General features: G+C 51.2%; 4 protein-coding genes across 7 annotated transcripts; 3 read left to right on the top strand and 1 right to left on the bottom strand.

Annotated features, from left to right (window-relative positions):
* Window positions 1-12,217: 12,217 nt before the first annotated feature.
* Window positions 12,218-25,365, top strand: SYPL2 (synaptophysin like 2). The gene is made up of 6 exons (XM_032415983.1): window positions 12,218-12,273; window positions 12,436-12,510; window positions 20,282-20,406; window positions 21,500-21,701; window positions 22,715-22,906; window positions 24,442-25,365. The coding sequence occupies exons 1-6, from the start codon at window positions 12,220-12,222 to the stop codon at window positions 24,586-24,588; spliced, it is 795 nt and encodes a 264-aa protein (XP_032271874.1). The 5' UTR covers window positions 12,218-12,219; the 3' UTR covers window positions 24,589-25,365.
* A 3,583-nt stretch (window positions 25,366-28,948) lies between these two features.
* Window positions 28,949-37,744, top strand: ATXN7L2 (ataxin 7 like 2). Of its 2 annotated transcripts, XM_032415971.1 has the most exons (11): window positions 28,949-29,075; window positions 30,987-31,052; window positions 31,412-31,516; window positions 31,921-32,131; window positions 32,437-32,723; window positions 33,343-33,425; window positions 33,769-34,019; window positions 34,825-35,023; window positions 35,150-35,271; window positions 35,759-36,554; window positions 37,530-37,744. In XM_032415971.1, exons 1-11 carry the CDS (start codon window positions 28,949-28,951, stop codon window positions 37,542-37,544), a joined length of 2,262 nt encoding a protein of 753 aa, XP_032271862.1. In that variant the 3' UTR covers window positions 37,545-37,744. The 2 variants fall into 2 exon arrangements, with proteins under 2 accessions (XP_032271862.1, XP_032271855.1); XM_032415964.1 differs by lacking the exon at window positions 37,530-37,744 and having other exon boundaries at window positions 35,759-37,099.
* A 1,282-nt stretch (window positions 37,745-39,026) lies between these two features.
* LOC116639506 (cytochrome b561 domain-containing protein 1) lies at window positions 39,027-42,132 on the top strand. 2 transcript variants are annotated; one of them, XM_032415945.1, is made up of 3 exons: window positions 39,027-39,225; window positions 39,762-39,799; window positions 40,396-42,132. In XM_032415945.1, exons 1-3 carry the CDS (start codon window positions 39,078-39,080, stop codon window positions 40,897-40,899), a joined length of 690 nt encoding a protein of 229 aa, XP_032271836.1. In that variant the 5' UTR covers window positions 39,027-39,077; the 3' UTR covers window positions 40,900-42,132. The 2 variants fall into 2 exon arrangements, with proteins under 2 accessions (XP_032271836.1, XP_032271845.1); XM_032415954.1 differs by lacking the exon at window positions 39,027-39,225 and adding an exon at window positions 39,499-39,519.
* Window positions 42,133-42,201: 69 nt separating this feature from the next.
* Window positions 42,202-53,658, bottom strand: AMIGO1 (adhesion molecule with Ig like domain 1). 2 transcript variants are annotated; one of them, XM_032422010.1, is made up of 2 exons: window positions 53,353-53,658; window positions 42,202-52,892 (listed from the first exon to the last, which is right to left on the bottom strand). In XM_032422010.1, the coding sequence occupies exon 2, from the start codon at window positions 52,825-52,827 to the stop codon at window positions 51,346-51,348; it is 1,482 nt and encodes a 493-aa protein (XP_032277901.1). In that variant the 5' UTR covers window positions 52,828-52,892; window positions 53,353-53,658; the 3' UTR covers window positions 42,202-51,345. The 2 variants fall into 2 exon arrangements, with proteins under 2 accessions (XP_032277901.1, XP_032277903.1); XM_032422012.1 differs by having other exon boundaries at window positions 53,267-53,359.
* Window positions 53,659-54,443: the final 785 nt, after the last annotated feature.

Genomic DNA, 54,443 nt, shown 5'->3' with positions numbered 1-54,443 from the left:
CCATCACCCAGCCACCCCATCCCCCCAACCCCCTCCACTCCAGCAACTCTCAGTTTATTTCCTGAGATTAAGAGTCTCTTATGGTTTGTCTCCCTCTCTGGTTTCATCTTATTTCATTTTTTTCTCTTCCCCTATGATCCTCTGCCTTGTTTCTCAAAGTCCACATATCAGTGAGATCATATAATTGTCTTTCTCTGATCGACTTATTTCGCTTAGCATAATACCCTCTAGTTCCATCCATATCATTGTAAATGGCAAGATTTCATTTTTGATGGCTGTGTAATATTCCTATATATATATATATATATATATATATATATATATATATATACACACCACCTTCTTTTTCCATTCATCTATCAATGGACATCTCAGCTCTTTCCATAGTTTGGCTATTGTGGACATTGCTGCTATAAACATTGGGGTGCAGGTGCCCCTTCGGATCACTACATTTGTATCTTTGAGGTAAATACCCAGTGGTGCAATTGCTGGGTCGTAGGGTAGCTCTATTTTCAACTTTTTGAGGAACTCCATACTATTTTCCAGAGTGGCTGCACCAGCTTGCATTCCCACCAACAGTGTAAGAGGGTTCCCCTTTCTCCACATCCTCACCAACATCTGTCGTTTCCTGACTTGTTAATTTTAGCCATCCTGACTGGTGTGAGGTGGTATCTCATTGTGGTTTTGATTTGTATTTCCCTGACACCAAGTGATGTTGAGCACTTTTTCATTGTCTGTTGGCCATTTGTATGTCTTCTTTGCAGAAATGTCTGTCATGTCTTCTGCCCATTTCTTGATTGGATTCTTTGTTCTTTGGGTGTTGAGTTTGATAAGTTCTTTATAGATTTTGGATACTAGCCCTTTATCTGATATGTCATTTGCAAATATCTTCTCCCATTCTGTCAGTTGTCTTTTGGTTTTGTTGACTGTTTCTTTTGCTGTGCAAAAGCTTCTTATCTTGATGAAGTCCCAATAGTTCATTTTTGCCTTTGTTTCCCTTGCCTTTGGCGATGGGTCTAGGAAGAAGTTGCTGCAGCTGAGGTTGAAGAGGTTGCTGCCTGTGTTCTCCTCAAGGATTTTAATGGATTCCTATCTCACATTTAGGTCTTTCATCCATTTTGAGTCTATTTTTTGTGTATGGTGTAAGGAAATGGTCCAGTTTCATTCTTCTGGATGTGGCTGTCCAATTTTCCCAACACCATTTGTTGTAGAGACTATCTTTTTCCATTGGATATTCTTTCCTGCTTTGTCGAAGATTAGTTGACCATAGAGTTGAGGGTCCATTTCTGAGTTTTCTAGTCTGTTCCATTGATCTATGTGTCTGCTTTTGTGCCAGTACCATACTGTCTTGATGATTACAGCTTTGTAATAGAGCTTGAAGTCTGGAATTGTGATGCCACCAGCTTTGGTTTTCTTTTTCAACATTCCTCTGGCTCCTCAGGATCTTTGCTGGTTCCATACACATTTCAGGATTATTTGTTCCATTTCTGTGAAAAAAGTTGGTGGTATTTTGATAGGGATTACATTGAATGTGTAGATTGCTCTAGGTAGCATAGACATTTTAACAATATTTGTTCTTCTAATCCATGAGCATGGAACATTTTTCCATTTCTTTGTGTCTTCCTCAATTTCTTTCATGAGTATTCTATAGTTTTCTGAGTACAGATCCTTTGTTTCTTTGGTTAGATTTATTCCTAGGTATCTTATGGTTTTGGGTGCAATTGTAAATGGACATGACTGGTTCTTCAAGGCAAGGTAAAATAAGGCATGACCTTTGTGGCAAGGCATGGTCTCTTCTTCAGTTCCCAAGGACTCTCTCTTGGGGTGCCTTTTAACCCACCGGAAACAGTTTGGGTTGTCTTTTAACCCACTGGAAACAATTTGGATTGTAAATTTAGGAAAGGCCTGAGCTCCTGTAACACTGCATGCCCACAGTGGGCTCTATCAGGTCTCTTCTACAGGAAACAGGGGGGCGAATAGACAGAGGTACCCTAGATCCATCCAGGCTTTCAGGGCTCTAAATCAGGACCTAGACCTAATGACCTCTTGCAGAGCATGTTTGGTGGTAACCAGACCAGTAAACTCCCTCTTGACATATTGGATAATTGTCTAAATAGGCCTCCTCCAAATAAACCCAGGTTGCTGGAAGAAACACAGGTCATCCTTAGCAAAAGGGATGCTGACTTTCTCTCTCTCACTGTTCCTCCTAAGAGATGTGGAGCCTTCTCCCTCACTCATTTCCCAGGTTAATGGCTATAAGTGGAGTCAACTGTGGTTAGTCTACCTCAGGACAGGGACTTTAAGGAATATTCCCAAGCACCTGCCGAAACTCCCTTTGTTTTGGGGAAATTCCCTGTCTTCTCTGGCCTGACATGGACTGCCTAATTCCACTTGTTGGTGGAAAAACATGGCATTTGCTCATCTGTCCAAGTGGCTGAGCTTTAGAATTAGGAACCCTTTTTCTCCGCCTCTGGCAGCACTTTGCCTCTTCTGTCTGCCCCACCCCTCCTGTTTCTGTACCTTCGGTGCGGCCTACATACACTGCTCACTTCAGATTTCCCCACCAGTGAGTATCTCAGGTAAAAATTGACACTGGGGAACTAACTGATTGACTTTTAAAAGTGGACCCAGGTGGAACATAACTTGGTATTTAAATTAAGTTAACTTTGCTGGTTTAATTAAGATAGATATATCTTTAAAGTTATCAGAATTAAATGTAAAACTTTTATTCTGCCAAGGTTTGCTGAAAGTCAAATAAGCTCGTGTTATCTCTGTTGCAATTTGTTAGCAAAAAGATGACTAAAATGATGGTTAATTGTCTGTCTCATCAAAGTTTTCATAGGAAATTGTTAAAATAGCTTTCAAAGTCTTTGGGATTAAATTCATCGGACATCTAGGTCTTTTCCAAATAAGATAAGGTGCTAAATCATTGATTACTGGCTGTAGGTTTGTGCTTTTGACTACTTATTGCAAAGAAACTAAGGATATTTAAATCTGCTGGTAAACATGCTTTGTGCTTAACCAGTTCATAAATTTGCCATCTAAAGAATTCTGGTATGACAGTTCACAACTGGTTACTACTTAGTCTTCATTGGAGACTAAGATTTCTAAGAGTGCAAAATTCAGCAACTCTGTATGTAGAAAAGTAAGAGATATGTAAGAAAGATATAAAGAATGGGAATACATTTTTGTTGAAGGTAATTTTGTCCTAAATAAGATGGTTGTTTGGAGAGAAAGGCCTTGGACAAAATCTGAATGCAAAAGAAAGTTGTACAAGGTTTGTGAAGGAAAATCTTTGGAAAGGAATTTTAAGTGTGGTCAGGACAGACTAAGATTAAAATAAAGGGATTTTAAAAGTACAGTGGTATAGGGGCGCCTGGGTGGCTCAGTCGTTAAGCGTCTGCCTTCGGCTCAGGTCACGATCCCAGCGTCCTGGGATCGAGCCCCGCATCGGGCTCCCTGCTCCGCGGGAAGCCTGCTTCTCCCTCTCCCTCTCCCACTCCTCCTGCTTGTGTTCCCTCTCTCGCTGTGTCTCTCTCTGTCAAATAAATAAATAAAATCTTTAAAAGTACAGTGGTATATAAAATTGGAATTCTCGGAGCACTTGGGTGGCTCAGTCGTTAAGCATCTGCCTTAGGCTCAGGTTATGATCCCAGGGTCCTGGGATCAAGCCCCGCATCGGGCTCCCTCTTACGGAGGAAGTCTGCTTCTCCCTCTCCCACTCCCCCTGCTTGTGTTCTCTCTCTGTCAAATAAATAAATAAAATCTTAAAAAAAAATAAAATTGGAATTCTCTCTCTATTCAAAAGACAAAGTTTTCTTGAATTGTTGGTCTGCTCTTTTTTTTTTTTTTTTTTAAGACTTTATTTATTTATTTGACGGAGAGAGACACAGCGAGAGAGGGAAAACAAGCAGGGGGAGTGCGAGAGGGAGAAGCAGGCTCCCCGCTGAGCAGGGAGCCCGACATGGGGCTCGATCCCAGGACTCTGGGATCATGACCTGAGCGATCCCAGGACCCTGGGATCATGACCTGAGCCGAAGGCAGATGCTTAACGCTTAACCGACTGAGCCACCCAGGCGCCCCTGTTGGTCTGCTCTTGATATGAAAATGTAAACAGCTGTTTTCTCTTTGCCTGCCCAGAAAACCAGTTTCTATGTTTTGCCTTTATCAAGTCTTTGATGATCCCTAATCCTATTTAGGCATGTGCCTTAAAACTTTCTGAAGTTTTAACAAACTTCCCCAAGATTTAAATCATGAACAAAGTCTCTTTGACTCATTACGCCTTTTATTTGGTATGTTAAATTACTCTGGTAGTACTGTTAAACAAATGATAAGCCTTCAGTTACATTTGGGTAAATGCTCTAACTATTCTAGAGATGATACGCAATTCCTAAAGTTTTAATGTTTTAATATAAGGTCATCATTTGATATTTTGATTATTGAAAGGGTTATGTGACACAAAAATAACTGAGTTTCTTTGTCAATTGCATCATAATGAACTCTCAGATCATTAACAATGTCCATTTCTGAGTTTTTGTCCTTTATAATTGTTCTTATTCTCTTGCAAAATGAGTTTCATCTTCAAGGAAGTTCATAAAAAGGACTTTAGGAAAAATACAGGTATTCAATATCTTTAAGATTAAAACTGAAATAGGTAAAAATTTCCAGAACTAAAGCTGCATTCAAACTAAACAAGAATTAGTAACATAGGATTAAATGAACTAAAAAGATGATTATAGTTTTGTGACTTTTGTTTGAAACACTGCTGGTTCTCTAATGTTTGCTCTCCCAGACTGAGGACACTTTCCCTTAAGATATGACTTACAGAAATGTGATCAAGTATTCATTTGTAAACATATTGAAGCATTTAGCTTTTTTCTCTACCAGAACCCTCTGAAATTCAAAAGGTCTCAGTAAGTATTCTTTCTTCCATGGCAATCATAGTCATTTGCATAAGTTCAATAAGAATCCGTCCTCCTTGCAACACCCTCGGAAACACTGGTTATTTTCCTAAGGCTCTGACTGGAATGTCATGTTTGAGAGAGACACGTACAGACTCAGATATGACCAGACAGCTTTGAGGAACTAAGGTTGACTTCATGAAACCTGGAGCCATAAGACCCCTTGGAAATGTTGGCCTGATAACTTTCTTACAGAGTTCCCAGCAGCTTCACCAGGTAAGTAAAGAATGTCACCTCCTGGCAGGTGCAGGAACCTCAGGATATATTGGGGACCTCGTGAAGAAGAATCTGCCCAAATCGACAGGTATTGCAGGCATGTCTAATGGCAAGTGCTGGCTTGGCTTCTGGCCTGGAGGGGCTACTAAAAGTTCAACCTAGAGATTCCTTATAAAAGTTCCAGCAAAGCAGATTCTAAAAGATCCGTATGATCAATCATTCTTGCTGAGCTTATGTAAATAATTATGCCGTTTGTTAAAACTGGACTTGTTTTTCAATCAAATTAGTCTTATTTGGCTATCTCTGGAAATGAGGGTTATTTTAGAGAGAAAAATTATGTTTCAATAACACACCTTTGTGGATGCTAAATTTTAGTTCTGATTGTCTTTGAATGTTGTTTGCCTAAGCTAGACAACTTGAGGTAAATCTCAGAGAAATTGCCGTATAGCTCATGTATAGACAATCTCCTTGCATGTTATTCTGTGGGGGATAACAGGACCCCATGGGCATATGATTACTTGAACAACTGGGAAATGGGATAGATTCCCCAACAATTGTATAACTCAGCTATCACCTTGACCAATTCTATGTGGCTGGGATGACAAAATCGCTCTTTAAAAGGCAGAGCGTACCCCATGGAGATAATGGATGGCCCCACTTTCTTTATGATTAGATTGGATGATGCACTTGGGGATGCTCTTATCTCCTGAGACAAGTCTTCTCCCATTTGCCAGTGATTCCTTGTAATTAACATAGTGTTAAGGCTGGACCTCAAACAAAAAGAGCTTCTTGATGGTTTCATCCCTCAAAGTCATTTATCCTAGAAGCCACTCTCCTGACATACAATTGCAAACAAAGGCTTTAACCAAGCATACCACAGCCCTCCTGGTAAAAAAAAAAAAAAAAAAAAAAAAAAAAGCCTCAAAGCTCTCTATGGGACTTCCAGGACTTACGTTAGGACTGCAATATAAAATAAGCAAAACAGTATGCTTGTTCGGCAGGACTCTAAATGATACTTCCCAGGCACTGGATGCACTCAGCCAAGAATTAAATGAAGTCAGAGAAGGACTTCTTGAAAACCAATAACCACCATTATTGACTGTCTACTATTGCTACACCATTTGAGGTGTGAAAATTTTCCTCATATGTGTTGTTTTAACATTACAGTTAACTCCTGCAAGGTGTCCCAATTAATAGGGGACATTTGTGATCAATTAAATAAGATCAAGATATCCACAGATCTATTTGACAAAATTGGTAATTGGGGATCTTATCACATGGATATTTATAGTAGCTTTACTCATAATTGCTAAAACTTGGAAGGTGAATGGATACATAAACTGTGGTACTCCCATACAATGGGATATCATTCATTACTAAAAAGAAATGAACTATTGAGTCATGAAAAGATGCAGAAGAAACTTAAAGTTAATATTACTAAGGTATATTACTGAAGACGTTACATACTGAATGATTCCAACTATATGGTGTTCTGGATAAGGCGAGACTATAGAGGCAGTAAGAAGATTAGTGGTTGTCAGAGGGTTGGGGGAGTGAGAGATGAATGGGTAGAGAACATAAGGGATTTTTAGGGCAGTGAAATTATTCTGTATGATACTATATAGGTGAATATATGTCATTATACATTTGTCAAGACCCACAGAATGTATAACACAAAGAGTAAACTCCAATATAAACTGTGGTCTTTGGTTGATAATGATGTGTCAATGTTGACTCATTGATTGTGACAAATAAATGTACTGTACTGATTCAGGATGTTGATGATGGGAGAGGTTATATGTGGAGAGGGGGAGGGAAGTGGGAACTTTCTGCACTTTCTGTCCAGTTTTGCTCTGAACCTAAAACTGCTCTAAAAATAAAGTGTAGTTATGTATATATAGAGACAAGCCAAGAACTGGGAGATATATGTATCTTTAAAAATTATGTACTTTATATTATAATTATAGTATATTATTTAATATAATATAATTCTTTAAATAAATATTCTTTAAATATTCTAAAAAATACATCAATTTAATCTACCATACTAATAGTCCAAGGAAGAAAAAGTCCAGAAAAAACATTTGACAAAATTCAACATCCACTCATGATGAAAACTTTCAGCAAACTGGGAATAGAGAGGAACATCTTTAACGTGATAAGAGGAGTCTGTGAAATACCTAGAGGTAACATCATATTAAATAGTGAAAGGCTAAACAGTTTCTCCTAAGAAGAATGAGGAAAGGATGTCCACTCTCACCACACATGTTTGACAGTACTAGAAGTCCTAGCCCATGTACTAAGGCAAGGAAAATAAGTAAAAGGCATTCAGGTTGTAAAGAGAGAAAGAAAACTGTCCCAATTTGCAGACAACATAATTATCTATATAGCAAACCCAAAGGAATCTACAAAAAACTCATGGAACTAAACACGAGTTTAGAAAGGTCACAGGAGGGGTGCCTGGGTGGCTCAGTCGTTAAGCGTCTGCCTTTGGCTCAGGTCATGATCTCAGGGTTCTGGGATCGAGCCCTGCATCGGGCTCCCCGCTCAGCGGGAAGCCTGCTTCTCCCTCTCCCACTCCCCCTGCTTGTGTTCCTTCTCTCGCTTTGTCTCTCTCTGTCACATAAATAAATAAAATCTTAAAAAAAATAAAAATAAAAATGTCACAGGATACTAGGTCAATAGAAAAATATCTAGTTTCTAGCGATTGCCGAATGGAAACTTGAATTTAAAACAATACCATTTATAGTGGCTCCAAAAATTTAAATATTCAGGTATAAATCTACCAAAACATGTACATGAATGCTGCTGTATGCTTAAAACTGCAAATGCTGATACAGAAATCAAAGAAGACCTAAATAAGTGGAGAGGCATTCTGTGTTCATGGATTAGAAAATGCAACATAGTAATGATGTCAATTTTGCCTAAATTGATCTATAGATTTAATGAAATTCTAATCAATATCCCAGCAGAATTTTTTGTAGATATAGACAAACTGATTCCAAAATTTATTTTGTAAGGCGAAGGAACTAGATAACTAAAACAATTTCAAAGAAGACCAAAGTTGGAGGAATCATTTTAGCCTATTTTAGGATTTACTAGAAAACTACAGTATCTGAGCCAATGTGGTATTGGCAAAGGTACAGACACATAGATTAAATAGAAAGTCCAGAAATAGACTCACACAAATATGGCCAATTGATTTTTTTTTTTTACAAAAGTGCAAAAGCAATTAAATGGAAAAAGAATACTGTGTTCAAAAACTAGTGTTAGAACAATTGGATATCTATATCCAAAAAAATAATAATAATAACCCTAACTTAAATCTCATACCTTATACAAAAAATAACTCAAAAATAAAACTATAAAACATTTAGAATAAAACAAAGGAGAAAATATTTGTGATCTAAGGTTAGGCAAAGAGTGATTAGACATGATGCCAAAAGCATGATCCATTTAAAAAAATAGTGAGATAGACTTCACCAAAATGTACAACTTTGCTCTGCAAAAGACAATTAAAAGAATGAAAAGACAAACTACAGACTAGGAGAAAATATTTGTAAATCACATATTCAACAAAAGACTTAAATTCAGAATATATAAAGAGTTCTCAAAACTCAGTTGTAAAAAAGAAACAACCCAATTTAAAAATGGGCAAAAGACTTGAACAGACACTTCATTAAAGATACAGAGATGGCAAATAAGCACATTAAAAGATGCTCTACATCATTAGCCGTTAGGGAAATGCAAATTAAAACCACAAAGAGATACCATTACATACCTTTCAGAATGGCTAAAAAACCAAACAAGCAAAGAACCCTCCCCCTACAAAACCAACCTAAACAAACCGAACCAAAACAAAACAAAAAAACCCAAACAACTAATAATACCAAGTGCTGGAGATGATGTAAAGCAACTGGAATACATTGTTGGTAGGAAAGCAAAATGAAACAGCTACTCTTGAAAACAGTTTAGTATTTTTGTATAAAGTTAAACACACATATTTACATATAACCCAGAAATCTCAGTTCTGGGTATTTACCCTAGAAATAAATACTTATAGTCACTCAAAAATCTGTACAAGAATGTTTGTGTCAGGTCTAGTCATAATAGCAAAAAAAGAAAAAGAAAAGGAACACCCAAATGTACTCTGGCAGTTGAATAGATAAATGGTGATGGATCATATTTCATAATATGATGGAATACTACTCAGCAACAAAAAGGAGCAAATCACTGATAAGTACAATATAGATGAATCTCAAAAACTAGGCTGAGTGAAAAAAGCCAGACACAAAAGAGTACATAGTGCATAATTCCATTTATTTGCAATTCTAGAAAAAAGCAAAAGTAAATTATAATGACAGAGAGCAGATCAGTAGTTGCTGGGGGATTGACTACAAAAGGGCAAGAGGGAGCTCTTTGAATGATAGAAATATTCTATATCTGGATTGTGGTGGTGGTTACATGGGTATAGACATTTATCAAAATTCAAAGTTGAAATGTTCACATCTTATGACCTAGCCGGCTCACTTTTAGATATAGAGCGATGTTTATCAAACTGCTGGTAGAGATCCATTATTAGTGAACCATTAAAGCAATGTAGTGTGACTCCTTAGAGGGGTATTTACCCAGAAACTAAAGATGGTTAAGCTTCAGGCTCCCTTACTTGCAAAGCTTCTTCCAAGGCCTGTTACTAATTTTGTATTCATAATTTTGTATTCTTTTTCTAAAGGGGGTCCCCAAATTGTATAAATTTTAGGCAAATTTAGACAAAACCTAGATTGCCTCTGGATGGCCAGATTTTTTTTTAATGAAATGGAATAGAAAATAATGAGAATGGTTTATTAAACATTTGTTTCATTTTATACAATGGTTCATGACTTAAAAATTTGTCTTTTGCCAGGGTTTGTGTTTAAGGGAAAAAAAGAGAAAGAAAGAAAGTTGGATATTCAGTGTTGTGTGGCGACTACGGACGTATGTGTACATTCAATGCAACACTGTAAAAGTAAATATTTGGAAATAACCTAAATGCCCATCAATACGAGAATAATATAGTGTTATATGTATGTTGTGGAATTCTGTATAGTTAAAACGAAGGGACTAAAGGTACATACATCAGGCTAGATGACTCTCATAAACCCACCATTAAGTATTAAAAAAAAAACAAAAAACACAAGTTAAAGAAGGTTACCTAAAGCCCAATATTTAGATAAAGTTTAAAATCATGTGAGAAACAATAGTAAGTCTAGTGAATTTTAATGCATTGTTTGCAGATATAGTCATTCTACAGTACAAGTGTTAAAATATGTATGAAGCTGATAAATTCAGAATAGGATAGTGGTTACTTCTGGGGAGGAAGGAGAGAGGGAGGGAATGATATCAGAACACACAGGGCTTCGTTTTTATATGCAATTTTTATTTTGTTAAATTTAATAAGGCTAGTTGGTAGATGTGTGGGATTTTTGCTGTATTATTCCGAATTTTCTGATTGTGTTATATTCCGTATGCATATTGTTTTGTTGTAAACATTGGTAATAAATATTATTTCATATTTGTGTCATGTGGGCATTTACACACATCACACCACTTAATCCTCATGATGACCTTATGCAGTAAGTAGGGCAGTTATTATTATTCCTATTCTACAGTTAAGGAACCTAAAACTGCAGAACAATTTGTTAAAAATTGGATCGGGGACTCTGTTGTTTCTTATTTCGTGGAAATATGATTTGCATGGAAATATGCTGGAGAAGTTTCCTTCAAGTTCAGCCACTCCCTCCTACCGAAACCTTGGTAAGGCACTTACTCAATGGGGGAATAAATTGTATTAACAATAGCTAAACGTTTGTTCAAAAAGTAGTCATTCGAAAGTACCGGAGGAGACCTCCAATAATGACTTTGTGACGCGGAGGATACATATTTACAAGTCAATTCTTCGGAGGCACAGGCGGGTTTTCTGCTGGCCACCGCCCCCTGGCTCACTCAGTGACCTTGGACAAATCACTTAACCTTTCACTATCTACAACCCAGTAAACCGAATGGGTAATATTCATGACTGCTCACTCAGGGCTCCTGCCAAACACTTTTTTGAAAATTAGGGACCGATTTAAGGTCAATCATAATGCAACAATGTCAACTTTCCAATGCAAATATTCTCCAAGCCCCTTATTCCTCAAAGACTGTTTTCCCTCTCATTTAAATGGTGATGTCTATTTTAAAGGAGAATGAATTTATACTTTCTAAAGATGAATAACTTTTGTCACCAACTTACGAATGCCTTTTCTTAAAAAATTAAACCGACGCCTAACCAGACAGAATAAAAAGTCATCAATTTCTGTTCCATTGCCCTTCCCCGCTGTAGTGGCTCTCGGAGATTTTTGAAAGCAAGCCGTTTGTTCACCGTACGGTTTAGAATCTTATATCAACACTGATCATGCTTTATGAAAATCCTGTAGGTTCTGGGTATCCTGGTGTGGGAGGAGAGAAAAACGGCGCAGAGCGGCTCCAAATCCAGGCAAATAGGGACAGATGAACTAGGAACCGGTGCGTCCAGGCTAGTTCCGACTTTGGCCGCGAGTTGGAGCGGCTGTGGTGTAGGGCTTGGGACTGGCCCTGGAGGCTTCTGGCAAGGAACTTGAGCCCCCTCGCGGCCGAACCGCCCGCAGAGGCCCCAGGTCCCTTTAAGGCGCCCTGCGGGCAGACCCGGAGCAGAGGGGGCGGGAGGACAGCTCGCGAGCGCACGCCACGTGACTCGGCTGCCAAGTGCGCTCGCGAGTTTGACAGAAGTTTGAATCGGCCTCGGGGGCTTTCTGCAGCCGGAGGGGCAGAGCGGCGGTCCCGGCCCCGGCGAGCGCCCGCTGCAGCGCCCGCGTCCCCCGCCCCGCCAGCCTGGAGCCCGCGCCGCCGACGGCGGCCTGCGCTCCCGCACCGCTCGCTGCCCCCACCGCCGGTCAGCAGCCCCCAGCCCCCCCGCGGTGCCTGCCGCAGCCTCCCGGCCAGGGAGCCGAGCCCCGGCGCTACGCCCCGGCCCCGCTGTGCCAGCATGTCTTCGACGGAGGGCTCGAGTCACGCGGCGGACAAGTCGCCGCGCCCGCAGGTATTCCCCGCGCGCCCCTGGGGTTGTCTTACCACCCCTTCTGCACCTGGGTGTCAGGCCGGACCCTTATTCCGCCCCCTCTCCCGACTGTGAGTGGGAGGAGGACCAGCGCTTTCCCGGGTCCCCCGCCGCCCTGACCGCTCGCCGGCCCTGTCTCCGCAGGTGGACCGCCTGCTGGTGGGGTTGCGCTGGCGGCGCCTGGAGGAGCCGCTGGGCTTCATCAAAGTTCTCCAGTGGGTGAGTCGATGCTCTAGCCGCGGGCTATTTCGGGAGCCTGGGCTGTGACGCTGACCCGAAGCAATGTGGCCGAGTGGGGGGCGGGGAGGTGCTGCGGCCGGCCGTGACGGCAGGGTGGGGGGCGGCGACAGGTGGGCGGGGGAGGGGCGGGCTGGGGCTGCTTCTCCAGCACTTGGTGGCAGGAGGGCGAGGAGCAAGGCATGCGGAGTCCGGGATTCGGTCCTTCTATGTGCAAGGAGCCCTTGCCCAGGGCGCTCACATTTCACCCGGGCGAGAGGACCCGGGTGTAACCTTTCCAGAACTCTGATCCTGCACATACCACTCCTCGGTGGCGGGAGGGGGGAGGAGGACAAGGAGGACGAGGAAAGCCACGGAGGGCAGAGGAGGGAAGGAGGCGGGCGATGGAAACCATCCTGCCCCCCAACGCACCGTCACTAGATCTTGAAGGTGGGCTCCAGGGACAGGGTCCTGGCTGGCAGTTGTCCTATTGAGGTCACTAGAGTAATCTGGGTTCCTGTGACTGAGTGAAAGGGTGAATGAATGAATGAATGAATGAATGAATGAAGTCTATGACTCTAGGATTAAATAAAAGAAAAAATATTAAGACAATAAAAATCACACTGTGGCCAAAATGTGGCTTGTAGAATAAGATAAAACACTGAGTAGGGAAGCTGGGGCTCTGGGTTTCAGACGTGGACCTGCCTTTTCCAGCTTTGTGACCTTGGGCAAGTCACTTCTTTGGACCTCAGCTTCCAACATTAGTTAACTGTTGATCACACCATTCCCAGGGTCCCCTTCTGCTCTCAACGGGTTGGTATGCCAGAATATTGCCCTTCATTAGACTCACCCCGTGACCTTGAAGAAATCACTTGCTCATAGCCTCAGTTTCCTCTGTAATAGTCTAGGAGAAATACATCTCATTACCTCATTGGTACTTTGAGATATTGGTATATTCTCTGTCCTTACCAGTGCCCAAGGCCTCCTGAGTGTAAGTTAGGAATGTGGACAGGTGCAGTCACTCTTTCAAATCATGAAAACTTGTTGGGAGCATTTAGTACACTATAACAGAGGAGATTTAAGTTAGACAATCCACACACCAAATGGTGTGTGAATAAATTAATGTGCTTTCAGCCCAGAATTCAGCTAAGGAATAAGTTACCATTAAGACTGAGGAGGATTGAGTTCTAAAGGACTTTTAAATCATAGGAGACAAGAGTGAGCACTGTGTCACTGATTCCTGAATCATCGTTTGGATGGGAATCATCAGATCTGGAATTCAGGGGCAATAGTGCATTTGGGGTTATCTCCAGATATCTGAGACCTTGACTGGGGCTATAGGCCAGGCAAGGAGCTCCCAAGTGCAAACTCTGGGACCTGGTGGGGACTTTCCACTCTCCCTACTGCCTCAAGAGCAGTTGGATGGACTGCTGACTGAGCAATTTCACCTCCCCCCCCCACTTCCCTGTTCTGACCCACCACTTGAGTACCAGTGGTGGCCATGTAAGAATGATATTAAGGCTCCATGTGACTGCCATCCACAACTAGGGAGCCATTATGAGGAGCAGAACCTGAAAGGTAAGAGTATAATTTTATCATTAAACTAGACAAATGGATCTAAGGGAAATTTGAGAAAGACTGTCAAGGGATAAGGAAAACAATGAGGTTATTAGACCATGGAATCATCCTTCGTGGGGGGATTCTGAAAAGCTTCCCTCTTCAATCCTTCTATCCTTTTCTCAATGCCCGCCCCCGCCCCCGCCCCCAATACCACATTTCTATAAAGGCTGCACAAAACAATGCCTAGGAAAATGATCCTGTCTCCTCTCAGGGTCAGCACTGATCCCTAAGAGTTAAGACCCATTTGACTTTTATGATCCTCAACTTCTTAGAGAGGGGGTGATGCCTTTCTCTCATAGTGCTAAATCCGGGGGCCCAGGGCTAGACTCTGAACTCAGCCTTCATGCGAAGGGCAGCATCAAAGGGAGACATGATTTGCTTTCACTGCCATCCTGGCAGCCTAGCGTGAGTTTCACTTGCCCTGAGTCTCTGCAGGATGAGCTCATGTAAAGGTGCACAGGAACCAGCACCAGAAATGACAGAGAAAATGTCATTTGGGATTTTCACTCATTTCCTGCTTGGGGGGATCAAATGCTCCTGGGCTGGAAAAGGAAAAAAAGAAAACACAGATCTTGCATTTATCGTAATGATGCTTGAAAACTTTTGTTGTCATTGTTATCCAAAAGCAATTTTGCTGGAATCCTGAAAAGAAGAAAGCAATATTAGGCTTTTATTAGTTAGGGGCTTGGCTTAGAGTGTCTTTTTTTAAAATTCAGAAATTAATCTCACCTCAATTCCAATTCTGGACCAAGTCCTCACCAAGTCCTCACAAAGCTAGCAAAATAACATGGGTATAGATCAATTATTAAAGAATGATTTCCTAAAAAAAGAAAAAAAGCAGATTTTGAGGTTGAGGGGCTTTGGTTTAAATTGAGTCTCCTCTATTTTCTAGCCATAGAGTCTAGGGTACCTAGGGTAAGTAAAAAAATCTTTGTGGGCCTTGGTTTCGTATATGTAAATGAGGGTGAGATCTATCTCATGGGTTCACTGGGAGGATATAGGAGGTGATTTTTGTAAAGCATCGAAGCATTCAGTCCAAGCAGTCCAGGAGATATTCAATGACTGTTGGTTCTCCTTTCTCCTGTTCCTAAACCTCCCCTTTCCCCTAAATTTCTTCTTTATGCAGACTGTCAGCTAGACTTGTCCTTTAGTTAGGTTACTCAAATGTCACTGCCAAATCCTCGCTTTGAGGGTAAGGCACAAAGGAATCTCCTGGATTACTCAGTCACTATTCCCATAGTAAGTCATATTATCATTAACTGGGTGTACCCCTGATCAGTAATTTACCTTTGAGTTGCCAAAGCCACTTACTTGGCTCTGGGGTCTCTGTAATGAAAATAAGCTATTTCAGTTGGTGTGGGGGAATGCGAAAGAATACCATCAGAGTCCATAAAACCAATGAGATGACTGTCGGGGTAAGAGTAGGGGGAAACCTTGTCTTCCTTGTGTCCCGCACTAACTGGGGATGGGAGTGATGTCAAAGGATCATCACCATCAAGCAAGTCGGCACCAAACTGGTGAGGTTATTCTGACACCCTTCCCAAAGAGAAGCAGAGACAGGAGGAGGAGGGCATGGAGAGCAGTGTATGACCATCGCTGTCCCCAGCAATACAGGGCCAAGAGGAGGAAGGCTGGTTGGCATCAGAACTTCAGAGATCCGCATCCCTCCCCTCCACTGTCTCAGGGACTCCATCTCTCCTTGGCTCCTGTTCTTTTTGAGCAGTTTGCCCAACTCAGACCCTTGTGTTTGGTGACATGGATGGTTTCAGTTCTTTCCTGCTCTTCTCTGTGCCTCAGTCACCTGGCACATTTAGGGAAGAAGACAAATCTGATGCGGAAAGGTGGAAGGGGTGGGGTCAGGGTGTCTTCCTCTGCTCCTGCATCCCAGGTGCAGAGCTACTCCCTGCCTCCTTACAATCTTCACTGAACATAGGAGAGAGCTCTCTCTCTTTTTTTTAGCCTTAATAACTTTGTGATGCAGAATTTTATTTTGCTTGTTTGTTTGAGCATGACACTTTTTTCCTTGACGTAAACTCGAAAGAGAAGGTACCAGGTCTTATTCATCTTTGTGTCACCAGCACTTGGCACATAGGGGATGGTCAATAACTGTTTGTTGATTAATGAATGAATGAAGTAGAAAGAGCACTGGACAGGGAATCAGGAGATGTGAATTCCAAGGCTGGCTCTCATGATAGCTAAATATGACTTTGGGAGAGTCACTTGATCTTTTGGGACTTTAGTTTCCACCTCTGTGAAATGAGACCATTGGGCTTAATAATCTCTGAGATCTTTCTTTTTTTTTTTAAGATTTTATTTATTTATTTGACAGAGAGACAGTGAGAGAAGGAACACAAGCAGGGGGAGTGGGAGAGGGAGAAGCAGGCTCCCCGCCGAGCAGGGAGCCCTATGCAGGGCTCGATCCCAGGACACTGGGACCACGACCCGAGCCGAAGACAGACGCTTAATGACTGAGCCAGCCAGGTGCGCGTAAGATTGTATTTCTTTATTGGTCAGAGAGAGCGAGAGAGCACAAGCAGGGGGAGAAGCCGGCAGAGGGAGAAGCAGGCTCCCCGCTGAGCAGGGAGCCGATGTGGGGCTCAGTCCCAGGACCCTGGGATTATGACCCGAGCCGAAGGCAGCTACTTAACCAACTGAGCCACCCAGGCATCCCTGTCTGAGATCTTTTTTGCTCTGCTGTCCTGTGAACCTGTGAGGTTCCCCTCAGATTTTTCCCTTCGTCCACTTACCTAGCAAACTTTATGTTTTCTGACATCAGATGACTGTGTGATGTTCAGATTTAATTATATATTCTGATTGACAAAGAGCTGTGTAAGGTGCTTCGGGATTCCTGACTTTCAAAGACTCAGAAGAGAAGAGGATACAGCTAGGACTAAAGCTATTCGTGGTATATTTCACTCTCTGAGGAATCATAGAGCAGGGTTCAGGATTTTCAGAACTTCAAGTTTATCATGTAGCCATAGCAGAACTTCGGACAGTGATGGGAAAGTTCTGTGATCTGTGTTGTCCAATAGGGTACCTGCTAGTCACATATGGCACTTGAAATGTGGCTCGTGTGACTGAGCAACTGAATTTTTAATTTTATTTAATTTGAATGAATTTGAATGTAAATAGCCACACTTGGCTGGTGGCTACCATGGTGGATAATGCAGCTCTAGAGTACGAGTTCCATGAAGACGGAGATTTTTCTCTTCTGTTCGCTACTAAATGATAGTGCTTAGAACCGTGCCTCGTACACAGTAGATGCTCAGTAAGTGTCATCTTTCTGTAGATATGCCTGTCAGGGAAGTGCTGGTGAAGAGAAGGCCCCACAACTGACCATTCATTGCCCCAAGTTAGGAATACCTATTTTCTTTTTTTTTTTTTTTTAAAGATTTTATTTATTTATTTGACAGAGAGAGACACAGCGAGAGAGAGAACACAAGCAGGGGGAGTGGGAGAGGGAGAAGCAGGCTTCCCGCCGAGCAGGGAGCCCGATGCGGGGCTCGATCCCAGGACCCTGGGATCATGACCTGAGCTGAAGGCAGACGCTTAACGACTGAGCCACCCAGGCGCCCCAGGAATACCTATTTTCTTAGGGGACCTATATAGAGCTACCTGCCAATGGGTAAAAATATATCCAACTGTGCTGCCCTTCCTAGAATGTGACACCCTAATGGGCCAGAAGCTAGGAGGAATAAAGAAACCTGTAAGAGGCTCACAGAGCTGACAAAAATTCAAGAGTTCCCATGAAGAAGAGCTGGAGAAGCACCATTGTTATGCCAGTGAGGACGCTTGGAGTATATAAAGGGTAATGATGCAGAGGCTTTGGGGAACTTCTCTTCAGCTCGGTCAACATGAGCAAACAGGGCTCTACACTTCAGCCTCTGTAAATTAAGCCAGATGAGGAGGTTATTCAGGCATTGGGGAGAGTTATGCTCTCTCCTTTCCTGGATGTGTGTTTTTTTTTTTTAAAGATTTTATTTATTTAACAGAGACAGAGATAGCGAGAGCAGGAACACAAGCAGGGGGAAAGCAGGAACACAAGCAGGGGGAAAGCAGGAACACAAGCAGGGGGAGAGCAGGAACACAAGCAGGGGGAGAGGGCGAGGGAGAAGCAGGCTTCCCTTGGAGCAGGGAGCCGGATGCGGGGCTCGATCCCAGGACCCTGGGATCATGACCTGAGCCGAAGGCAGATGCTTAACGACTGAGCCACCCAGGTGCCCCTACTGGATGTGTTTTAAAAATGGAGACCATTCTCATTTGTCTGAACCAAACCTCCTGGAAACAGAGAGGTGCCCATTATGACCTTTAGAGAGGGGTCAGCGGCTCCAGCATGGAGAAGATCTGCCAGGCCAGGCGATGCAAGGCGGGGCAGGGGCACCGGGCACGACCCAGGGGCAGAGCACAGCTGCTAGTCAGCCCAGCCAAGAGCACACTGATTGCATTACCCTCATCCAGTGAGAGCAAGGCCTCTCGATTGCCTGCTCCAAACCCCTCCTTGTACAGATGAGAAAACTGAGACTCAGAGAGCAGAGCAATTTACTAGAGTGCACCCAGCTAATGAGTGACCCGGACCAGGGCTAGAACCCAGATTTCCAAACTCCTAACCCAGGTCTGTTTTTACTCCATAACGCTACCAAGCATTAGCAAAATCACATGCACACAACTCTATTCTAAACTCTGGGTGCAAGCCTGGGACGTAGATGAGCTGTCTTCTAGGTGCTTAATGTCCAAGACACCAAGACATGGAGAAACACACAGAAAACAGTCATTAACAGAGTAAGCTCTGTGCTTACTAAGAATGATTCCATCATGTACAAGTGTGTACAAGGTAAGTGCGCAGGAAATGGGGCCTGAACAGATGAGGTGGGAGGATCGGAGATTCCAGCTTCTCACCTCCTTTTCTAACCAGTGTGTTTCCCCAGAAAGAAATGCTAAAACCGTAGGTTGAGGACATTTCGTTTCACTTAAGACAGGAGGTTTAGTAAAATGTGATGAAAGGTGAAGAGGAAAACAATTCAAGTGATCTGAAATGCCTCTGGTTCTTAACACAGCGATGGCAGCACCAACAGATTACAAAGGGAAACACCACTGGGGAAAGAGTGGAGGCTGATAAGGCAAGTGGAAGCTACTTTTCTCTGGGCTTGAGCCAGGACTGTCGCTGCAAGGAAGAGGACCTTTGAGGGAGGAGGAGTTAGGCTGGCAGAGCGAGGGACAGCTCCCCGCCTGGCCCCTCTGAAGGCTTGGCAGAAGTTGTCCCTTCTAGCTATACCTCCAGTGAGGCAGGAAGCCACTGGAAGGTAGCGACAAGGGAACAAGATTCAATGACAGCTCCAAAGGAGAAATGGAAGGAATTCCAACACATGCCTGATCCCAGTTGGCACAGAGGTATCTATTTCTAGGGTGCCTTTCCCTTGGGGAGGAAATTCAGGTCCAGCTTTATGCTAGATGTTTCCAAAAGCCTGAACTGCTTTGTGTTCATCATCATCTTAAGGAGGCTACCTGTCACATCCAATGGGAAGATGTGGAAACTATCCATTTGCTCTCCGTACGTCTCCCTCCAGACACGCTTGTACATGATGGAATCATTCTTAGTAAGCACAGAGCTTACTCTGTTAATGATTGTTTTCTGTGTGTTTCTCCGTGTCTTGGTGTCTTGGACATTAAGCACCTAGAAGACAGCTCATCTACGTCCCAGGCTTGCACCCAGAGTTTAGAATAGAGTTGTGTGCACGTGATTTTGCTAATGCTTGGTAGCGTTATGGAGTAAAAACAGACCTGGGTTAGGAGTTTGGAAATCTGAGTTCTAGCCCTGGTCCGGGTCACTCATTAGCTGGGTGCACTCTAGTAAATTGCTCTGCTCTCTGAGTCTCAGTTTTCTCATCTATACAAGGAGGGGTTTGGAGCAGACACCACTCCAACTCAACCTCATTCATTTGGCTATTTGGTCTGGCACTCGGGTGCAGTGAACACAGCATCCTGAGCCGGGAAGGCCAAGGGAAGCCATGAGTCCCTGCCCAGGAGGGACTTGATTAAAGGAAATCCTCCGCCACCCCCATAACTGCACCTGCTGAGAGTCAGAAGGTGGTTCTGAGGGGATATACCTTGGCCAGTTGAGGCCTTCTGACTCTCAAAGGGCTTCCCTCTCCCTCAGCTCTTTGCTATTTTCGCCTTCGGGTCCTGCGGCTCCTACAGTGGAGAGACAGGGGCAACAGTTCGCTGCAACAACGAAGCCAAGGATGTGAGCTCCATCATTGTTTTGTTCGGCTATCCCTTCAGGTGAGCAGGAATTGATTCTGACCCCACACAGCCTCTCTTGCTGGTTTGGCAGGACTGCTTGGACTCTTCCTCCTCCAGAAGCCTAAAGACCTTTTGTTTAGTGCCACTTGGGTTCAAATAGAACTACAAGACTTCGGTCCTTCCTGCCCTTTAGGAATTTCAGACACACTAACCATAGAAAAATGTCAGGGAAACTCAGATAGGTCATTGTTATAATAATGTTCCAGTCCATAGATAACCAATAGCAGGTAACAAAGTTCCTACAGAAAGAACCCATGCAGTTTGGGATGGAGGCTAGTTGGACAGGTCTCTCTGACCTTCAGCGACCTTCTCCCTGCCTTGAAGGTTAGGGAGCTTGTTAGTACTTAGATCCTAAAGAGTTGATGTGGGGTACCTCACCTGGTACACTAGAATACAAGGAGATATACCTTGACCAGGAGGTAGAAAAGAATACTCTTTCCTGGCTATTTGGGAGCCTAGGGAGGGGAGTCCCAACTGCTCAGAAGAGAGCTGGGGACAGGGCTCGCCTTTTCAGAAATTTTTAGTACCAACGGCCAAGTTAGGTTAACTATCTCTTGTATATAACAGGGTTTTGTTTTGTTTTGTTTTGTTTTCTGTCCTTATTTTGTCCCATATAGTCTCATGGGGAAGGGGTGCTAAATAAGGCCTGAGAATGGGAAAGTCCAACCTTAACCTGGCCACTGTGGGCCTGTGCTCTCTGGGGGGCAAAATGAAGCTGATCTCCCTGGTGGTTTGGCTACCAGAAATAGATGCACTATGTATATTGTGGTTGTGACCTAAAGGGCCCTAGAGATACTTGGAAATACATGGTCACCGTATCTGGGCAAGGTAGATGAGGGTGGGGTAGCGGCTGAATGGGAGGTAGAGTTGGACCAGATTTCTGGGGGTGTTTCTGTCTTGACTGCAGGGTTGCCTCCAGAAACATTCCTCCCCCCATGTCCCCTTTCTTGGCTCTGTAAGAGTCCCAGGGTGAGAAGTAGCGCAGGACTATTCCCAGCGCAGGGACAGTCCCCTGCCTCCACAGGGAGGGTATTGCCTCGAGCTCAGGATGACACCCCCCTGCCACCCACAGGTTGAACCGGGTCCAGTATGAGATGCCCCTTTGCGATGAGGACTCCACCTCCAAGACCATGCACCTGATGGGGGATTTCTCTGCTCCCGCCGAGTTCTTTGTGACCCTGGGCATCTTCTCCTTCTTCTACACCATGGCTGCGCTGGTCCTTTACCTGCGTTTCCACAACCTCTACACAGAGAACAAGCGCTTCCCGCTGGCGGTGAGTGGGCACTGGCCAGGAGGGATGGGGTGGAGAAACTGAGGAGGTGTGCCTCCTGGGACTGATGTCACATTGAGGGGGGAGGACACCCCGATGTGGAAACTCCCGAGTCTCCCTGCCAGCTCTTTGCTGTCCATCCCCTTCAGGTTCTGTGGTTCCCACAGCTCCGAGGACTCTGCCTCTAGCAGTCCCCCATCGCTCGCTGTGCTCAGAGAGAACTCCTGAGTCTCCCTGCCAGCTCTTTGCTGTCCATCCCCTTCAGGTTCGGTGGTTCCCACAGCTCCGAGGACTCTGCCTCTAGCAATCCCCCATCGCTCGCTGTGCTCAGAGAGGGCGTAACAGCACCAAGAAGTGGGCTCCGGAGCCAGACTGCCTGGGTTCAGATTCCAGGGCAGTCCTTTATAGCTGTGTGCTCTTGGACAAGTCACTTATCCCCTCTAAACCCCAGGTTCCTCAATATACAGGGGGATAAAATAATACCTATCTCATAGTGTTCGGGGGAGATGAGTGAAAATACACGTAAGATATCTGGTATATAGTTCGCTCCGGTAAGTGTTAGCTATCATTAATCTTCTTCTCCCTCTCCCGTCTCCGTATCCCAGGCGTGCAAGGTAGAAGGGGTGCCCTTGAGGACCCCGTTTGTCTCCTGCAGTCTGCCTCCAGGGGTCGCTGAGCAATGGTGATCAAAGGAAAGGCTTGAAGGCGAGAGTGGGGAGTTTAGGCCACCTGGGTTTGGGGGTGACAGTGACCAGCAGGTACCTTGATACCTCGTTGCTTGACCTCCATTCTGAGGGCCTGGGCAGAGGTAGCCCTGAGTGGCAGCGTTCCTTTAGTGGCAGTGAACAGATTCCTTAAGATGACCTGGGCTCCCTGAGGCTCCAGGTGTTGGGTAGGACGGCAAGAGGGAGCTGTCCTGGGACCGCAGGATCCCAGGGCATTATGGCCAGAGGAAGAGAAGTAGGCCATCAGGGGGGCCTTTCTGAGTGCATTTCCTGTCCCTCTGCTCCTCCCAGGACTTCTGTGTGACTGTCTCCTTCACCTTCTTCTGGCTGGTAGCTGCAGCCGCCTGGGGCAAGGGCTTGACGGACATCAAGGGGGCCACACGGCCATCCAGCCTGACGGCAGCCATGTCAGTGTGCCACGGAGAGGAAGCGGTGTGCAGTGCTGGGGCCACGCCCTCTATGGGACTGGCCAACATCTCTGTGGTGAGACCTGCGGCCGCTGCTGGTGTCTGGGGGAGGCCGGTCCCAGCTGGCAGGTTCTGAGAGGGACAGAGAGGGTGTCTCTCCAGCCCGTATCCCCTGCAACTGGAGCCGGTGACCCCAGCACCTACGGGTGGCTGCTGGCCCCTGGATGACCCCGAGAAGACATGTTGGTTTTGGGGGGGAACCCAACAGCCACTAGCCTCCTGTTCTTTCCTCCTGTACTCTGCCCTCCCATCTCCCTTCTCCCCACCTCCAGGCATGCTCTCCGTGACTGCCTCCCACTCCTCCTGCCTCTTGACAATGTGTGTGCGAGCACGTGAAGGGGCGCGCAGGCTGTGTGGCTGGGCTTAAGACTGGGAGCAGACCCAGAGTGAAAGAGAAGGGCTTCATTGTCACCCGGGCCTCTAAACTGGAAAGGGGCTTTGGGCAAGGGTGGGCCCAGCTGGTACACAGAGGTTTGGCCATCCGGTTGTTAGAATGTGGAAATCTTTCCATATCAGTTGGCACATAGCTGAGGCTTCAAGCTTTTCAAATGCCCCCGTCACCTTAGCCTTGTCCTGAAAATGGCTTAGAACTCCCCAAGGCCCAGCAACTGAAGGGGTTTCATCGCTGGCACACCAGGGAACCTTCTAGACCTTGTTAGAACCCTGCTGATAGGTTTTAGCCCCCAACATTTTATTGTAAAAATTTTCACACATACAGTAAAGTTGTAAGAATTTTACAATGAACACCCACACACTCGTCGCCTAAACTGTACCATTAACATTTTCCTAGACATGCTTTATCACATATCTGTCTGCCCCTCTTCATCCATCAAACCATCTTATTTTTCATGCATTTCGAAGTCAATTGCAGACATCAGTACAGTCCCCCCCAAAATACTTCCTGCTGATAGGTTTTTAAGTATCTTTTTAAAAGATTTTATTTATTTATTTGACAGAGAGAAAGAGAGAGAGTGCGCGAGTGCCCAAGTAGGGGGAGCAGGAGAGGGAGAAGCAGGCTCCCTACTGAGCAGGGAGCCCGATATGGGGCTTGATCCCAGGATGCCGGGATCATGACCTGAGCCGAAGGTAGACGCTTAAACTGACTGAGCCACCCAGGTGCCCCTTAAGTATTTTTGAATAAATATTTGAATATAGCCCTGGCTGGGTCCCTGGCCCAGGAAAGGAGCACCTTGGACAGCTCTGGTCACACCCACCCTTGAAAAAAGGCACTCAGAACAGTGCTGTGGAGAGCGCACTAGAGCCCTTGCTCCTTGCTATGCTTTGCATGTTGCTTCACTCCAGGGGCCAGATTCTCCTAGCGATCAAGCTACAACTCAGGTGCGTGCTGTGGACAGTTAGAGACTTTCATCAGAGAACCCGTGGTGGGTATCGGCATTGAACCCTGCCTCTACATCCAGTTCTCTGTATTTTAGTCTTCCCAGCCTTCAGCCTCTTCCCCCACCCACCACAGGGACTCCCCCCCCCCCCCCCACCCCAGTTCCCACAATGCCCTCCTTATTGTTCTCACAAACTTCCCTGATGTCTTTGCAGCTCTTCGGCTTTATCAACTTCTTCCTGTGGGCCGGGAACTGTTGGTTTGTGTTCAAGGAGACCCCGTGGCACGGGCAGGGCCAGGACCAGGGCCAGGGCCCCAGCCTGGAGAGTGCTGCTGAGCAGGGAGCAGTGGAGAAGCAGTAAGCAGCCCCCACCTGGCTACTCCCGAACAGGACAGCACCTCTTCAACCACCTCCAGCTTCCAGGACCTCCCTCTTCTTCCTTCTCCAACTCCCCTCCCCTGTCATTCTGGGCTTTGAGCTTTGAGACGTCGTCGCTGATGGATGGGCAGGCATCAGCTGTCAGAAACCCGGGCAGCCCTCCCAGTGGCTTCCTAGCCCTCCTCTGGCTGGAGCCTCGGATGGCAGGAGCTCACGGCTTCTTGTCTACTGCCTGGACCCCCAGCATCTTACTTGGGGTCTTACTTATACCCTTATAGCCTCTGAGAATGAGCCTCTACTGCAGGGGGCAGGAGACCAGAGTCCTGAGACTCGTTCCTAGCAGCCACTTCTATCAACGTGTCGGCTTCAATAAAAGTGGGGGGAGGGGAAATTGGCTGGCAGCCTTCTTCCTGGTCCCTTGTATGAAGGACCCACCAGCGGTTCAGTGACCCCTCTTCAATGGCTGTCATCTAAGCCTGTGTCTGCCCCCATCTCCAGTCAGCCCGCGCTCTCCCACTTTTCCCTCTGGCCTCTGCTCAGCCACACAGCCTACCATGTGGGAACCCAGGAGGCCAACTAGCCTAGAAAACAGCTCTGTAGAGGGTCCTGATGTGGCCTGGACTCAGTGGGGAGCAGATATATTGCAACTGGGTTGCAACTTCAAGACCCTGAAGCCAGGAAACTTGCTGGGGAAGCATTTCTTCTGTTCCTTCAGTCCTCCCACCGCTCCAGGCTGGGGCACTTTCTACCAACACTACACTCGTACTTGCCCTAGAAACTCCCGACCTTCCTCCCTGCCCTCCTTCTTGTGCTTAGTCTCACGTATGGGACACAAGATGAGTGGTCTAGGAGCATCTCCATTTCAGCCCTCCCCACCTCCAACCTCTCTGTCCATCTCCCTTCCCCAGCCTCTTGGGTTTGAGGCATTCAGATCCTTTTCCATGTCTGTCCAGGCCTTCCTTTCATTCCTGTGGGTCCAGATAGGGACTTTGGAAGGGCCCAAAGGACCATCATGAGGCTAAGTTGCCCCAGAGCCCCAGGACATGGATGGATGGGCCCATTTCTTCCTCGTTTCCCCCCAACCCACAACTCCTTCTCTGGCCTCTGTTTCATACTTCCATGCCTCACCTTTACAAAAGGACATGCCCTCTCGGTTTGCCCTCGGTTCCTCCCCTGCTTCCTCATTTCTCCCAGGCTCTATCCCTCCCCACCCGAACCCCAGTCCAGGGCAGGCCAATGCTATTGGTGCTTCTTCACTTTGGGACCCAGTTCCATATTTGTCTTTGATATGTCTCCTCTTTCTGACACCTCCTTCAGTCCCTCTCTGGACCCCAGGGCCTAAGAGTCAGTGCTGACTGGAAAAGGGCCATTCATCTCCTACCCAGCTCAAAGCACTTTAGTCTGACCTTGGCCATAGGGCTGCTCAGAGAAGGATGGAGAAGGAAGAATCCAGCCATTTTCCAATCCAGTGCCAATTAGCCCACTTATCATCCCAAAGGTGAATGTGCCCTGTGCCAATTTCTCCTCCGGTCTGAGACAACCCCTCCAACCTTCTCACCTCCCTAAACACCATCCATAGTAATGCACACATTACTGGAGTACCCAGAAGACAGGATCTTTGACTTTGGGCCAATCATTTCTTCTTTGGGTCAGAGTTTCCCCACTTGACAGGGGGAGTGTGAGATTTATCTCCTCAAATGCTCCAGAACCCTTCAGTGAAAGAATTAGGTTTTTTGTTTTGTTTTGTTTTTGGATTTTGGGGAAGGGATTTGAGGAGGGAAGAGAGGAGATGGGGATGAGAGTGTTTCTAAGTCTGAACCTCTCTCTGTCCTGAACTGTCCCCATGGTTACTCAAGCAAGAGGGGGAACAGTTTTGCCTATAGCTCCAGAGACACAGAGAACAAAGAGGTGACCATTTTTCTTTAAGCTGGCCCCTGTGAGGGGCTGTGAGCAGCTTCTACTGGAACTTTGTTTGGATTCTGTGTATGTATTTATAATTTATTTGAAATGTGATGGATAAAGTGTTCTCATTTGGGGGCTGAAGTTAGCAACTGGCCCTTGAGCTAGGGGAAGGGGGGTGGGGTGGGGTGGGTATGCACTCCTGCCAAGGACTCCTAGCCCAGAACTCTCCCTAGAGCAGAGAAGGCTCTTTCTCCTCCTCAAGAGGCTGGCTTGTTCTCATCGAGAAGGGCCTTGATTTTGGCTATGGCCTTGCTTTCCATGACCACCCTAAGAGGAAAGGCTACTTCACCTCATTACCTCCAGAGGGCTGGGCTAGGCCAAGTGCCGAGGGCAGAGCTGTCCTCATAGGACTCATGTCCCCTCCAATCAGGGCTGGCACCACTGCTTTGCCTAGTGGGGACTAGGGTAGGAGACTGTGTCTGGTTTCTCCAGATTGCAGGAGGCCAACAGGCAGGATGCTTGCCCTCTGCCCTACTAAACTCTGACACTGCCAGGGTGCCCACCAAGGACCTTTTCGGAATTTTGAGTTCTCTCCACTATCATGATCATAGGTCTCTTCCTTCTGGGATTGAAGATCGGGACGGGGGGTGGGGGGAGAATGTTGCATGTTGTTTTCCGATGCTTGTTATTACACATTTGAATAAACAGTGCTTCAAAGCATTTGCCATGAAGGAGCTAAGACTAGAGCCCTTCCAGGGACTTTTTTTTCTCTTCTTCCCATTGCTTTAAGTTCTTGCATTTCCGCCAAAACATCATTCCACTCCTCTCCACTCTGCACCCCGAGCAATAGAGTCTGCGTTTCCTCTTTTAGTGGCACCAATTAGTCCAAAGTAACTGAGACTGGTTAGCAAATTTGAGGAAACTCAAAAGGCAAGAGATAGTGGCTTTCACAGTGCTGTTTCCATTTGCTCTCCTAAGCTTCCTGTCAGGAGGTGAGGGCCGTATGCCTTGCCCTTTTAACTATAAAGGTTCTTTCTGAACAAACTTGCACATCTCTCCCCCTTCTGACAAGCGACCCTTACATTCCCTAGAAAAAACACACTTGCACACGATGTTACATTCAATTTCAACAAGTTCCTGGACCACCTCCCCCCTCCCCCCCCATCATCTGTGGTTCTCAGGTTAAGAATCTCTGCCCTCAGAGATTATCTTCACAGTACTTAAACCTTCCCTGGGTGAAAATGAGAAGAAAGTCTGAGGTCTTGAAGTCACAGACCTTGACTTATTTGCCTCCAGTTTGGTTTCCTTTAGCTGAAGGAATGAATATGGGGTGAGCTGTGAGAGTTGAAAAGGGGAAAAGAGAACTAGTCTCTCTTTTCTGATGTGATGGGGGGCAGGCTTTTGTCTCTTGATTGTGGGAGGGTGGGAAGAAATGTTATCAGCTGAGAAGAAGAAAGAGGATGATTAAGGTATTTTCCAGGCCTTAGCAAGGAAAATGACAGATCTGATGAGAAATCTCCCTATGCTGAGGCTCTGGTAGCAGGCTTTCCAGCAGAGAAAATATTCATTAGAAAAAGAAACCAAAGTGATGGATGGAGTCAGGGTCCAGCCAGGGTTTGGGAAGAGGCGGTACAGGGTATCGATCGCAGTTCTCAGGAGGAGAGAAGGATCAGCAGAGATGCTGCAAACACCAGCAGCCTCGGGGCCACCCCCGTTCCGGGGCTGGCTCTGGCTCAGAGATAGCCTTCTGTCATCCTGACAGGTGATCTTGATCAGCTCATCTAGGTCCTCCCAAACCCAGACAACGCCACTCCAGCCCTCTACCCTGCTTCAGGGCACCGTGGGTTTCCCACAGAAGAGACACAACACGAGAGCCGAGGACCCTCCCCCACTCCAACCCTTGTGTCCTTCAGCACATCCTACAGACTCCCTCCCCTTGTCCTTCGGATTCACAGCGCCCACCTCCCTGCACCTACCCTATTCGATCTACAGGGGAGCGAAGTCGCTTCCTGACCGCCAGCCCGGGAAGGGGCGCCAGCCAGCTGGCGAAGGCACGGCTTAGAGGGGCGTCTTGGGCAGAGAGAGGCTTGGGGCTGGGGTGTGTATGCAGTGAGCTTGGGAGAGCGTGCTGGTAGCACAAAGAATGTGTGCACAGGGGTTAGGAGAGGAGGTCCTGGGGCTTTGGTCTCTTTGCCCTCCGCAATCGTGCATTTTGGAGGGGCTCTTGCTGCAAGCTCCGTAGGCACCGGCAAGTCCCTCCAAGACTACACTTCCCAGAAGGCTATGTGAGAGGGAGAGTGAGGGGCAGACAACCTGTGCTGCGCTTGCGCAAAGAGTGAGCTGGAAAGGTGGGAGGGAGAGGGGAGGCGTGCCCGCGGCGGGGCTAGGGGGAGGGGGCCGCGCGGCGGTGGCGCCGGGGCGGGCGCGCGTCCGCGGCGGTGATGGCGGTGCGTGAACGCGCGGCGGCAGCAATGGCCGCTCTGGAGCGGCGGGTGCCGAGTCTCGATGACTTCGCGGGACAGAGCTGGAGCTCGTGGGTGGAACGGGCCGACCTGCCCGCGGCCGACGGTGAGTGAAGCTCCCCTAGAGTCCGGGGACCCCATCACTGTCTCCCCTCCCCCTCTCCGGGCCCCCGCCAGCAGAGGGGAGCCGCCGACGGGAGCCGCCGTCCGGCTCCCCGGCCCCCCAAACAAAGGACCCGCCGGGTCCTAGTGCCCGCCTGCTCCGTCACCTTCGCGCCTCCGGGTCCTAGCGCCGGCCCACCGCCCGTAGCCCACCCTGCCCACCTCTGCCTCTGCCGGTGCCCAGTACCTGCCCCAACATCTGCTTGCTTTTACCTTTCTCTTGCCTGCTGTCCTCTAGCTTCCGCCCCTCCTGCACCTGCCTAGGGCTTTCCCCGTCCGCAACAGTCCTCTCCACGTGTTTCCCACGCACCCCACTTCTGTGCCCCCTTCCCAACCCCCCTTGTTCCTTCGCCTTCTGCCCCACACCTCCTGCTCCTTTTCGGCGTTTGCCTGCGGGTTGCAGTGCCACTGGACCCCCGCCCCCTCCGCATTAGTTCGTCGGTCCATCCATCTATCCATCCTCCCTTCCTTCCTCCTTTCGTCCATCCATCCCTCTGTGCCTCCAACCCTCAGTCCTTTCCTGGGCCTCTTGCCCTGCCTCTTGGCTCTCTCCCCTGACCCCCACCTTCTCTAGGCCCCTGAGTGCCTTTGGTAAGCGGGCTGACAGCCCCTTCTGCTGATCTTTGTCTCCTGGGCCCCAGGGGGCACCTGGCCTCGTGGCCTTTGGGGTGACAGCAGGCATCACAGCCCTGAAGAAGTTTGCAAGTGAAGAGGTGGAGGAGGAGACCGCATGGAGCGGTCTCTGATGACACTGGTTCTCCTCAGACATCCCACTCCCAGCTCAGTTCTGCCCATCAGTGCATTTTAACGGACTTAAGAGTGGGAGCTGCCCCTTGTCTCTTGCATGCCTAACCCACTACCCCTCATATCTAGAGATTATGTAAGACTGTCAGCGATCTTCTCATCCTAGAGAGGGGCAAATCTGTTAGTAGGTGTTAGAAGCACATCTGAGTGGAAGCCCAGGCCACCCCAGGACTGCCCCATGCTGGGTGGGCAAGGATGGGGCCATTGTCAGGGTCTGGGTGCTTTGAGAACCGGAAATGGAATCAGACGGGTTTGGTGACTCAGAATTGATTTTTTTTCCAAGGGACAGGGAGGGGGCATAGAGGAGGGAGGGGAGAGGAGTAAGGTAGGGGGATGGGGGAAAGAGCTGCTTTGCACAGCTAAGATGTTTTTGTCATCAACCCAGAAACTGAGGTATAAGGGCAACCCTTGCCCAAAGCCCTCCTAAAGAGGGGAGGCGTTTGCATAGCTGACCAAAGGGACTTTGAAGATGCCAAAGGACCCCCGAGAGAGCAGTTTCTCTGCTCTGTGACCATCCTGTCAATGCAGGACCTGAGAAGCTGGGTGTAACTTTGTCAGTACCACGGTAACCCAGGTGGAAGAAAATCGCATTCATGGGGATGGGGACCTGGGAGATATCTGTTTGGTGTGGCACAGAGTAGCAGGAAGGACCCGTCTGAGAAATCTCAAGAAGGGACTTGGAGATTTATAGTAAAACATGTTAAGGATTGTTTCCCATTTAAATGGGGAAGCGGGCCCAGAAAAGAGATCATATTTATTCACAATCACCCAGCTACTCAGCAGTGGAACCCTGAATTGTGCTTTGGAGTGGAGGGTCCCTAAGAAAGGTGGCAGGATCCTTCCTAAGGGGGTCAGCTGATTCCAGAGGTAGCAGCTGAAGGAAGAATGGGCACTTGAGAATGACCCACTGAAAGGCTCTCCAAGGGGTCCTGAGCATCGGGAGCTTGTTAGAGAGTGCAGGCTTCCTACTCCTCGGCTGCCAGCACTGGTTGGGTGGGAGACGGGGTTCCTGGGGTGGGGGTGGTCCTTCTAAGCTGTGTTTCTCCTCCAGGGGCTGAGGTGGAGGAGAGTAACAAAAACACGAAGAAGTTGGATGCCATGACCCTCATTAAAGAAGGTGGGAGTTGACATGCGTTAGGGCTGGGGCCTAGGGCAGACAGGACCACCTTCCTCTCTTTCAACATATCCCAGGAGGTGGCTGCTTGAAGCAGCAGGTCTGGGGATCCTTGCTTTGCTAGGTCTGAGTCAGCCCATTCCCCTGCCTCCTGTGACCCGTTGTGGGAGATCCTAATCGTAGGTGATTGGGCTCACTCACCTGACAGCCCACGTTCTTAGGTTGAGCTCTAGAAGCTGAGAGCAGGCAGCATAAAGCCTGTCATGTCAGCTGGGGGTGGGGGGGCGGGCGGGGTGCTGCCTGATCTTACAGGGAAGCCCTGGGATCCCCAGCCCCAGTGATAAGGGCTTCTGTCATTGCAGACATGTCCATCTTCGGGCACTGCCCTGCCCATGACGACTTCTATTTGGTTGTGTGTAACCACTGCAGCCAAGTGGTGAAGCCTCAAGCTTTCCAGAAGCACTGCGGTGAGGGGAGCCCTAGGGAGGAGATAGAGGGGACAGGGGAAGGTGGAACGTGGAACTCTGAGGACAGGGTCAGTTGGGAGGTCATGTGGGTCCTGGGGGGGAGGGCTTGGGGATCAGAAGGTCCTGGGGGTGGCTTCAGAGGACTGTGGCGGGTCAGAATGATTGTTTGAGCAAAATTCTAGCATCTAGTGAAATTAGGGGAAGAGCAAAGAGGTTCAGGAAGCCGAGTCCTAATTTTGAGTCTGGAAGGCTCAGATTCAAGTGGGAAAATGGCAAATTTAGAATCTCAGGCTTGGGAAATTGCAGATTTTGGTATCATGAGTTTGTGAGCAGGGTCAGGAGATGGGGGAAGGAGGCAGTTGATACCACTCACCTCGATTACTCTCTCCACCTCCTGGTGACAGAAAGAAGACATGGGCCCCTCAGCAAGCTTTACGCCCGGGCCCCACCCCCACCTCCAGCCCCTGCCAGCTCTCAGAAATGCCATGTAGTGAATGGGCAGGGCGCAGCTTGCAGGGCCCCAGGTTCCACCAAAACCTCCTCCAGGGAGAAGGGCCAGGGGTCCCGGAGCCGTGGCCACCCGCCTCCTGAGAAGACACAGAAGGACAACCTCTGGTAAGGAGAGGCTGGAGACTCCCTGAGACCAGCCTTGACCCTGACCCTAGCCCGGGGAGGCATTAACACAAATGGAGACAGCTGTGGGGCAGTGGGCCCTGCTCACAGCAGGAGGCAGCCACTCTCTCTCCCTGCAGCTCCCTTCCGTGTGATCCAGGGAATATGGGGTGCCCTTTCGCCACGTCCTGCACCCCTGGTGGAGCCCACCCAAGTTCCAGGGCTGGGGAGGAGGTGGCTCTGGGCTAGAGTCCAGGGCCCAGGCCTAGCCCCCCACCCCCCAGCCCACACCCTCTCTCCATGTGTAGCCTTTTCGTACCTGTGGTGAATTTGGAGAAGATGTCCAGTCTCCCGAAGCCCGACGGACATGGAATCAGGCTGGCCCCGCCCTCTGCTCTCCTCAGCCAGCCTGCTGGCCTCACCAAGGACTCCCCGGGAAAAAACCCCACGGCACCCCCTTCTAAAGAACCTCCAGGGAGAGAGAACATCGAGATGACCCCCAGTGAGGGCCCCAGTCACCGGGCTGAAGGCAGTCCCCCTGAAAAGGAGCCTGGTGGGGCCAGGCTGCCCCCCAAAACCCACCGGAAGATGGCCCGTGAGTAGTCATGTGGTCTTGGGGGTCAGGAAGGTAGAGTGGGGGACCCCTTTGGACAGCTTGGTCCTTGGGCCCAAAGGAGAGGGGTCAGGAAGGAGTGGGCCTGGCCATCCCTGGTTGCCAGGATACTGGGGCCCCTGGTCACTACTTGACGTGGACATACACTTGAACTCCTTGCTTTCTAGGAAGCTTCTCTCCAGCCCAGGTTTCCTGGTCAAGGCTAAGGGAGCTTATGCCCAAGCAGGGGAAGGTATTCTTCCTCACCCCGGGCTGTTGACCTTTATCTCTCCTCTCATCTAGATCCAGGGCACCAGACCCCCCACTGCTGGTTTCCCTGGCATCCCAGCCTGTGGCTAGCTTTGTGCCGTGATCTGTGTTGCCCTATTTTAGACTTGGAATCGCCAAAAGGAGTGCCTGGGCTGGGAATGGGGGCGGGGATGGTTCTTGTGCCTCTGCAGCAGAGAGTTTCTCTCTGATGCCCAGAGGAGTTTCTCTGGAAGGCTGCAGCCCCGGACTTGAAGGCCAGAGGTTCTTCTGCCGTAGGCCCAGCTCTTCCCAGGCCTTCCCTTGGGCCTCCTGGAAATGGCCTTGGGGTTCACTCGAACGGTTTTCCCCACAGGGAAGGAGTGCGACCTCAACAGGCAGTGTGGGGTAATAAACCCAGAGACCAAAAAGATCTGCACTCGCCTGCTGACCTGCAAGGTAATCTCAGTCCCACGCACAGTGAGGGAGGACAGCACAGACACGGGGCCTGGGCGAGGAGAGAAACTGCAGTGTTATCCAAGATTCAGCTTGGGGTGGGGTGAAGCCCAGGTGAGGCAAGAGGAGAGGAGGCTGCCCACAGGGGGCCCAGGCTGGGAGCAGCAGGCGGACTGCCCCACTCCAAAGGAAGGTTCTGAGCCTGTGGGGGGAGTGGAACAAAGACAAATACACGTACAAACACACTCATGCCCCCCTCTCTGCTTGCCCAGGCTAGCGCACACCGCTGCCCCTCACTCCTGCTCAGCTCACCGCCCCCTCCACCCCTCACCCTGCTCTCTTCTAGATCCACTCGGTGCACCAGCGCCGGGAGGTCCAGGGCCGAGCCAAGGACTTTGACGTGCTAGTGGCAGAGCTGAAGGCCAATTCCCGCAAAGGGGAGTCTCCCAAAGAGAAGAGCCCAGGGCGCAGGGAGCCCACCCTTGAGCGCCCCTCCCAGGAGCCCCCCTCCTCAGTCCAGGTTGTGGCAGCGGCCGCCCCCAGCAGCACCTTCTCTGCTCGCACCAGGCAGACCTACCCGTACTGTGCACTGCCCAGGTACGTCCGGGGTCCAGTCCCCGACCTGGGGACACTTGGTCCCGAGCCATCAGGGACCCCGGGAGACAGGCCCAGGGAGTCTCAGTCCGCCCCGAGTTGGGGGGATAGCTGGGGCCCCTGGCAGTGGTGCGGAGTAGGTGACTCCCTGCTCCTTCCCCGGCACAACACCGCTGAACCTCAGCCTCTCGGTAGGGTGCCGCTTCCACGGCCGGGATAAAAACCTCCGCCCGGCTGCTTCCCACGGGCCAAAACTTGTACCTGGGGAACCGCAAGGGTCAGGGTCCTGGGTGAGGCCGTCCTACCGTGTACTCACTCACTGGCCCCTTCGTGTGCAGAGGCCGCGCTGGAGCCCGGGGAGAGCCCACCTTGCCGAAGGAGACGCACTCGCATCTCTGCCCGTAACACAAGGGCAGACCCGAAACAGGCTCAGCTCACAGACAGGCTCACAGGAATATGTGATGCAAGAAGGGGGTTGAGAGAATTGACTGGGCTGACCAGAGCTGGGTGCAGTTAAACTCAGAAGATTTTCTGGAGGAGGCGAATCTGGAGCAGATTTCCCCCTGAGGAGGCAGGGTCTGGGAAGTGAAGGGGCTGGGGAGAGGATCCCTTGGGAGCTGTGGCCCCTGACCTTTCTGGCTCTTACTCTGTGAGCTCTGTTGTTCCTCCCTTGCTGTCCTCCTTCCTCTTTGTCTCCTTGCCCAGCAGGGGGTCTGCCCTGGCTTTCTGGAGCTTGGCGGGTTCAGGGACACCCCCACCCTGACCCACTCCGGTCTCCTTGCCCTCACATCCCCTTTGGCCCTTCCAGGTCCCGGGCCTCCTCTGAGAGTGAGTTGGATGATGAAGGCCCCTGTGGTGGTGATGGGGACCCAGGCCTGTTCCCCTTTCCCCTGCCCCGGGGTGGGGCCCAGGCCTCCAGCGAGGAGAGTGAGGAGGAGGGGACATCTGAGGACTTCCACCTCCCCCCTGACTGCCATTATGCAACCCGGCCCCCGCGGCCACAGGCGGTAAGGACCTGGGGCAGGGACCTGGGGTGGGGGGTGGCCCAGCCCTCCCGGCCCACAGATCCTTTGCGCAGGAGCCCTCCCTGCGTCCCAGGCCCCACTAACCGTGGCCCTTCCTTCTGCCTCTAGTTCTGCACCTTTGGGAGCCGGCTGGTGAGTCCGGGATGCTACGTGTTTAGCCGCCGGCTGGACCGGTTCTGCTCAGCACTGAGCTCCATGCTGGAACGGCACCTCAGCTCCCACATGTGGAAGTGAGTCTTTTGGGCCCGGAACTGCCCTCTCTAGACCCCGGGCCCCAGACATCCGTGGGCTTCAGAGCTCTCATTCTTCTCACCTACCCATAGATGCCGTTCAGCTGTTTGGCAAGACCCCAGATAGAATGAAGAGGACGTGGGGGAACTTGACAGCCTGAGGCTGGGCTGAGGCAGGGCAAGAGTGGGTGGTGTGGGAGTGAAGCCCGGCTCTTATCCGTCACTTCCAGTACCTTTTGGGTAACTAGGGATAGGAGATGCCGAAACTGAAATTTGAAATGAGGTTCTGAATGGGTCTAGATACTCGTTCATTCCTGCCTACCCGTGTGCTCTCTTCCTAAGCGTCAGTTCCAGTGTCTCCCAGCAGATGGCAGCAAGGCCGGGGCTCTGTGGGCCATTTCTAGGTGGGGCAGAGAGCCGGGTGGAGGTTGGTGGGGAGGTCCTCCTGTTTGCCTGGCGTCACAGCGGAGCTCTCTTTTTACTGCAGGAAGATCCCACCGGCGGCTGAGCCTCCATCCCACCTTGTCAGCTCCCCGCTCTCTGCTCCCCTGAGCCCATCCTCTATGGGCAGCTGCCCCCGCCTTCCAGGCCCACCCCCCCGACCCGCCTGCCCAGCCTCCACGCCCCCCGCCAAGGACAGCCTTGTCCCCAGCTACCCTGCAGGTTCCCCCAGCGTGGCAGCGGCCTGCAGCCAGGCGGAGTGCATGGGCGGGAGCCAGGCCATCACCTCACCCCTGCCTGCCAACACGCCATCCCCATCCTTCAGCCGACTCCCGCCTTCGAAGGCCAGCAAGTCGTCCAAAGGCAAGGACGGGGTCGAGGTGGAGGCCCCTTCTCGAAAGCGAAAGTTATCCCCGGGCCCCACCACTTTCAAACGGACCTGCATCCTGGAGCCCTCTGGAAAAGGCAAACCCTCTGGCTGCCGGGGCCTCTCGGCCAAGACTAAAACAGCCCTGGGCCTGGGGCTTAATGGGACGGTGGGGCCAAGAGTGAAGCGGGCAGGGCCTCTGGACTGTCGGGGCTCCCCTCATCAGCCCCCCACAGCCGTCAAGGCTTCTCAGCTGGACAACCGGGGAGCGGCTGGACACCCAGCCAAGGCCCTGTCCACCAACTGCCTCTCTGAGGAGGAGGTAGCCAAGAAGCGGAAAAACCTGGCTACTTACTGCCGGCCGGTGAAGGCCAAGCACTGCCAGGCCAGTGGCCCTGCCGATGCGGCCTGCTCCGTGCGCCGCAAGAAGCCGGGGCCTGCCATGGCCTTTGAGGAGAAGTGTTCTACACTGAAGGTACCAGCCCAGCTCCCTGAAGAGCACGGGCAGGGAGAGATCAGGATGGACGAGGGTAGAACGCACAGTGGGCACCTGGCACGGAGAAGGTGCTAAGTAAACGTTTGTGCAGGGAAGGGATTCTGAAGGGGGAAGTTGAGAGAGTTCTTGGGCTGTCTTTTCTAGGGAGAGGTGGGTCAGCTCTTTGAAAGGTGACCCAGCTTTTGCCTGATGGGCCTTCCGCTAGCTCTCCCTTGAGCTGAGGAGATGCTACCTCTCCCCTGCCCCCGCATCTGCTTCTGTTTCAATGAAAGGGCCACTTTCTGACCCCCCACACCAGGAACTGGAGCTACCTCTGTCCCCTGAAGGAAAGGAAGTTGGACTTCATGAACTCTGATGGGGAAAGGTTTGGGCAGCGGGGTTGAGTTTGGGTCCCTGAGCCGTGGCCTGATATGCCGGGCGGCGGGGTGCGTGGGCTGGTCTTGTTCGTGGGTTCTGCCTCTGGGCATCAGGACCTGGAAGGGCAGGGACACCATGCGAGGTCCATGTATGCATAGGTGGCCACTTCCAGGATTTCAGGTGCCAGGCAAGTCCTCCAGGGTTTCTGGGAAAGCCAGCACCAGGTTTCTGTGCCTCTTCTGACGGGAGTAGCACACTCTGGGCTGTCCAGAGGATCTCGGCCAGGAGGGACTTACCGGGGGTGAGAAGGGGGCTGCTTGTCCACTGTAGGCACGGGCCAGATGCATACCCACTCCTCTGGCACCCGTACGAGAGTAGTGAGTCGGACAGTGCCCTCACGTGTGTATGCGTGTGCGCACGGACGTTCTCAGGCTGTCCCGCTCGGCTGGCATTCATCTTTCCCTGCGTCCAGCGTTTGTCACCAGCCCGGCCAGGAGGAAAACAAGCGTTAGCTCTAATGGTGCACACAGTTCACTGGGTAGGAGGACTGGTAGGCCCCTAGCCTGACCGTGTCTCTTGCCTCTTGTCTTCCTGCAGTCTAAAGCCCATTAACAAGAAAGTGCCTGCCCACTGCGATGGAGCCGTCAGCACCTCCTCCCCTCCAGATCCGGGCCCCAGGCTGCGGCCGCTTTTTATAACTTTATATTATTTTTTTTAAGAAAAAAAACTCTTTAAAATACCTCAAGACTGTCTCCCTGTTCTGTTGCTGCTAAGAAAATGTAAAAACAGAAACATAGAATAGGAAGGAAAAAGATGTAATAAAATGAATGTCCTTGCTGTCCCCATCCGCACCCCAGGAGGCAGAGATGATAGGCAGCCAGACTCCAGCTCCCAGCCCTTGCTCATGTATTTTTGTCCTTTTAAATGGTGTGGGAATGGCTGGGGTTTGTGTCATGGGGGAGTCTTCTCTCCAGAGAGGATGATGAGGCAGACGGCTCTGAGTGAGCAAGGCTCGCCAGAATCTTTATCCCAGAGATGACTCCGGTCCCATTGGGAAGGGAAACTTGACAGGGGCAAGGGAGCCACTCCTCTGGCTCTCCTCTCAGGTCTTTGCCCTGAGGGTCTGTGGGAGTTCGCTGTTGGCCCTTTTCCAGTCTTCCAGCAGCGCTGGGCCTCCATCCTGTCTCTGAACTCAGTCTCTTCAGCTGTTCCTGCCCTTGCTGCCTTGCCCTAGCAGCCTTATTTTCTCAACCACAGGGGGAGCTCGATAGGAGTTGGTAACTGCTCTCAGGATGTCCGTGATTTCTGTGGGACAGACTGTTTTGGTCCCTGTCCCTGGCCTGTGGGTTTGCTCCAGGTAGGCCTCCTTAAGCTGAACCACACCTTTTTGGAGGCAGGAAGAGGAAAGGTAGGATCACTTACAAAACTGGTGTGGGAGGCAGCAGGAATGTGGGAGGTCCTGGTCCCTCAGGGTCACCTGGCTCCCCAGGGCCGAGCAGATGGTGTGAAGGTGGGAAGGGCTGGCAGTGCCCTGGTTCTTCCATTTATCCCACTGGAGGCTAGTGTGCCAATAGGGGTGACATTTGCCTCTCCCTCCTTGGGTCCTCAAACCTGAACTCACCAGGCACGGGCACTAGTTTTTGGCCTGGTCCTTACCTTCCAGTGTCCTTGCTTTTAGGCAGGGAGGACTCTGAACTCCCTTAACAAGACGGAAGAAGGGATGGCAGGAGGGTGTGGGGGAGGCCGAGAAATCCAGTGTTTCTGGAAGGCGGTTCCAAGCGCTGGTTTCACACTCTTGGTTCAGTGCACGGAGTTTGTGATTGGGGTTTGGGGGGAATCCGTTGCCATAAGTGTAATTTCCACAGGCTACTTGAGACGTGAGCCCTTGTGGCCAGAAAGATTACAAATGAGTTTGACCGAAGAAACCAGGCTGGCCGGCCGGCTGTCTGGTCCCCTTCTGCCCCCGGGGCTGTCCAGGGCCGGCGCGCTTTCCCCCCAGCCCCCAGAGGGCGCTGTGGGCGAGGCCGCCGTATTGCCGGCGGCGGCCGGGGGAGGGGCCTCTCCCGCCGCTGCGGCCGCCTCCGCGATCGCAAACCCGGAAGGCGCGCTCCAGCTGCTGGGAGTGTTCGCCGGCCCGGCCCGGCCATGCAGCCCTTGGCGGTAGGTCTGGTTCCCGCTCCGGCGAGGGAGCCGAGACTGACCCTCTGGCTGCGGACAGGCAGTGGGGTCTTGGCGCACCTGGTGGCTTTAGGCTTCACCATCTTTATGGCTGTGTTGTCCCGGCCAGGAACCAGTGAGTGTGCAAGGCGGGGCGGGGCCAGGGAAGGGGGCGGAGCCGGGATGCTGGAGGAGCGTCGCTGGGAGCGCTCCGAGACCTGGAGTAGGGACGACCCCCCCCCCCCCCCGCCCCGTAGTGGAGGGGCGAGCTGTGGAGGGGTAGTAACGGCGTCGTGGGGCGGGCCCCGGGAGGTGGGTCCTGGAAGGGTGGGGCTTTGGGCGCGGGGGTGGGAAGGCAGACACTCAGTTGAACTCACCAGTTCCTCAGAAGCGGAGCCCCTCGTGGAGGATACAAGTAAAGGAGGCCAAGGTCCGTTCTAGGACTGGGCTGACAGCTGCGAGCTGCCGGATGGGGAACCCAGGCCAGACGGGTTTGCCCCCTTGGTTGCTCACCTTAAGCCCCATTGGCTGCTCCACTTTGCACGGAGTTCCTGACTCGGGCTGGGAATGGTACACTGACCTGTCCCCTGTAGCCGGATTCTTTGGGCTCCAGCCAGCCACAGGGGCAGAAACATGGTACCCAGCCGTCAGTCTGTTCTCTTTGATTCTTAGGTCTTTTCTCCTGGCACCCTGTATTCATGGCCTTGGCGGTGAGTTTGGGCTGCTTTTCTGCAGCTGATTTGTTTGGAAATGCCCCCTAGGGAAGCATCCAGCCTTCGAAGGCTCAGCCCTTCTAAGGCTCAGAGAGGTGGGGGAAAGAGCAAGGGCCCCATCTTCCCCTGCAACCTAATTGGGAGACATGGAAAGCTGGGCTGTAGTTAGTGTCAGGTGGTTGAGGGGGGTTGGGAGGGTATGGAAGATGTGTCTTTCTCCCCTAGGGTCTGAAAGGAGGAAGTAGAAGTGGTGTTGTCCAGTCACCCGCCCTGCCCCAACTCCCTTACCCCCGCAAAGTTCAGGAGGCAGTTTAACATTTGCTAAAGATTTGCTTAACATTGGGCAAGAAATGGGGAGTCATCATTGCCTGTGGAGGAGGTAGGCATGGAGGTCAGCCTGAATGATAAGACTTCCACTCAAGTGTTGATTCCCACTTGTGCCCAGAAATGCCGACTTGTGAGGCAGGAGGTCCTGGTGGGAGATCTTTAGCCTCCACCCTTTGTCGTCCCTGTTTGGATGTGTGAGAGCACCTCCTTTTTCTTAGGCCTCCCCGCTGGGCCTGAGGCTCACTGGCCCTCTCCTGTGTTCACAGTTCTGCTTCTGCATGGCTGAGGCCATCCTGCTCTTCTCGCCTGAACACTCCCTGTTCTTCTTCTGCTCCCGAAAGGCCCGGCTCCGACTGCACTGGGCAGGGCAGACGCTAGCCGTCCTCTGTGCAGCCCTGGGCCTGGGCTTCATCATCTTCAGCAGGACCCGCAGCGAGCTGCCCCACCTGGTGTCCTGGCACAGCTGGGTCGGGGCTCTGACCCTGCTCGCTACTGGGGGTCAGGCACTGTGTGGGTTCTGTCTCCTGTGTCCTCGGGCAGCCAGGGTCTCAAGGGTGGCTCGCCTCAAGCTCTACCATCTGACTTGTGGACTGGTGGTCTACCTGATGGCTACAGGAACGGTGCTCCTGGGCATGTACTCGGTGTGGTTCCAGGCCCAGATCAAAGGCACAGCCTGGTACCTGTGCCTGGCACTGCCCCTCTATCCGGCCCTGGTGATCATGCACCAGATCTCCAGCTCCTACTTGCCAAAGAAGAAAATGGAAATGTGAGTTCCTGCGAACTCTGAATGTGGGTGGGACACTTGCCTCGGACTCAAATGTTCCCTTTGGTGACCTTCAGGGGATCCATTTCAGAAGTAGTAGGGTTTTTGTACTTCTTAGCTGGGCCAGGGGCTGCAGAAACCCAAACTGCTATTTCTGATGACTACTCAGTGGGCAGAAATGGGGAAGTATACTGGGTGCATTGGAAGGTGATGGGGGCGGGGGGCTTGATCCTGAAGCCTCCACTCAATGGGAGACGGAAGTGTTGGGTGGTGGTGGTGATGGTGTTCGCAGTCATTTCTTGCCTGTGTACCCGATGGAGAATTGGGTTCTGGTAACTTACGAATGACAGCAGTGGTTTTTCGGGTCTTCAGGAAAGCAGTGTGGAGAGAGACCCTGGGTTATGGTTCCTGTAGGATCTATTGGGCAACCTTAGGCAGGTCACGTGTCTCGGGACCAGTTTCCGCATCCGTGTCGTGGATGTGTTTCTAAACAATCTCCAACATTCAGTGTCCATGAGGTTGATGCCACAGAACACACTCCCCGCTCTGGACCACGGGCTGGACCACTAAGCTGACTCAGGACGTCATTCCCTCTGCAGGGACAGGTCTGCCCTCGTGGCCTTCCAGGAATCTGCTGATTGGGCTCCTGGACTAGGGCACAGGGGGTCAGGCACTGTGGAGAGAAGAGTCCCAGATGAGGCTCTCTTGAACTCCAAGACAATTAAAAGCACTAAAGTCACTTTAAAGCTTTTGTAGGAACAGAAGGGCATTGGCTTCAGCAAGCCTCTGGCTCCTGGCTGGGCTTCTTAGCTCAGTGCAGAACGTCCTTCAGCCCACCTCAGAATCTGGGCTTGAGGGCTGCAGGACAGGAGCGAGCGCCTTTCCCTCCAGGCGTTCTGAGCGCTACAGCAGTTCTGAGCACCTCCGAGCCCTTTCTAGGGCTCAGGTACTTGCCCTAGCACATAGCTTTGTGGAGGTATTCCAAAGCTTTCAGAACAAAATAAGAGCTAGGAAGTGGGGTAGGGCTTTTCTGATCTAGGAAAAACAAAGTCTCCCTGGTTCCCCTTCTCAGCTAAGCTCTTCTCAGTTGCCGTCTCTTGCCAGCTCTTCGGCCCAGGAGGGGGCTGAGTGTGGCGCCAGCTGGCAAAAAAGGGCTGGGCCCTCTTTCCTGCAGAAACCCCCTCCTTGTTCCAAACTGAAGGTAGTTCCCCAGACTGCCCTTAGTGGTGAGCTGGGTGCCAGACTGGTTAACAGTGGTCTGGCTGGGTCAGGGTGGGGGGGGGGTGGGGTGGGGGGGGCGGGGATGGGACCTCCATAGATCATGGCAAGGACTGAAGACAGCCACGCCAGGAAAGCTGGTGTTGAGGCGGGTAGACAGCTCAGTGGAAGCTCTGGGAGGCCTGGGTGTAGGGGCTGGAGCCCCAGGTCCCGGGAGCAGGGCAGGTTCCTAGAATGCAGTAATTTAGATGCCCCAGGTCTTCCTAAGATTTAAGACCTCCTTCTCTGAGTGGTTCAGAAGCAAGGAGATTGGTATGGTTTAATAATCCAGGAATGGGGACTGCAAGGGCAGAAGTGTCCTCTGAGTGGATCTCGCTGGGTCAGATGGCGTCTCCCGGCAGCTCTCCAGACCCGGAGCATCTAAAGGCGGGGGTCTCTGCTCTTCAGAGGGTGATTATTCCTGTCTCCTTGCCTTCTCTCCCCTCTCAGACTACCCAGTGTAGTCTGAACTCGGAAGAGATGGTTCCCGGCGCTGCATGAAGGACATTCTTATCTAGGGTCACTTTGCTCGGGGACTCCATCTCCTCTCCCCCCGTCACAGCCAGTGCTGGGAGTCTCACTGTCTCCAGCAGGGTGACAGGGTGGGGTGAGGTTCACCAGCTGCCGCGAGCCAAGCAGCCAGGGCCCCAAAGCCTGAGCCTGCCTGAGGTGTTGCCTGCTCCCAGGTGGTGCGGGGGCTGCCGGGCGGGCTGACAGCCGGCATTCTGCGGGGGCTGTGCCAGCTGATGTCTATTCCCAGCCCTCGGAGGAAGGGGGAAGTCATTTATATTCCGCAGGAGGAAGGGGCCCCAGCTGGCACCTCTCTGACCAGGAGGCCTGGAGGGCAGGGGCACAGGGCCAAGAGGAGGGCACAGGTGGTCTTCTGCGGAGCCTGCTGACTGCAGTATGGGGAGTAGGTCACCAGGAGGAGCCCTTCTTCCCAGGCGGCCAGATTGTTGGGGGGGACTTCCCGCCCCCCTCCTCTGCGTCTCTCCTTGCATCGCCACCTGCCCTCACATCCTGGGGCAGCAGCTGGACAACCATTAGACCTCAGTGCCAGGGCACTCTTCCTCCCGCTGGGAGCTGGGTGGCTGCCTGCTGCGTGCGCCTCCTGCTCGCGTGCGTGTCCTCCCCCCACCTGTCTGTATCTCCCCATCTGGGATGTTAGCTGGGCACCTCGGCAGTGAGGCAGAGGCCTTGGGGGCAGGAAGCAAATGGCTGCCCTTTTGCCCTTGTTCCCTGGCTGGGGAAAGACGCTAGTAGTCAGCCTGTTTTGCCTTTAAAAAAAAAAAAAAAACGGGGTGCTCAAATAAAAAAAAAAAATGCATGTCGTTTGCACAAATTTGCATATCAGGCTCACTAAGACTTGATTCCAAATATGATTATATTTCAGACTCAACCTTGAGGACATTAGAAATGTAGATGTTTTTTGTAACCAAATCCAAATGGTAACAGGATTACTGTTCTGGGTTCAGACCCCCACTCCCCCCAATCTTTCCCAGTAACCACCTCTTCCCTGGAGCCCCACCCGGGCTGGGGTTGGTGTTGAATGGCAGGAGCTGTGTGTCTGGGGAAGCCTTCCAGCCTCACCTTGGCTGTTGAGCTGCGTCGAAGGTAAGCTGCTGTCCCTTGCCAGCCTGTTCCTCCTCTCCCTACCGGCCCCCAGGACAGACTGCCCGTCCCAGTCCCTGACACCCCACCCTTCCACCCCCGTGCGTGGCTGCTCTGGGTCTTGTTTTTTAAACCTCACTGTGGGAGATCCAGGCATCCTCCCTGAGCCAGCTGGCTGCAGTGCCAAGGCCTGCTCAGAGTTAATAATAATCATTAGCTTCACCGCGCTGGGGCCTTTCAGCTCCAGAGCTCTAGGCACTTGCAGGCTGAGTCAGCCAGCCCTCACCTTCCCCCTCCTCCTGGGCTGCTGGAGTGTAATGGAATGGGGAGAGGAGGGGGGTCAGAGGCTCACTTCCCAGCTGAGGCTTGAGGCTTCTTTCCTCTGGGAGTGGGCCCTGAGCACCCTCTGAGTACGTTGCTAAGGCCTTTTCACCTGACAAAGATCAAGAAGTGGGGATCACAGTGTAGGCTCCTCTAGGTATGCTGCCCTTCCCTCTGTTACCTGTCTTGACTTCCAGAGGACACCCCTGGCCCTGATGCCCCAATCTCAGCATTTCTGGGGGCCCTCTGCAGGCTTAGGGAGCAGGGAGGCTTCTGGGTTAGTGCTCTGTTGCCCCTGTGTCTGGTTGACGTAAGAGCCCGTGTCTCAGGCAGCAAAAAGCGCACTGACCCGGGAGCCAGGAAAGCTGCAGTCTGGGTTTGGTCGGCTCCTAACAACGGTGTGGCCAGAGGCAAACGGCTCACTGCTCCACCTGCCTCACAGGGATGTTGGGAGGGTCAGAGCAGAGAATTTATGTTAACAGGCATTGGAAAGTCCAAAGCATTAAACAAATGGAAACAGGTGTGTTTACAAGTATGTTCTTGTCCTTGACTCTCTTAATCGGCCTGGCTCTGGGTTTGATGCTGCTTTTAGGGAGGCGATCAACGGTTATGGATAATGGTGCCTAGGGGACCCAAGTCTCAGAGAGGTCGTGTTGTTGGCCATGGTAAGGGAACACACATACACACATTTCCTCCTTCTAGATGCAAGGTCAGCTGTCGTGCACTCCGGTCAGGAATGCCACCAAGGTTATGAGCCTAGCGAAGCCAGCCCTAAGTGCTGCCTGCCTGGTGGTTTCAGGGCATGGGGCTGATTGTAAATCTGGAAATCAGTGCACTTGTCCCCTCGTCCAGCCTGAAGTTCCTGGAGCAGGTCACAAGTCTGTCTACATCTCTCCTACCTAATTCTGTGCTTCTGAAGGAAAAGTGCAGCAGACAAGCCAGGAAGGCAGGTGCAACAGTAATGAACATGCCACTGCCCCCCCCACGCTGGTTTCCCCTGTAGCCCCAGGCTGAGCAAGGCCTGCCTCCGGCCCTCATAACAGGCGCTGGCGATGCAGAGCTGTGACACGTGTAGCTTGGTCACAGGCTCCTGGAGGAGGGTCACAGTCCCCTCCTCCTTACAGGGTTTTATAGGAATTAAAACACACATACACGTGTGCGCGCGCGCACACACACACACACACACACACACCAAGGAAAGCAGTTCTAGTTCCATGTTAAATTAGGGGAAGGATAGTTTCTGTTCCATTTGTCTGAGGACTGCCAGCAGTTGGCCTGGGGTGCACACAGAGAGGCAGGAACCACAGCAGTGCAGAGGCTGGGTATTGTGTATTCAGGTTTTTATCTTGTTTTTTCCCAACCTGGGACCCAGCAGTGAGACACTGGTCAGGTGTTGTGGGCATGGCCCTGACATGTCTCACCAGCACAGGCACGGAGAAGACAGGTGACAATGCAGGAAGACAGGGCCCCAGACTTGAGGGTGGTTTGAAGGAGACAGTTCTTAGCATGGGGCTAAGCTTAAAGCAGACCCAAAATACCTCCAGTAAGACAACCTTCCCCCACCCATCCGCCCAGAAGGCTTGGCTAGTCCCCAATGTACAGGGAATAAGAGCCCCAGTTTTTAATCTACCCGTTATTGTCAGAATTTCCCAGATGATCTTTTTAACCTCTGCTAAAAGCAGATTAAATAGTTACTTCAGGCCATTCTGTGGTACCAGAGGATTCAACTCTTTGTCTTATTGAGTGTGCATGAGGGGCCCCCAGCACCCCTCTCTTTAAAGCAGATTGTGAGTTATCTCGCTGTGCTTTCTAAGCCCAGGACTGAGCTGGGCCTTTCTGGCTAGACCCCATCAAAAGAAAAGTATGGCCAAGCAAGGGAGCAGTGGGAGGTGAGGGGAAAGCAGCACCAAGTTATGTCCAGCTACAGTGCTGCTTCACCCTGTGTGCAGGTGCATACACACACCCCTAACTTTGGGGCCAATGACTCTCACCTTATGTATGCCAGTGCCGTAGGGTGCCTGGAAGTCTCCCTGCCGGGCTCCGTGTCCTGGCTCACAGAAGGATGGGTCTCTCAGGCCACAGTTCCACACCCTCTGTTTCTGGGACAGTAACCACGCTGATGTAGACTGGAAGGCCTCAGGGCAGGTCTGTGTATCTTTACCACTTGGGATCTCCTACCCAATAGCATATAAGCCTGATGAAGAGGCTTGATGTGGCAGCTACTTTAGCTTTCCTCTCTCAAGCCCCATGAGAGGAAGGAAAGGCTCACTGCAGCCAGACCAGAAAAGCCAACCTTCCTACTGCACAGGTCTGAGCCTTTTCTACAGTGTGGATGGGGAAAGAAGCTTCACAGTGGTTTCCTGGGAGCCAAGGTAAGCGGTACAAGAACTACAGCTGCAGAAGGGAAGGGAGTGAGAGGTCAAGAGGAAGGGAGACGAGGCTGGCCAGTGCAACTGAACTCTCAACTTCTGTTCTACAAGGCACCTGTCCTATTAGCCTCCCCCACTCCCCCGAAATGCCACCTAAGAGGAGCTAAGGAGAGTGCCGCAAGACATGGCAGACAAAATTGCATGTCTTGACCAGAACTTAGGGAGTTTCTTGTGGCTTGGGGGTGGGGGGCCTGAGATGCAGCCATGGACTTCTTTGGCATGATGGGGGAAAGGAGCACCAAAACTTTTCAGGCTCAGAGTCAGGGCTTGGCACAGGCCATGATGCGAGAACACCTAGCAGTCTTCCCAGACCCATTCTCTTTACCAGCGTCCTCTTCTTGGCCAACATCAGCCGCAGCAAAAACTGCTTTGAAAAGATGAAAAAGTGCCATGTAAATGTAGACTATGGGAGCACTCCGGCATCATCTGCCATTTCACTTGCCTGCCAAGGTTGATTTGTCTTATGTGGCTGGTGAGGCGTCTCCTTCAGTGGTTCCTCATGAAGAGAACAAGACAACTCTCCAGACAGAGGAGGGCTGCCTTTGGTCAAGATTTTATCAATGTAGGAAATTAGGTAATGATTTAGATTCTGGTTTTTAATTTGTTTTCCTTATACCATTTCCTCTCCCCTCTTGGGACTCTACCATGACGATCTCCTTCCAGAAGTACCAAGAGAGTAGCCAAAGAAGTTGCATGCTCAGAGTTTAGCAGAGCCGGGTCCAATTTCTGGTAGGCTGTGTCCGTACCAAGAACGTGAGGGTTGCATTTCTCTGTCTATGCAATGCCTGGGACACATTAAACTGTCAGTGAGTATTAACCTGCCCATTCAATGAATATGCTTTGAGCCAAACTAAGATAGTTACCATTTACAGTATGAAAAAAATACAGGCAATAACCAAAATACTGAAACTGAGCTGCTTTCCACCAATTCTTTTAATCCAGTGCAAGCGTTTTTCCATAGCACAGTTAGTAGGCTTCATCCAGACTTTTAAGAGAACTCTGTGGGGAGGCGGCCCTCCTTCCCAGGCATCCAGGAAGACTTCATTATCCACAGGCTGTAGCCCCAAGTTAAAGAATTTCTAAACTCTCCTGCTATAGCATCAGTGACGTTTCTTTTGAGAATCTATCAGGTCGGGAAACTATGGTCAGCTGGCCCAAACCAGCCCCACTGCTGGGTTTTATATGGTCTGTGAGCTAATAAGAGTTTTTATATTTTTAAATGGTTGAAAAAACTCAAAAGCCGCATGAAAATGATACGAAATTCAGATTTCAATGTCTGTAAATGAAGTTGTACTGGAACCACACTCTGCAGTTTATGTACTGTCTGTGGTGACCGTCCTGCTACCGTGGCCCGACTAAGTCGCTGTAACAGAGAGCGCCCGGCCTGCAAAGCCTAACGTATTTACTGTCTGGCTCTTCACAGAAAAAAGTTCCCTGACCCTGGTCTATTTTCATGCCTGGATGTGGACTCTGCCCTTGCCTTTATAACGGCATTTAAATATCCTCTCCTTAGGCCACACGCTTCTGAGGCACAGTGAGCCCTACCCACAGGCTGAAAAGATAAATAAACCAGTCACAGATTGCCAGAACAGAGACTCAAGCCAGGTTTAATGATCATAGTCTAGTTTTCAGAGCTCAGAGGCTCCAAGGTTTGCCAGCCTGGGTGTACATAAGTGGGAGGGATGGGGTCCTGGACACAGGGAGTCCTGCTTGCTTTGCCAGCAGGGAGACAAGAAGTACAGAGGTAAGGACACACAGAAAATGGGAATCAGTCAGCTTTACTGTCCCCAGCTGGGCTGTCCCCTCTCGTGGCCCCTTCCTAGGAGCCCCATAAATACAGGCAAAGAAAAAAAGATCACAAATAATCACATAGACAGATTGTAGAGCCCTGTCATATTCTGTCTCCAGGGACACCTGCTTCCTGGGAGATATGTCTGGTTTATGGGTTCAGGATGGGGGGAAGGGAGGGAGGGATTTCTCAGCTTTTTATTATCAGACCTGGCAGTTTCCAACACAAGGTTCTAGTGAGCTTATATATGCTGAGTACCTAATCGCCCAAGTAGAAAGCTACCTTTGGGTTCTATCAACTGAAATGACGGGAAGAGGCTAATCAGTTCACTCTCCTGGTGGGGCAGTCAGACACATCTACCAGTCTTTCAAACGAGGGGCCTACCTAGTGGATATAGTAGGGAGACATAGGGCCTCAGGGTCTTTTCTTATTCCTTAAACTGGGTAGGACTTCTGAAGAAAATGGCCCTCCTAGTCCTCAGGAGCTCAGAATGCTCCAGAAGGCCAACTTCATTTGACATTTATCCTAAAGATTTTCAGAGCCCTAGGTGGTGCCCAGTGGGAAACTGCAGCGTGGAGATGAGATTTCCCCCGGTTCCTTAGTAAGTCTGAGGAGGGTGGCCTGGTCACTATGGCTCCAGTAACAAAATCCTCAGACGTCTCTGGAATATAAAAGACAACTTTTCCTTCATACCCCTGTCTTTCCAGGACAGTTAACACAAGAACAACAACTTATTGCTGCTTGTTCCCCTGCCTGTTTCCTTCTGGGTCCATCACTGACCTAGTTCTACATTTATTTCTCATATATATTGTCTTTAATCCAAGAAGGTTTCTGAGGGGTCTGAAGAACCAGCCAGCTCCTCATCATCCCTTCTCCCCAGGTCGCCAACCTGCGGTTCTCCTAACTCTAGTCTTTGCAGAGAAGTTACTCAGTGCCACGGAGATGCGGGAAAAGCTTCAGGGAGTTCAGAAATGAAAAGTACAAGTGTTTGTATCTGGGGAGCCTGGCGTGGTCACTGTCTCTCCCATGGGGCAAGGTAGCTGTGTGCATGAAGTTGGGCACATAGGTGGAACCCACTGTGAACCAGGGACATTAGTGGGGACTACAGAATCACTGTCCCGAGGGAAGTCAAGGCGCTAGTGTGCATGCACACTTGGAAGCATGCATACCTAGGAGCATGCAAGTACTTGAGGGAAACACTGCACCTCTCTCGACAAACTAGGTTACTAAGAAAGGATGGACAGCAGTCTTGACATCCCAGGAACAGACAAGGGAAGATGTTGAGTTCCAGTCCCCTTTCCCAATCTTAACAGGCAGCGGGAGTCAGGCCCTCCTAGCAAGCAGCCCTCACCCGCAGGTAGAGGACATACCTCTTGGAACCTAAAGAGCAGGTCAGAAAACTAGAAGATCTGGAGAACGTCCAATGGACAGGGAGCTTGGTTGGGAGAAGGGGAGACACTGAAAAAGACCAACGTCAGAGAACATTTTCACCTTTGCCCTGCTCATCCCCTTGCCAAAGCTCGGAGCACTCATCTCCCAGGGCCTGCAGGATAGTCAAAGGGTGCAGTCATCTCCATACCCAAAATATTCTGCATCCCTGGATGGAATGGAATGTTGGGCCCGCTCTTAAGTTCCTCTGGTCTGACCGTCACGACTGCACCGACCTCTGGCTGAGAGGGATGGTGGCGGCAGAACTTTCCTTCTGAAAGTTTACTGCCAGCGTCTCTGTTAACAGGACTGCCTGGAACCTTGTGGAGAGGGGCAGGGCTCTAAGCCGCACTCCAACTTGCCATTCTGGGGCAGAGACCACCCAATTCCAACCCCTTGGATGATGAAATCCCATGCGTTGGCTTCGCAGCAGGGTGTCAACATAGAGAAGACACATAACCGGTCCCCTCCATCCCCAAACCCCGTGTAACGCAGCTGGGGCCAGACTCTCCAGGATTCCTCCATTTGCAGAGCAGCATATTAGGGAAAACTCAATCCCACCCGAGCTTGCTAAGAAGCCTGAGGGAAGAGATGGCATCAGGCAATCAGGTAGGTCCAGCTGGATGCTACATTACAGAGGCTGATTTACCCTCCTCTTCCTCCTCCTCCTCGTGTTGAAGCGGCCCCCCATCCCAGGTTGTGGCAGGCATGCATTAAAGCTCTGCTTTCAGCAGCCCCCACCCTGGTCTGACACACAGGTACTGGGAACCAAGTGCTACCTAAGGGTTTCACCAACCAGACAATCAGCGCATCTGGAGTTTATCCGCCATCTACGAGTTTTGTGCCGGCACCCGTCCCGTGACACAGACCCCCTCAGTTCATGCTGTATCCCTCTGTGCCACTGATTCCAGGGCCTGGCACAGGTACCACATCTCTCATTGTCGCTATATCTGACAGGCGACAGGCCAGACTCCTGCAAAGATCTGTCCACCCAGGACTCATCGGCAAAGAGACGCATTTAGTGGGAAATCACAACAGCTTTAGGGAGCGTTATCGAGGTCTCAGCCTTTTCCTGACTCCTTTTTCCCAAGGTTTCCAATTTCCTCAGCTGTGAAGTGTGACTTCCTGGCCAAAGAAGATGCTACAGCTCTTCCCCAGTGTGGCTCCTGTGGAAGATCCGCCCCCCAACACACACAACATCACAGGTGTGGGTGGGCAGAGACAGAAAAAAAAAAAAAAATTTTTTTTTTCCCCCGAATGATTTTCTCTTAAGGAGCTAAGGATGACCTCGAAAAAGTTTAGGGAATCTGCTCTTCCCCCCACCCCTTCCTCATTCCCACCCAATTCAGACATGCTCCTTTTCCTCTACCACATGGAGAATTCCCAGGGCTTTGGGTAGGGGTGTAGCACTTGCCTGAGGATTAATATATCCCTATTTGAAAGTCGTGGCAGCCACACCCTGGTTGAGGTCGAGCCAGCTACTGTACCCGTGACCAATTCCCTTGAGGTCAGGGGGAACCCACTCCCTTGGGCAGCCAGCCCGCTCTTCCATGCCCTCATATCCTTCAGGGGTGCATTACCTCTCCTGGGGCAGAATCTCCCCACCAACCCATCCTGCTCACACCACAATGGGTGTATCAGAGAAGACCGAGCTGACCGATTCCGGATCTGACATCCTCCGCTGGCCCTTGCCGGTTGCCTCGGGCACTGGCAGGGTGTTGCCTGGCTTGAGCTTGCCGTTTTGACCCTGCCCAGGACCAGCAGGTTCCAGGAAGGCCACCCGCCGGTCAAAACCATCGTCCTTGTCCCCACCAGCCATAGGATCGTGGTTGGGGGTGGTGCTAAGCATGGAAGAGCTGAGGCTGTCTCCTTGATGGCTGGACGGTTTCTCGACACCCCGGCACCAGCATCGGCAAGGGGTAAGGTACAGGTATATGAGGACGAGGACCACGCTGAGGATGCAGCCCACTAGGGTGGTGTAGGCCGTGTTGAGGGTGTCATGGTGGCCGTGCAGGGTGAAATTATACACTTTCAACTCCACAGACAGCGTCTCGTTGAAAGCGTCCCCCGTGGCGTGGCAGGTATACACGCCCCCGTCCTCAACCCGCACCTGCCGGAAATGAAGACTGCCGTCCTTGGACACCGTCACCGTGCCGTTGGCCAGCTCATCTAGCACCCGCTCATTGCTTGGCGTCACCCACACCTTGGTCATCCCCTGCTGCTTGGTGTCACACTTGATGGTCAAGGTGTCCCCCAGGTGGGCTTCCCAGGCACGCTCCTTGTACTCGCTGCAGTTGAGGAAGCTCAGGTTGAAGACGTTGAGCAGCTTCTTGGAGCTCACGCAGTACAGGTCCTCCTGGAAGTCCGTCACGGAGCTCAGCTGCCGGTGCTGCCAGTGCGAGAAGAGCTGGTAGAGCTCACAGTCGCAGTGCAGGGGGTTGTTATGGAGGTACAGCCCGTTCTTGATCCACGCGGGCAGCTTCTGCAGGTCGGGCAGCGGTAAGTTCTTGAGCTTGTTGGACGAGAGATCCAGGAGGGTGAGTTTGGGGAGCTTGGCTCCTTCCTTGACCAGTTCCAGAGGGAAGCGGGAAATCTGGTTCTGGCTCAGGTAGAGTTTCTGCAGCTGGGCCATGTCGTCGAAGGCGCAGCGGTCCACTGCCACGATGTGGTTGTTGTAGAGCAGTAGGACTTCCAGGGCCTGCAGCTCACTGAACAGGAACTCGTCCAGTGTGCGCAGCTGGTTGGAGGAAAGGTCCAGGTAGCGCAGGTTGGGTACGGGGGAAAAGGCCTCGGAGGAGATGAAGTTCAGGTGGTTGTGGCTCAGCAGCAGGGACTGCAGGTGGACCAGGCGCGTGGGGGTCCACTCGGCCCGCAGGCGGCTCAGGTTGTTGTGGCTGAGGTCGAGCAGCGCCGTGTAGCTGGGCAAGGAGTGCGGCACGTTGGGCAGCTGCTGCTTGGAGCAGCTGAGGATGTTGCTGGCGCACAGGCAGGCAGCAGGACAGCTAACCACAGGCCGGCCGGCCCTGGCCGCCTCCAAGAGGAGCAGGCTCAAGGACAGCAGCAGGAGCCCGAGGCCTCCCGGGTCGCGCTGGGGTTGCATAGTGTCACTGGGAAGGGCGAGGAAGGCCACCAGGAAGATCGGGGAGAGAGTCACCCGGGCATGTTCTGGTGGGATAAGGAAGGGTCACTTTCACCCCAGGCTTAAGAGAGAGAGGAGGGGATTGGGGTCACCAGGGCCTCTGCAGGGAAGGACTGACCCTTCCTCCTCCCTGTCACACTCCACCCCCCACCCCTCCTCCACCCCTATGTTGGGCTACAAGAGAAACGAGGAGATGCTGGGTAGTTCCCAAGCGCTGTGCCGGCAGTGGGCTCAAAACACTGGGCAGAGGAGGTGAGCACAGGGGCCTGCCGGGCTCGGGTCACGGAGGGTAGGATGGGGCTATGCCCCGGATGTTAGTTAGGGGCTGCGCGCGCCGGGTTTGACAGTGGGGTCAGCAGGGCCTCTGGGGAAGAGCCGAGGGAAGGTCAACAGGGCACACCTGCTGGGTAGGGCGCCTACTGCCGGGGTTGAGGGTTCCCGGGGGCCTGTCGGGGCGGGCACCCCCGGGACCGCTGGTCACTGCACCTGCTCGGCAAGGACGCGTCTCAGCCCATGGCGGGTCCGGGAGCTCCGTCGCGGCCTCCCCCAAGCGGCGCCTCACCGGCCGGCCTGTCGCGGCGCTCGCCTCACGCAGGGGCCCGCGCCCGGCCACATCGCCTCCCGGGGACTTGCCGGGTTCCGCTCCGCTCCCCCGCGCCGCCGCCTCGACCGCTGCACCCGCAGGAGCCCACCGACCACGGCCGCCGCCTCCGGTTCCGCGGGTCCGGCGAGGAGCGGTGCGGGGAGCGGGAGGCGCCGCGATCCGAGCGGAGGGAGCGGCGTGGGGGCAGCGAGCACCGCGCGCGCGCCCGTCGCCGCCGCCGGAGCCTCGGGGCGCGTGCGCGCGGCGGGGGCGGGGCGCACGTGCGTGTGTTTGTGTCGGAGCAGGACGGGCGGCCGCGCGCCAGGTCGTCTTCCCTCCGAGGGAGTCGGGGCCGGGGCCTGGGGACCGAAACCGTCACCAGGGGATTCTGGCCCCTAGCTCCCCTATTGCTTCCTCCACCTTCTGGAATTCTTGTCACTATCCGCCACCCTTCCACCTACCGAAACCGCTCCCGGGGAAACTAGGTCTAGCTGGAATGAATGCGAGGCAACTGACTCCGGGACAAGAAGCGTCACATGTCTTCTCATCCTACAAATTAAAGCCACCTGGCTCGGCTCCCGCCTGTCAGTATTGGCGGGAAATTCATTAGTCACGTTCTGAGGTTCCCCCACTTCTCTCTCTAGGACTGTGAAGTCTCAAAAATGTGGGAAAGATTTGGGGAAGAGCCTTGTGTGTGTTTCAGTCTTGTTATTCCACCATCGTTGGGGTACCACCGAAGGGTACATTTCCGCAGCCTGCAAGCCAGGTGGGCAGAGTGCAGGTAACGGGGAGCGGTCTGTGGTGCATGGCCAGGCCCCAGGATCCCACCTGCCCAGACTACACACACACACACACACACACACACACACACACACACACTCTTACTCCAGGCCCCAGGATCCCACCTGCCCAGACTACACACACACACGCACACACACACATACATACACACACGGCCCCAGGATCCCACCTGCCCAGACCACAACCCCCCCCC

The sequence above is a fragment of the Phoca vitulina genome, unplaced genomic scaffold (assembly GCF_004348235.1).
Source record: "Phoca vitulina isolate PV1807 unplaced genomic scaffold, GSC_HSeal_1.0 scaffold2, whole genome shotgun sequence".
Lineage (NCBI taxonomy): Eukaryota > Metazoa > Chordata > Mammalia > Carnivora > Phocidae > Phoca > Phoca vitulina.
Note: the sequence above shows the minus strand (reverse complement) of the source record. Positions and strands in the feature narration are given on the sequence as shown.

Bases quoted from the DNA above. Each gene is read 5' to 3' on its own strand.
- SYPL2 (XM_032415983.1), top strand. From the start codon at position 12,220: ATGTCTTCGACGGAGGGCTCGAGTCACGCGGCGGACAAGTCGCCGCGC. The intron at 12,274-12,435 runs GTATTCCCCGCG...CTGTCTCCGCAG, and splicing joins ACAAGTCGCCGCGCCCGCAG to GTGGACCGCCTGCTGGTGGG. The intron at 22,907-24,441 runs GTGAGACCTGCG...ATGTCTTTGCAG, and splicing joins GACTGGCCAACATCTCTGTG to CTCTTCGGCTTTATCAACTT.
- AMIGO1 (XM_032422010.1), bottom strand. From the start codon at position 52,827: ATGCAACCCCAGCGCGACCCGGGAGGCCTCGGGCTCCTGCTGCTGTCC.
- LOC116639506 (XM_032415945.1), top strand. From the start codon at position 39,078: ATGCAGCCCTTGGCGGTAGGTCTGGTTCCCGCTCCGGCGAGGGAGCCG. The intron at 39,226-39,761 runs GTGAGTGTGCAA...TTTGATTCTTAG, and splicing joins GTTGTCCCGGCCAGGAACCA to GTCTTTTCTCCTGGCACCCT. The intron at 39,800-40,395 runs GTGAGTTTGGGC...CTGTGTTCACAG, and splicing joins CTGTATTCATGGCCTTGGCG to TTCTGCTTCTGCATGGCTGA.
- ATXN7L2 (XM_032415964.1), top strand. From the start codon at position 28,949: ATGGCGGTGCGTGAACGCGCGGCGGCAGCAATGGCCGCTCTGGAGCGG. The intron at 31,517-31,920 runs GTGAGGGGAGCC...TCCTGGTGACAG, and splicing joins AGCTTTCCAGAAGCACTGCG to AAAGAAGACATGGGCCCCTC. The intron at 32,724-33,342 runs GTGAGTAGTCAT...TTTTCCCCACAG, and splicing joins AACCCACCGGAAGATGGCCC to GGAAGGAGTGCGACCTCAAC.